The 71,659-nt window shown below is 45.0% G+C and overlaps 5 protein-coding genes; 2 read left to right on the plus strand and 3 right to left on the minus strand.

The window, feature by feature from the left end:
- Positions 1-2,775: 2,775 nt before the first annotated feature.
- Positions 2,776-3,143, minus strand: GSTUM_00004999001 (uncharacterized protein; the record flags this gene model as incomplete). XM_002836995.2 has 1 exon in its annotated part: positions 2,776-3,143. The coding sequence occupies exon 1, from the start codon at positions 2,995-2,997 to the stop codon at positions 2,776-2,778; it is 222 nt and encodes a 73-aa protein (XP_002837041.1). The 5' UTR covers positions 2,998-3,143.
- A 23,798-nt stretch (positions 3,144-26,941) lies between these two features.
- GSTUM_00005001001 (uncharacterized protein) lies at positions 26,942-29,183 on the minus strand. XM_002836996.2 has 6 exons: positions 28,931-29,183; positions 28,808-28,870; positions 28,512-28,757; positions 28,372-28,462; positions 27,226-28,307; positions 26,942-27,164 (listed from the first exon to the last, which is right to left on the minus strand). Exons 1-6 carry the CDS (start codon positions 29,105-29,107, stop codon positions 27,126-27,128), a joined length of 1,698 nt encoding a protein of 565 aa, XP_002837042.1. The 5' UTR covers positions 29,108-29,183; the 3' UTR covers positions 26,942-27,125.
- Positions 29,184-31,996: 2,813 nt separating this feature from the next.
- Positions 31,997-32,693, plus strand: GSTUM_00005002001 (uncharacterized protein; the record flags this gene model as incomplete). XM_002836997.2 has 1 exon in its annotated part: positions 31,997-32,693. The coding sequence occupies one exon, from the start codon at positions 31,997-31,999 to the stop codon at positions 32,207-32,209; it is 213 nt and encodes a 70-aa protein (XP_002837043.1). The 3' UTR covers positions 32,210-32,693.
- Positions 32,694-32,728: 35 nt separating this feature from the next.
- GSTUM_00005003001 (uncharacterized protein) lies at positions 32,729-35,236 on the minus strand. XM_002836998.2 has 15 exons: positions 34,995-35,236; positions 34,776-34,868; positions 34,674-34,711; positions 34,598-34,612; positions 34,414-34,532; positions 34,242-34,363; positions 34,143-34,184; positions 34,054-34,084; positions 33,876-33,998; positions 33,703-33,825; positions 33,608-33,652; positions 33,325-33,559; positions 33,176-33,254; positions 33,064-33,122; positions 32,729-33,012 (listed from the first exon to the last, which is right to left on the minus strand). Exons 1-15 carry the CDS (start codon positions 35,168-35,170, stop codon positions 32,846-32,848), a joined length of 1,467 nt encoding a protein of 488 aa, XP_002837044.1. The 5' UTR covers positions 35,171-35,236; the 3' UTR covers positions 32,729-32,845.
- A 30,853-nt stretch (positions 35,237-66,089) lies between these two features.
- On the plus strand, positions 66,090-67,098 carry GSTUM_00005006001 (uncharacterized protein). XM_002836999.2 has 4 exons: positions 66,090-66,244; positions 66,299-66,412; positions 66,476-66,679; positions 66,738-67,098. Exons 1-4 carry the CDS (start codon positions 66,187-66,189, stop codon positions 66,902-66,904), a joined length of 543 nt encoding a protein of 180 aa, XP_002837045.1. The 5' UTR covers positions 66,090-66,186; the 3' UTR covers positions 66,905-67,098.
- The last annotated feature ends 4,561 nt before the right edge of the window (positions 67,099-71,659 follow it).

A 71,659-nucleotide genomic window follows, 5' to 3' on the forward strand; every position in this document is an offset into this window, starting at 1 on the left:
AGATATCTTTTCCAGGATAGCTCCAATAATATCCGCCCGCAGATCATCATTCATCGCCTCTGGATCGGCGTCCCCATCCAACCTCATCTGTAGATAGTTCCTAATGTCATCTGTGTTAGGACTGATGGGTATCACAACCGCCTTGGTGAAATATATCTGAACATCTTCCTTGACATGAGGCCTGCCGGTGAGGAATATTCGCGTCCTAGGGAACTCCCGAACAATAACTCTCAGCGACTTAAGAAGCTCCGGTAGATGCTTCGGTAAGCATTCGTCAAGCGCATCAATGCAGATGAAAACTTGGGGTAGCGAAGCAATAGTGATCCCCAACAATTTCATCAGGTCCGGAAGTCGCAGCCCTCTGCCACCAATCTCTTCTTTCCCTTCTTGAAACGCCTCACGTAGATGTTTTGGGATATCACCTCTACCCACTAGCTGCTTCAAAATAGCTCCCATCATATTGATGACTGTCTGCTCTTGCTGAGCAAGGAAGTCGTAGTAGAAGCATGCAACGATGATATCCCGCTTCTTTGCCTGATCGCATAGACTATCAATCACCAGCGAGCTAGTATTTCCGACCGTCAGCAATTTCGCTTTTTTAGAGAATCCCGCTACTTACCTCAGATACGTCTTGCCCACTCCGGGATTCCCGCTGCAAAACAAGACAGCCCCATCAACTCCATCCTCACTGCCCCTCCACTCCCGAAACTCGCTTGTTTCCAATAGCCAATCCCCCACACCGTCGAACCGCTCATTGCGCACGTCTCGGTGTCGGTTATTTGGCTCTAGTGGAGAGAGCCAACGCATAATCTGGACATCCTGGTCGGACCTATAGATGTTGAAGCTGCCCGTTATGTTGCAGCAGTTGGCATTGTTGTCGCCGATATTGATATGTGTAGTCTGGGCCATGGTATTCCGTCAAAAGTGTAGGTTGAATGTGGAAATGGTATAAAAATATTTTATAGGGGTAGTGGAGAAGTTGATAAAATTCTGTGAGCACAGCTGAAGAAAGCGAGTGATGAGGCTTGTCGTGTGACACCTAACGAAATGCCCAATCATTTTGGGGCGGCGCATGACTAATATTAGAAACACTGCAAGCATTGCCGGGTAACTGTAGGTTAAGTTAATACTGTATGATAATGTGTTTCAATATCAGGAACCTCCAAGTTTTCTATTGTAAATCTCTTAGAGGAGGTTAGATAGGAGGTCATTGAGATTTTGTAGCGAACAGAACAGAGGACTGGATTGGGTGGGATTGTGATACTGTTTCGGAATACCAGATGCCTCAGATTTACTCCAGTCACTATGTTTTATGAGTCTACCGTTGTCTCTGCGCTAATGTTCCTACTGATATCTGGTGGACCCTATATTAATATCTCCAGCTTCCCGGCTATATTACTGTTGCAGGTGAGCTGTCGGAGCCTAAAAAATAGAGACGGCTTCTGGACCACCGGTATATGCAGGGCCGGGTGGTATGATAAGGTATGTTGGGTTGCCGGAATGGCAAAGTAGGTGGGAAAAACGTGAACGATTTGGATACTACAGTGGCTCGAGAATGGTTTTTTTGTGATCTAAGACCCTTATGATTACGCTATTGGCCCAGGTAGGGGGGAGGATGGTGGGATTTGTGGCTCGAGAGTTGTCAACGGTCAACTTGTGAGAACAAAGAGTAAGGAACTAATTTGAACGAATTAGAACGGTAAAGTAAATAACAAAAATAGAAATTAATGGAAACAACACTAATTGCTCAGATCTTGGGGTTGAAGGTATTGTAAATCATTGGCGCTCCATACATTGACATCACCGAGAAGTATCAAGAACTAGCAACTCATATCCGGAGTTCCCTATTTCCCATATAAAGTACAAAGACGAATGCCTAAGAGAGGAGCCGTAGCATTGAGAAGAGAAGCAAAGTTACATTTTCTCGAAGCAGCTTAGGAATGTGAGACATGTTTTCACGAACAATTCTGCCGAGCGACTGTATACACATCCTATGTGAACAAACGTAGACCAGGGCCTAAGACGAGCCAACAGTCTAAAAGAGAAAAAGGAAAAATCCAAAAACCCACAGATGACCAACAAGTGTGATAAGTCTTTCGCAACCACGAAAGTTCCCAGAAAACCCGAAGGCTCCCGCAACCGCTAAGGCCGATAGTGCAAGCACATTCTGGGGCGACTGAGCCTAGTATCATGTCAAGATCAGGAGCACCTGATAGCGGCTCAAACATAGTTCTCGGATCTACCGCTCTTTCAGAAGAATCCGAACCGACCCCGAAATCCCATTATCCCCCCTACCGCCAGGGCCCTCTTGCGCAATTGCGAAGCCTCAGATCACAAACACTTCCGCCAGGTCGCTTTGGTACCCAAGCCCTTCTTGCTTCTCGCACCTACTCTATAACCCCATCCCTATACCATACCCCCAAATCAGGCATACAACTCAGAAACCATCACCATTAAGACTCCAACGGCTCACAAATAGTGTATACCATCGACAATCTAGAAATGTAAAACCATCCAGCTATCAGAAGGAACATAAGAGCATAAGTAGACAATGGTAAACTCAAAAAAATATATAATGACGGGAGTAAATCCGAGGCGTCTGTTAGTCCAAACAGTACAACTCCACCAGCCCAGTCTACAGCTTACCACAAGATCTCAATGCGTTACGAGATTTAGGATAAAAAACTCGGGAGATTCCTCCTGATATCGAAGCACACCACAATGCTAACCTGTGGTCACTCAGCTGTAGAGGTCTTGGGATATGTCACATTTTAGTCATCTACTCTCCCCAATTGATTGAATATTGTTGAAATCTACACCGTGATGGCTGGGCTTGATGAGATGAAAACGATGATATTCGTATGCGATCAGAAAGAGAAGAAAGAACAAGCCAAAGAAAAAACGGAAACAGAGTATTAGACAGAGAAAGGTAAGAGGTAAACCACATTCCCCAAACAACCCGAGTACTTCAGTGAGGACGTAATCCTCAATACACATATCCCCCAACACGCAAGCAATACCACAATCCACAGCATATATCTCCTAGTCCACACACTTCCGATCCCAGTTCCGCATGCCTATCAACTCCTCCAATAAATACTTAATGTCACACAACAAGCCACATCTCCCCATCCCGACAAGCTACGCCCACAAGAAGTTGATAATCTTCCCGAAACCCCTACAAATTATTGTACCAGTCCTACATTCAACCTACACTTTGACAGAGTACCATGGCCCAGAATACACACGTCAAGATCGGTGACGGCAACGCCCACTCCGGTAACGTAATAGGTAGCTCCAACACCTATAAGTCCGACGAGGATGCACAGATTATGCGCTGGCTCACTCCACTAGAGCCAAATAACAGACATCAAGGTGTGCGGTTAACCGCATCTCAAGATAATTCCAAAGATCATGCCCGTTAGGGTTGATCCCCAACGCTCCCATCAAATCCGGACGCAGCTGATGTTTGAGGATAGCTCCCATCACGTTGGTGATTGTCTGCTCTTGCCGAGCGAGGCGGTCGCAGCACTGCACAAACATGCGGGGGTGATATCTCCCTTCCTTGCCTGATCGCACAGGCTGTCGATCACTAGAGAACTAGTAGTTCCAATGGTCAGCAACTTTTACTTCCTTCAAATAATCCTGCCACCTACCTCAGATATGTCTTGCCCACTCCTGGATTCCCGCTGCAAAACAAGACAGCTTTATCAGCTGCATTCTCACCCGCTCTCCACTCCCGAAACGCTTGTTTCCAAAAGCCAATCCCAACACCGTCGAACCGGTCGCTGCGCACGCCCTGATATCTGGTATTTAGCTCTAGTGGAGAGGGCTAGCGCAAAATCTGTGCATCCTCGTCAAACTTGTGACCCATGTTGGTGAACTACCTATTATGTTGCCGCAACCGGCACTGCCGTCGCCGATCCTGGCGTGTGTAGTCTGGGCTATGATATTCCGTTAAAAGTGTAGGTTAGATGTGGGAATGGTACAATAATTTGGAGGGTTATCAGGGCAGTTTATAAACTTTTGTGTGAGCGCGGTGGGGAAAAGCGGGGAGATGGGGCTTGTTGTGAGACAATATTATCCAATCAATTGTGGAACGTGGATGACTAATATGTCACATGACGCCACAGCAACGCAACTGTGTGACTGCGAGTTACCGCTTCGAAATAACAAATATGATCTACCCCAGTCACTGCATGTTCTGTGAATTTACTGCTGCCTACGTACTTATGTTCATCTGATATCCAGTAGATTTATACCTCCATTTTACCGGCTATATACTGTTGTAGGTGAGCCGTTGGAGCCTGGCTGGAGATGGTTCCCGTGTATGCCATGCTGGCGGATACGGTATGGTAAGGTAACGGGATAACCTACCGGTAGTAAGATGGGTGCGAGAAATGAGAAGGGTTTAGGTACCAGAGCGACTCGCTAGAAGTATTGTTGGAAATTACGTTATTCCTTTACTATCTGGTAATGGGGCTGTGTTGGTTATGTGATACAGCCACATGACTGAATATATATGCTATTGTATTCTAGTATCTTCTAGAGATTTCCTTGGTGTGAGGCAGTGCTTGTGTAATGATAAAGGTGTATATAAAGGGCAGGTTTAGCCCTGTTCTTAGAAAGAGCACGTAAGCTTGGATTAATCTTTAAGTCTTCAGATTTAATTGTGTTTATTATTGTTACTTCATTATCATAACAGTTAGTGCAATAGATACAAATATTTTCAGGTTATGAGTCCAGGTTTGTGAGATACTTGTGTATTCCCACCATAAACCAGAAGACCTCTGAAGTACTTTAAGCAAATGCACTACCATCTGCCACCCTCAACTAATCCTCTATTACATTATGGCGAAAGATTTCTTTTATAATGCACATAAGTGCATACCACACCCCTCTAAATACGGCATTCAACATTATAAAGGCTGCAATTACATCCGACCGCTAGACTTCAATAACTTATATCCTGTATGCTACGAATATTACTATGAAAATATCTGAGGTTACGCATTAAGTTATCTTGAGGATATCAATGGATACAAATGACTTCCAGACATAAAACAAAAGTACTAGACGGTCTATATCATGATATTATCTGAAAACGATACAAAAGCTGGCTTTAGCATTTCTGTTAAAGACTACTCTAAACTCTATAGTCAAGAAAATTATCAAACCTAGACTGACACCTGAGAGATAGCTTTTGAAGTCCTGGATTTGTAGGATAGAGTATCAGGCAAATCTGTGAAACCAGAATCCCCTTCCAAAGGTAGCACAACAACTTATACTATACAAGTTAAGGAATGGACAAGGAAAGACAAAAGAGCAAAGTTCTTTTTATACCAAGCCATTGACACTACCTTCCATGCCGACATCTCTGCCAATGCAACCTCCAAAGGCATTTGGCAAGCCTTTAAAGATAGATTTGACAAAGAAACCCTTGCAACCTACGTAATCTTACTTGAAGCTATCTGAAAGATCAAACTCATCTTTGGACAACCAATCCCAGACTATACAACCAAGTTTGAAATCACTTGGAACCGATTAGCTCAACGATATATTAATGATACTAACAATAAAGGCAACAAGAAAGAATTCCATACTGCAATGAGGATGTGGACCCAATCCAAGTCAGTGAAAGAAACGGTGTTCGTGTTATCCATAAACCATCTACATCCGGACATATGTAACATGTTATCAGCATGAAAAACTATTCACTATATGGATGTTAGAGACTACTTTATCAGAAGGGCTGCCGAGAAGTTGGAAGGAAAAGAAGAAGAAAAGGTACTTAGAATACTTAGAGATGAGAAAAAGAATTGCAGCTATTGTGCAAAGAGAGGGAAAATAAGCAAAAACTATACGATCGCGAAATGTCGAAGTCTATAAAAGGAAAAGAAGAGAAAAAAAAAGGAAAAACAAACTCAAATGGCAGCAACAACTGACGTGAACATTATGGTATTGATGGCTTGAAATATGTCATTAAATTCAGAGAGAGTAGAGGGTAAAAACTCTACGAATTGGTTATGTGACTTAGGTGCTACAAGTCATCTTTCGCCAAGCTCAGGTGATTTCCTTAATCTCACCTCTTCCTCCGAAACTATAGTAACTGTCAACGGAAGAATTCATCAGGTAACTGCATCCAGATATGCAAGAATCAATGTGCGCCTGTTAGATAGACGTCAACACACAGTCATTCTTAAAGTGACACTGTATATTCCCTCTTTTCAATACTCATTAATATCAAAATCTCAAATGGATAATGTTGGAGTAAGGAAAGTGAGAGAAAAGAGGAAAAGATTGTTTGAGAAAGAAGAAAAAATATTCATGGTAGCAGATAAGAAAGAAGGACTATGGTATATAAGGATGAAAAAAAAAGCATTATGATTTCTTCTTATAAAGAAAGGCATTAGGCCCTTGGATATCTGAATGTGATTAAGGATTATTACAAGAATACCTCTCCTATTAACACCCCTCAATACTTTGATTACGACACCTGCAATAAGTATAAATCAACTCATAGCTTATGAAAGACTATCATAATAAGTACAAAATTACCATTTGAAAAAGTGCATTCCAATTTGAGTTGTCATATGTCAGTACCTACTCTTGGCAAGAACAAGTACTACATGATATTTGTCAATGATTATACTAGGTACTATTGTATATACTTACTGAAGTCTAGGGATGGGGCAGCTACAGTAATACAGATCTTTTGGGAACTAATAAATACACAATTCAGTAAAAGGATCAAATGGCTATATAGTGAACAAGACACCAAATATGTCAACCAAAATGTTACTCAATTTATCGAATCAAAAGAAGTCATTCATACCACCCCTCCCGCTTATAACCCTGAATCAACTGGAGTTACAGAAAGGATAAACTGAATCCTTGCGACAATAGTATAGTGCATGATGCCAGGAGATCGAAAGTCTTTATGGGGGGGGGCCTACTCCACTGCTCTCTACCTATACAACAGATGCTGGTATTCAAAAATAAAAACAACACCTTTCGAGTGACTATATGGAATGAAACCTAAGAGTAGTCACTTACATCCATTGTTCACGAGTATCTTGGTATACATTCCAGCTGAAAAATACAGAAAATTTGACCAAATATCTGAAGATGGTTACCTGGTTGGATATACTTCTAATTCAATAATATATCGAATCTACATACCAAAATTGCATACTTTAACCAAAGTAAGAGATGTAAAATTCACCAATATGAAAAAGGTATTATTCAAATATCACCAACTACCAGTGTCTAAAACAACAAAATAAGAGAACGAATACATACCCAAAAATACACCTCAAAACCCTGAACCTGCCTCACTAAGCACAATCTTGCCTGGCAAATTTCAACAATTACCCAAACAAGAGAGACTATCTAAAACACTACAGCAACTGTTAAAGTCAAGATGATCATCAAGCATTCGCAAAAATACTGAGAAAGCCAAAGCCAATACACAGCAAAGACTGTAAGAGCTAAGCGATAGAAATGATAAGTTTAAAAAAGTAGTTCAAGAAACTGAAAAAGAACTTGAAATTAGCAACCTTGATGATAATGAACTACAAGTTGTCCAAGATCAATATAAAAGACTGATGAAAGAATAGGAACATCTCAAAAAGGAAATGCAAGAAGCAGACAAGTTCAGGGGATTGATGTACCACATACCTGATCCTAATATATACAAATAGGTGATGAGTTCACCAGAAAAAGAAAAATGGAAAAAGGATATGGATGAGAAGATAGAAGATCTGAAGAAAGGTGGAGTCGGGAAAGAAGTTGAGAAACCTAATAGCAGACGAATGATATCAGGATGATAGGTCTATAAGGCTAAGGTCAGAAAAGACAGAACTATTGAGAAATAGAAAGTAAGATACAGTACAAGAGGATTCAACAGATAATAGGGGAAGACTTTGAAAAAGTATACTCTCTAATAGCTCGCCTCAAATTACTCTGAATACTTCTAAGCATATCAGTATAATGTGGATATAAATTCCATCAACTTGATATAAAAAGTACATTCCTTTCTGACGATATTGACTGTAAAACCTACCTGGAACTTCTAGAAGAATATCAAATACTAGGGAAAGTATGGAAACTGAAAAAAGCCATATATTGTTTGAAACAATCACCTAGCCTATGTTACCAATGCCTGATAAATGCTCGCGAATCCCTAAATCTCAAAGTTACTGATTTTAGCCCCGGTATACTCACATCAAAAGACTTATTCTGCTGTATATATGTTGATGATATTTTGATAACTGGAAAACCTAAGCTAGTGAAAGAATGTATTTACAAGCTCCAATCCCAGTTGCAGTCTACCGACTTGGGACAAGTATCACTATTACTCAGCATGCAAATTGAAACAACAACTGAATATATTAGAATCTTCCAGGAACAATATATATGCGAGTTACTTGAACCTTTCAACATGACAGAAGCTAAACCAGATGCAACTCCGATTGAACTATAAATAATACTGACAAAGGCCACCAATAATGATGAATTATGTGAACAGCGAATATACTAGTCCATAATAGGATCCTTGATGTATGCTGCTGTTGTGATGTGACTGGACATCGCATATACAGCCACCTTCCTAAATCAGTTCTCCTCAAAACCTACAATCTGTAACGAGTTCGCAAGGTGCTAATCACGTTATCGGTAAAGGTACGATAGTTGGCAGGTGGCCTGCTCTTCCGGAGAGGAGGCGAGAGCTGAGAACTAAAGGAGGCTTCGAGGGTGTACTGAGGAACAAAGAAGTAACCTTTCAACCAAGTATATTGAAATACTGTCTGTCGAAATCTGCCCTTTCTATCATAGAAACAGGCGGTCTTTAAATACACAAATCTGTTCATGTCTTAACATGAACGAAACTAATCAAAGGTATCAATCGATACACTTTGGTAAAACTTCTTAAGTATCAAAGCGATACTTAAAACAAAACATAAAACAAAACCAATAACCGAGTACCCGTACCGGTAACATTCCCCAAAACAAAACAACTGTTTAAACAAACAAAACCTAATAATCATCAAAAGCGGATTCCGAGAAACTCATGGCTTCAGTTTCCGCAAGAAATTCCTCATCATAAGTATCACACCAGGGGCAGGAGGAAACTCTAAGGAAACACTTAGACTCGAAGAAATCTAAATCACAGTAGTCACGAATACCAGATTCGTGCTGTACATCAACCCAAGCATGATCACAATCAGGACAGTAGTCAATCCAGAGGATTTCGAAATAGTCTTCAAGTTGGATAGCATCGCGGTTCAACAACAGTCCAACAATCTGTTGTCGCTGCCTCACATTGAGCTCCACATAGTTTGACATCGTTATGGTATTCGGGTGGTGATTGGTGAATAGATAAAGTTGTCGAGAGCCTGCTTCATAGCTTGATTCTCCTCATCGCTACTCTCGAATTCCGACTCAAAGTATGGTGCCCAAAATCCATCTCTAGCTTCGAGTTCTGCATACCATCACTCAGTTTCGGGCATCGTGGGTGTCCAGCACATAGTGATGTAGTTGATTGTTGGGGGAAGGGATCCATTTGGCATATTGTCTTTCCACCATTCATTCACCATATCCATAGCGTGCTCTAGTCCTTCCAGTGGTTCCCAACTGTTTTCGCTCGTTGGATATCCCTTCCATTTGGCTAAGAATTGATCAATTCTATGCCAAAGGCGGTGGTCTCGGATTTCTTCAACTTCCCATTCATCTTTCTTCTCAATGATGATAGGTTCGGGTCGGGAGTGGGTTCTTCCAGGGAACTTAGAGTCGTCATTAGGATGGAATCGCTAGACAGCTGAGGCGTGAAAGACTGCAGTATTGCGGCAGTACATGCGTTTATCCATCTGGACAGTGTAGTTCTCTGTATGCTCGTCAAAGGATATGACTTTGAAGGGTCCGCGCCATCGGGGTTGCAGTTTCTTACTGCCTCCGACATTGGTAATGAACATGTTACCGTGAACCATGAGTATTTCTCCTGGTGAGATGGGGACATGTTTGCGTCGTCGTTTCTGGGCAGTAGTGGTGCTTCGGAATCGGGCAGCCTTAACAGCTTGGAAGGCATCGTTCCGAATTGCTTGGTGGCGGTTTAGATGGTCATCAGAGGCAGGGACTGAGGAGTTCTTAAATAGTGTTGTAGGTAGGAGGGGGTATTGGCGGCCAAAGACTGCCTTATATGGTGACATTCCCAGGGTATCTGAAATTCCGGCATTGATATATGCGGCCAGTTCAACTAGGGCTGGTTCCCAGTTGGTTTGTCATTCATTGATCATGTTCCTAATTCCGGTCTTAACCTCGCGGATTTTTCGTTCTGCCTGGCCATTAGTCTCATGGGGTCCAGGGGCAGCCATAATGTGGTTTATTCTGAGGGAGGTCAAGGTTTGCTTCGAGAATCTAGCGGTAAAGCGCGGATCAGCGTCACTGACAATACATAAGGGGTACCCATAGGGGGTAAACAGGTGTCGTTGGAGGTTATTCCAGGTGTCTTTGGAGGAATTGGTAAGCTTCATTGGTATGAGCCATGTGTATCTAGAGAATCGGTCCACAGCTACCAAGATGGTGTCATATCCAGCGGATTTATTGAATGGTCCTGCAAAATCGATGGCATATGATTCGAATATTTCACATGGTAGTTGGAGGGTCTGTGCTTTTCCTTCAGGTAGTTGTGTTCGCTCCTTGTTTGCCTGACAGAGTTCAAATTGTTTGACAAAATCGCGGAAATCCTTGCGCATCTCAGGCCAGTAAACATATTCTCAAGCATATTGAAGGTTGCGGTCCGCACTGTGGTGTCCTTTGTTGTGAATCTCGGATATGACATATTCTCTAATAGTCATTCCATTGAACATATGGCCCTTTGGTATGTATAGGCAACGTTCACCATAACGGGTGCTGGTATAGACCATTCCGTTTGATATGTTGTAGGGAGCAAGATCTCCATGCCTTGAGCTATCCATGGGTTTGAAGTAAATCGGGTCATGGCGATATCCTGCTATCATTTGGCTTCGGAAAGAGGAGGTTAATTCTTCTGTGGTTGATCTAACATCTTGTTCGTCCTCGATTAGGGATCCTCTTATTGGTTCGATAGGGGCTTCCTCTTCCTCAAAGGTTTGATAGAGTTGATGCCGATGCTCGGGAATAGTAGGGGGCATGACCGAGACAATGGTCTCATTGTTATATACTCGTAAGGGCCCACCATATAGTGGTCGTGAATCGATTATAGGAGGAGAGGATGGCAGGGCTGACTGTGGGGGTGGTAAATAGTGTAACGTGTTCACAAGGAGCTAATCATGTTATCGGTAATAGATACCATAGTCGGCAGGTGGCCTGCTCTTCCTGAGAGGAGGCGAGAGCTGAGAACTAAAGGAGGCTTCGAGGGTGTACTGGGGAACAAAGAAGTAACCGTTCAACCAAGTATATTGAAATACTGTCTGTTGAAGTCTGCCTTTTCTATTGTAGAAACAGGCGGTCTTTAAATACACAAATCTGTTCCTGTCTAGCATGAACGAAGCTAATCAAAGGTATCAAGCGATACACTTTGGTAAAACTTCTTAAGTATCAAAGCGATACTTAAAACAAAACATAAAACAAAACCAAGTATCAAACGATACTTAAAACAAACCAAGTATCAAAGCGATGCTTGAAACAAAACATAAAACAAAACCAAGTATCAAACGATACTTAAAACAAACCAAGTATCAACGCGATGCTTGAAACAAAACATAAAACAAAACCAAGTATCAAACAATACTTAAAACAAACTAAGTATCCAAGCGATACTTGAATCAAAACATAAAACAAAACCAATAACCGAGTACCTGTACCGGTAACATTCCCCAAAACAAAACAACTGTTTAAACAAACAAAACCTAATAATCATCAAAAGCGGATTCCGAGAAACTCATGGCTTCAGTTTCTGCAAGAAATTCCTCATCATAAGTATCACATCAGGGGCATGAAGAAACTCTGAGGCAACACTTAGACACGAAAAAATCTAAATCACAGTAGTCACGAATACCAGATTCGTGCTGTACATCAACCCAAGCATGATCACAATCAGGACAGTAGTCAATCCAGAGGATTTCGAAATAGTCTTCAAGTTGGATAGCATCGCGGTTCAACAATAGTCCAACAATCTGTTGTCGCAGCCACACATTGAGCTCCACATAGTTTGACATCGTTATGGTATTCGGATGGTGATTGGTGACTTGATAAAGCTGTCGAGAGCCTGCTCCATAGCTTGATTCTCCTCATCGCTGCTTTCGAATTCCGACTCAAAGTATGGTGCCCAAAATCCATCCTTAGCTTCGGGTTCTGCGTGCCATCGCTCAGTTTCTGGCATTATAGGTGTCCAGCACATGGTGATGTAATTGATCGTTGGGGGGAGGGATTCGTTTGGCATATTGTCTTTCCATCATTCATTCACCATATTCATAGCATGCTCTAGTCCTTCCAGTAGTTCCTAACTGTTTTCCCTCGTTGGATATCCTTTCCATTTGACTAGGAACTGATCATTTCCATGCCAAAGGCGATGGTCTCTGATTTCTTCAACTTCCCATTCATCTTTTTTATCGATAATGATAGGTGCAGGCCATGAGTGGGTTCTTCCAGGAAACTTGGAGTCGTCATTTGGGTGGAATCGTTTGACAGCAGAGGCATGAAAGACTGCAGTATTGCGGCGGTACATGCGTCCATCCATCTGGACAGTGTAGTTCTCTGTATGCTCGTCAAAGGATACGACTTTGAAGGGTCCGTGCCATTGGGGTTGCAGTTTCTTGCTGCGTCCAACATTGGTAATGAACATGTTACCGTGTACCATGAGCATGTCTCCTGGTGAGATGGGGACATGTTTGCGTCGTCGTTTCTGGGCAGTAGTGGTGCTTCGGAATCGGGCAGCCTTAACAGCTTGGAAGGCCTCGTTCCGAATTGCTTGATGGCGGTTTAGATGGTCGTCAGAGGCAGGGACTGAGGAGTTCTTAAATAGTGTTGTAGGTAGGAGGGGGTATTGACGGCCAAAGACTGACTTGTATGGTGACATCCCCAAGGTATCTGAAAATTCGGCGTTGATATATGCAGCGAGCTCAACAAGGGCTGGTTCCGAGTTAGTTTGTCGTTCATTGATCATGTTCCTAATTCCGGTCTTAACTTCGCGGATTTTTCGTTCTGCTTGGCCATTAGTCTCATGGTGTCCAGGGGCAGCCATAATATGGTTTATTCCGAGGGAGGTCAAGGTTTGCTTCCAGAATCTGGCGGTAAAGCGGGGATCAGCATCACTGACAATAGATAAGGGGTACCCATGGGGTGTAAACAGGTATCGTTAGAGGTTATTCCAGGTGTCTTTGGAGGAATCGGTAACTTTCATTGGAATGAGCCAGGTATATCCAGAAAATCGGTCCACAGCTACCAACATGGTGTCAAATCCAACTGATTTGTTGAATGGTCCTGCGAAATCGATGGCATATGATTCAAATATTTCACATGGTAGTTGGAGGGTCTGTGCTCTCCCTTTAGGTAGTTGTGTTCGCTCCTTATTTGCCTGGCAGAGTTCACATTGTTTGACAAAATCGCTGAGGTCCTTTCGCATTTCAGGCCAGTAAACATATTCTGAGGCATATTGAAGGTTGCGGTCCGCACTGTGGTGTCCTTTGTTGTTAATCTCTGATATGACATATTCTCTAATTGTCATTCCATTGAACATATGGCCTTGCGAGATGTATAGGCAATGTTCTCCGTGACGGGTACTGGTAAAGACCATTCCGTTGGATATGTTGTAGGGGGTGAGGTCTCCATGTCTGGAGCTATCCATGGCTTTGAAGTAAATCGGGTCATGGCGGTATCCTGCTATCATTTGGCTTCGGAAAGTGGAGGTTAATTCTTCTGTAGTCGATCTAACATCTCGTTCATCCTCGATTAGGGATCCTCTTGTTGGTTCGATAGGGGTTTCCTCTTCCTCAAAGGTTTCATAGAGTTGACGCCGATGCTCGGGAATAGTAGGGGGCATGACCGAGACAATGGTCTCATTGTTATATACTCGTAAGGGCCCACCATATAGTGGTTGTGAATCGATTATAGGAGGAGAGGATGGCGGGGCTGACAGTGGGGGGTATAAATAGGATATTGCATCTACGTAGGCTGCTGCTTGTTCGAGTTCTTCAAGACCTTGGTATCGTGTTGGAACAGGATTAAGGGTATAAGGAGGTTGGGTCGATTCATCTTCATTAATCATCGCTTCTGCTCCTTCTACAGTGTCGAAGCTGGTGTCTTTGGAATCGTCAGCAGGCATATAGTACGGTCGCTGGTATCTGTTGCCGAACTTGATCTCAGTCTGGTGAAAAGGGCAGGTGTCGTAATATCAGTGGGACCAGTGGAGTCTGCTTTGTTCAAGTTCGTGAGGAGGTGTGCTGCGGAGTGTGCAATTGTCTTTCCATTCTTCATCAATGTCGTTTCCTCGTTCTGTTCCGGCAGCACTGTACATGGTGTAAGAGAAAGGATTGGAGGGAGCGGCAGGGCTGGCGGTAGCCATTGATGGTTCTTGTTCATAGGAGGTGTCGTCAGGGCTGTCCTCGCTTTGTCTTGTGTGGTCATGGACAAGAGGAGGATCTGTGAGATCTTGATTCTCATATAGGCGGGAGAGAGGATCAGCTAAATAGTTTGTTCTTCCAGGGGTATAGATGATTTTTGCATCGTATTTGCTGATTTCACCTATCCATCTTGTTCTTCTCCTTCCGGGTATCGTTTCTGTTTTAAGATTGGTGAGGGGTTGGTGGTCGGTAACAATAGTGAAGGTATTGCCATTCAGGATGTGATCGAAAGCGGCGAGAGCATCAATCACAGCAAGGGCTTCCTTGTCTGTTGTTCCATAGTTCATCTGTGAGTTAGTGAACTTCCTGCTGTGTAACGCCGCCGGTCTTGCCGTTTCATGGGAGGCCCCTTGCCCAACCCATGCTCCAACTCCAACATCCGATGCATCAGTAATTAGCCATATCGGTTCTGGTTTACTATAGTTGATAGGTTGAATAACATTGGCGTTTTTAATCAATTCATTGATGTTGGTAAAGGCTTGGTTATGGGTGTGGGTCCAGACAAATTCTGCATTGCTGGTAAGGTCTGTGAGCGGTGCTGTCACAGTGGCGTGGTGTGGGAGGAACTGGGAAATATAGTTGACTAGTCCTAGGAACCGGATGAGTTCCTTTTGATTCCGGGGTGTTGACCATTCCGTTAAACAGGCTATTTTTCCTGGGGCTTCATGTATTCCTTCATCATTTATAACATGTCCTAGGATATCGAGTTTATCTGCAAACAGGATTGATTTGTTTTTGCTAGCGTAGAATTTAGCTTCCTTAAGTTTGGTACAGACCAATCTTATATGGTAGGCATGTTCTGTTTCCGTGTTCGAGAAGATGAGAATATCATCAATGTAGACCCAAACAAAATGGTGGAGGTATTCGCTTAGGAGGTTTTCCATAATTCACATAAAGGTGGTGGGCGCATTCATATCACCTTGTAACATAACTTGGCTAATGAAACTTCCGAAGGGCGTTTTGAAACTGTTGTATCGTTCGCTTTCTGGATCTAATCTTGTTTGGAAGTAGCCATCGCTTAGGTCAATCTTACTTCGGAATCTAGCCCGTCCAACTGCATTAAGGATCTTGGTTTGGTTTGGGATAGCCGAGCTGTCAATAACCGTATTTTCATTCCATAGCTTGAGATCAACCAAGGGGGGGATTCTCTTGCCATCTGCTTTGGGTTGAACAAACATAGGAGCGGCACCTGGGGCTTCTGCCCGGTAGATGACTCCTCTTCTTTGTTGTTGGTTGATCCAATCACAAAGTAGGCTTTTGTATGCGTCAGGGATAGAGTAGGTGGGTTGGTTTTTGAGATTAGAGGGGTCTCGGAGGCGGATGTGGTGATTCACCTCTCTCATAGGCGGTAGTTCTTCGGGTATTTGGTCAGGGAAAATGTCAAAGTATTCATCCAATAGTCGAAGGGCAGTCGCTTCACAGACTGCGGCTCGGTATTCTCCGCTTATTGGCTTGCATGAGACTCTAACCTTCTGCTCAGGGAAATCGATAGTTGATTCCCCACACCTGATTATAGCTTTGTGGCGATTTACGAATGGCATGCCTATTAGGGCATCATATTTGGCTAAGTTTCCAACCAGCATTTCCTGGGGGGGTAGGACTGCAGAACCAAGTCGAATGGTCGCACTACAAATTTTATGGCTTGTGGATCGTGATCCTTTTACTGCCATATTGACTGGTAAGGGTTGGTTAAGGTCTCGAGTGGCGAGTCCATGGATAGAGACAAAGGCATTACTGATCATATCTCTTCCAATTGCGCCAGTGTCGAATAGGACTCGAGCCCTTTTGCCATTGATCAGAATAGTTCCTTCCAGAGCGGTGTGTGCTTTGAATGCAGCCGGATGTCGAACACTGTTGCATTCCACATCGATATATCCGATATGGATTTCTTCATATTCACTGGATTGGGCGTTATCGCTTTCAACATTGTTGGCCGACGCCTCTTGCTTAATTGCCTTTCCTTTTCCTTTCTTTGTAGGACAGTTCTTTGCCATGTGCCCTGTTTTTCCACATTCAAAACATTCTCCCTTTTGCCGTCTCGATTCTTTGGAGGATTTTGTTTTCTTCTTGAAAGCCCGTGGGGTATCGTCGTCTGAGTTGCTGGAGGCTTTGTGTCGTGGCTGGCTGTTCCTATTAGAGGATGTCTGTGTTTTGTAGGCCTTGGTCTCATAGAGAATGGCGTCCTTTCGTTCTGCTCTTGCTATTATTACTGCAATATCATCGCCATCTTCCTCGAGTGGTTCTACTTCTCGCCGGAGAGTAGGGTACATGGTGTCATAGAATCGTCGCTTCAGGATGTATTTGGAGATACTTCCTCTCTCCATCTGGTCCTTATACATTATTAGGTCCGTAGCCACATCGGTGATTCGCTTGACATGCGTTCCATTAACTTGCTGGAGCTGGTTGAATTTGTTGTATAGGAGGTCGTTGGTTATAGAGGATTGGAATCGTCCTTTCAGGTAATCGAGAACTGTAGATCCTCTTAATCTTACATTCCCGCCGAAATCCTTATAGCATTGGTGGTATGCGTCAGTTGCCTTTCCTTCACAGAATGATCCAATGATAACTCCGGTTGTAGGGTCTTCCACATCTTTTCCTTGTAAGAGTAGGAAGTGTGAGAGTTCCGTTGCCCATCGTTCAAAGGCTTCACGTTTGAGGTCTTTCCCTTCGCCTGTGAACTTTGCTGGGAGGTGGAGTTTAAACTTAGGGGGTTCAAATGCTGCGGGTACCTCCTCTTCTTCAGGCCTTGCCCGAGATTTCCCTCCTCCAGAAGGCCCTCCTCCTATGCTAGCCATATCTGATTCGCTACTAGACTCGGAGTCGTTTGGAGGTTCAAAGGAAGGCTTCTTTGCTGGAGTAGAAGGGAATTCTCCTGGAGGTTGTGTATCTTCCGTGTTTGCAGGATCGCCCGGCTCTTCAGCAGAGTGCCGGGGTTGTTTCTTCCTTGTAAGGTCTTGCCGTGGGATTTGCTTCCCACTCCTGGTCGTCAAAGACTCTATCTTGGGTTTGAGATGAAGCCGAATGTGCTGTGATTCTGCCGCTTCTCTCCGCTAGCGTTCTGAGGTGGATATCGATAGGTTGATCAGGCCTAAATCCGGGGACAGGTTCTTAACCACTTGCTGAGGTTAAAAAAATGTAACGTGTTCGCAAGGTGCTAATCACGTTATCGGTAAAGGTACGATAGTTGGCAGGTGGCCTTCTCTTCTGGAGAGGAGGCGAGAGCTGAGAACTAAAGGCGGCTTTGAGGGTGTACTGAGGAACAAAGAAGTAACCGTTCAACCAAGTATATTGAAATACTGTCTGTCGAAGTCTGCCCTTTCTATCATAGAAACAGGCGGTCTTTAAATACACAAATCTGTTCATGTCTTAACATGAACGAAGCTAATCTAAGGTATCAATCGATACACTTTGGTAAAACCTCTTAAGTATTAAAGCGATACTTAAAACAAAACATAAAACAAAACCAAGTATCAAAAGATACTCAAAACAAACCAAGTATCAAAGCCATACTTGAAACAAAACATAAAACAAAACCAAGTATCAAAGCCATACTTGAAACAAAACATAAAACAAAACCAATAACCGAGTACCCGTACCGGTTACACAATCACTTACCTTAAAGCTGCCAAAAGAGTACTATGATATCTTAAAGGAATGAAAATCAAAGGTCTACAATATGTCTGCGATATGAGCAATATACTACTTCAGCTATATAGCGATGTGTCATTTGCCTCAAACCTCAAAGACCGAAAATCATTTACTTGATTAATTGTTCAAACATATGGTCTTACAGTAATCTGGTTTTCAAAGAAATAAAATACCATTGCCACCTGAAGCATGGAAGCTGAGTATATTGCACTCACATTTGTGGCAAGACAAAGCATATGGCTAAGAAAAGAAATGTCCCATATGTAAATCAACACTATACTTACTATCTATTGCGACAATAAAGCCACTATAAAGTTAACCAAAAATGCTAGTGTATCTGATCGAACAAAACATATCGATATACAACATCACTATAACAGGAAGTTGAGGGAAAGCAGAGAAATTGTGTAACCAGTACGGGTACTCAGTTATTGGTTTTGTTTTATGTTTTGTTTTAAGTATTGCTTTGATACTTGGTTTGTTTTAAGTATCGTTTGATACTTGGTTTTGTTTTATGTTTTGTTTTAAGTATCGTTTTGATACTTGGTTTGTTTTAAGTATCGTTTTATACTTAGTTTTGTTTTATGTTTTGTTTTAAGTATCGCTTTGATACTTGGTTTGTTTTAAGTATCATTTGATACTTGGTTTTGTTTTATGTTTTGTTTAAGTATCGCTTTGATACTTAAGAAGTTTTACCAAAGAGTATCAATTGATACCTTTGATTAGTTTTGTTCATGCTAGACATGAACAGATTTGTGTATTTAAAGACCTCCTCTTTCTATGATAGAAAAGGCAGACTTCGACGGACAGTATTTCAATATACTTGGTTGAACGGTTACTTCTTTGTTTCTCAGTACACCCTCGAAGCCTCCTTTAGTTCTCAGCACTCACCTCCGCTCCGGAAGAGCAGGCCACCTGCCAACTATCGTACCCTTTACCGATAACGTGATTAGCACCTTGCGAACACGTTACATTTTTTTAATCTCAGCAAGTGGTTAAGAACCTGGCCCCGGATTTAGGCCTGATCAACCTATCGATATCCACCTCAGAACACTAGCGGAGAGAAGCGGCAGAATCACAGCACATTCGGCTTCATCTCAAACCCAAGATAGAGTCTTTGACGACCAGGAGTGGGAAGCAAATCCCACGGCAAGACCTTACAAGAAAGAAACAACCCCGGCGCTCTGCTAAAGAGCTGGGCGATCCTACAAACACGGAAGATACATCTCCTCCAGGAGAATTCCCTTCTAGTCCAGTAAAGAAGCCTTCCTTTGAACCTCCAAACGACCCCGGATCCAGTGGTGAATCAGATATGGCTAGCACAGGAGGAGGGCCTTCTGGAGGAGGAAAATCTCGGGCTAGGCCTGAAGAAGAGGAGGTACACGCAGCATTTGAACCCCCTAAGTTTAAACTCCACCTCCCAGCAAAGTTCACAGAAGAAGGAAAAGACCTCAAACCTGAAGCTTTTGACCAATGGGCAACGGAACTCTCACACTTCCTACTCTTACAAGGAAAAGATGTGGAAGACCCTACAACCGGAATTATCATTGGATCATTCTGTGAAGGAAAGGCAACCGACGCATACCACCAATGCTATAAGGAATACGGCGGGAATGTAAGATTAAGAGGATCTACAGTTCTCGATTACCTGAAAGGACGATTCCAATCCTCTATAACCAACGACCTCCTATACAACAAATTCAACCAGCTCCAGCAAGTTAACGGAACACATGTCAAGCGAATCACCGATGCGGCTACGGACCTGATGATGTATAAGGACCGAATGGAGAGAGGAAGTATCTCCAATTACATCCTGAAGCGACGATTCTACGACACTATGCACCCTACCCTCCGGCGAGAAGTAGAACCACTCGAGGAAGATGGCGATGATATTGCAGTAATAATTGCAAGAGCTGAATGAAAGAACACCATTCTCTATGAGACCAAGGCCTACAAAACACAGACATCCTCTAGTAGGAACAGCCAGCCACGGCACAAAGGCTCCGGCAACTCTGAAGATGATACCCCACGGGTTTTCAAGAAGAAAACAAAATACTCCAAAGAATCAAGATGGCAGAAAGGAGAATGTTTTGAATGTGGAAAAACAGGACACATGGCAAACAACTGTCCTACGAAGAAAGGGAAAGGAAAAGCAATTAAGTAAGAGGCATCAGCCAACAATGTTGAAAGCGATAATACCTAATCTAGCGAATATGAAGAGATCCATATCGGATATATCGATGTGGAATGCAACAGTGTCCGACCTCCGGCTACATTCAAAGCACACACTGCCCTGGAAGGTACTATCCTGATCAATGGCAAAAAGGCTCGAGTCCTATTCGACACTGGTGCAATCGGAAGAGATATGATCAGTAATGCCTTTGTCTCTGTCCATGGACTCCCAACTCGAGACCTTAACAAACCCATACCAGTCAATATGGCAGTAAAGGGATCAGGATCCACAAGCCATAAAACCTGTAGTGCAACTATTCGACTTGGTTCTGCGGTCCTACCCCCCCAGGAAATGCTGGTTGGAAATTTAGCCAAATACGATGCCCTAATAGGTATGCCATTCCTGAACCGTCATGAAGCTATAATCAGGTGTGGGGAATCAACCATCGATTTCCCAGATCAGAAGGTCAGAGTCTCATGCAAGCCAACCAGCGGAGAGTACCGAGCCGCAGTCTGTGAAGCAACTGCCCAACGACTATTGGATGAATACTCTGATGTTTTTCTTGATCAAATACCCGAAGAACTACCACCTATGAGAGAGGTGAATCACCACATTCCCCTCCGAGACCCCTCTAATCTCAAGAACCAACCCCCTTACTCTATTCTTGACGCAGACAAAAGCCCACTTTGTGATTGTATCAACCAACAACAAAGAAGAGGAATCATCTACTGGGCAGAAGCCCCAGGTGCCGCTCCTATGTTTGTTCAACCCAAAGCAGATGGCAAAAGAATCCGCCCCTTGGTTGACCTCAAACTACGGAACGAAAACACGGTTATGGACAGCTCCACTATCCCAAACCAAACCCAGATCCTAAATGCAGTTGGACGTGCTAGATTCCGAAGTAAGATTGACCTAAGCAATGCCTACTTCCAAACAAGGTTAGATCCAGAAAGCAAACGCTACAACAGTTTCAAAACACCCTTCAGAAGTTTTATTAGCCGAGTTATGTTACAAGGTGATATGAATGCGCCCGCCACCTTTATGCGAATTATGGAAAACCTCCTGAGTGAATACCTCCACCATTTTGTTTGGGTCTACATTGATGATATTCTCATCTTCTCGAACACCAAAATAGAACATGCCTACCATATAGGTTTGGTTTGTACCAAACTTAGGGAAGCTAAATTCTACGCTAGCAGAAACAAATCAATCCTGTTTGCCAATAAACTCGATATCTTAGGACATGTTATAGATGATGAAGGAATACATGCAGCCCCTGGAAAAATAGCCTGTTTAACGGAATGGTCGACACCCTGGAATCAAAAGAAACTCATGCGATTCCTAGGACTAGTCAACTATATTTCCCAGTTCCTACTACGCTATGCCACTGTATCAGTGCTGCTCACAGACCTTACCGGCAATGCAGAATTTGTCTGGACCCACACTCATGACCAAGCCTTTACCAACATCAAGGAGTTGATTAAAAACACCAACGTTATTCAACCTATCGACTATAGTAAACCAGAACCGATATGGCTAATTACTGCTGCATCGGATGTTGGAGTAGGAGCATTGGTTGGGTAAGGGGCCTCCCATGAAACGGCAAGACTGGCGGCATTACACAGCAGGAAGTTCACTAATTCACAGATGAACTATGGAACAACAGACAAGGAAGCCTTTGCTGTGATTGATGCTCTAGCCGCCTTCAACCACATCCTGATGGGCAATACCTTCACTATTGTTACCGACCACCAACCCCTCACTAATCTGAAATCAGAAAGAATACCTGGAAGGAGAAGAACAAGATGGATAGGTGAAATCAGCAAATACAATGCAAAAATCATCTATACCCCTGGAAGAACAAACTATTTAGCTGATGCTCTCTCCCGCCTATATGAGAACCAAGATCTCACAGATCCTCCTCTTGTTCATGACCACACAAGACAAAGCGAGGACAGCCCTGACGACACCTCTTATGAACAAGAACCATCGATGGCTACTGCCAGCTTTGCCACTCCCTCCAATCCTTTCTCTTACACCATGTACAGTGCTGCCGGAACGGAACGAGGAAAGGACATTGATGAAGAATGGAAAGACAATTGCACGCTCCCCAACACACCTCCTCACGAGCTTAAACAGAGCAGACTCCACTGGTCCTACTGTTATCACGATACCTGCTCTTTTCACCAGACTGAGATTAAGTTCAGCAACAGATAGCAGTGACTATACTATATGCCTGCTGATGATTCCAAAAACACCATCTTTGACACCGCAGAAGGAGCAGAAGAGATGATCGATAAAGATGAATCGACCCAACCTCCTCATACCCTTAATCCTGTTCCAACACGATACCAAGGCCTTGAAGAACTCGAACAAGCAGTGGCCTACGTGGATGCACTATCCTATTTACACCCCCCACAGTCAGCCCCGCCATCCTCTCCTGCCATAATCGATTCACGACCACTATATGGTGGACCCTTACCAGTATACAACAATGAAACAATTGTCTCGGTCATGCCCCCTACTATTCCTGAGCATCGCTGACAACTCTAGGAAACCTTTAAGGAGGAGCATGCCCCTATCGAACCAACAAGAGGATCCCTGATTAAGGAAGAACGAGATGTTAGATCAACCACAGAAGAATTAAGCTCATCTTTCCGAAGCCAAATGATAGCAGGATATCGCCATGATCCGATTTACTTCAAAGCCATGGATAGCTCCAGGCATGGAGACCTCGCCCCCTATAACATATCCAATGGAATGGTCTATACAAGCATCCGTTATGGTGAACATTGCCTATATGTCCCAAAAGGCTATATGTTCAATGGAATGACTATTAGAGAATATGTCATCTCCAAGATTCACAACAAAGGACACCACAGTGTGGACCGCAACCTTCAATATGCCTCAGAATATGTTTACTGGCCTGAGATGCGCAAGGATTTCCGCGATTTCGTCAAATAATGTGAACTCTGCCAGGCAAATAAGGAGCGAACACAACTACCTGAAGGGAAAGCACAGACTCTCCAACTACCATGTGAAATATTCGAATCCTATGCCATTGACTTTGCAGGACCATTCAACAAGTCCGCTGGATATGACACCATCTTGGTCGCTGTGGATCGACTTTCTGGATATACATGGCTCATGCCAATGAAGGTTACCGATTCCTCTAAAGACACCTGGAATAACCTCCAAAGACACCTATTTACCCCCCATGGGTACCCCTTATCTATTGTCATTGATGCTGATCCCCGGTTCACAGCTAGATTCTGGAGGTAAACCTTGACCTCCCTCGGAATCAACCACATTATGGCTGCCCCTGGACACCAGGAGACTAATGGCCAGGCAGAACGAAAAATCCGCAAAGTCAAGACTGGAATTAAGAACATGATCAATGAACGACAAACCAACTGGGAACTAGCCCTTGTTGAGCTCGCTGCATATATCAATGCCGGATTTTCAGATACCTTGGGAATGTCACTATACAAGGCAGTTTTTGGCCGCCAATACCCCCTCCTACCTACAACACTATTTAAGAACTCCTCAGTCCCTGCCTCTGACGACCATCTAAACCGCCATCAAGCAATTCGGAATGATGCCTTCCAAGCTGTTAAAGCTGCCCGATTCCGAAGCACCACTAATACTCAGAAGCGACGAGGCAAACATGTCCCTATTCTACCAGGTGATATGCTCATGGTATATGGAAACATGTTCATAACCAATGTTGGACGCAGCAAGAAACTACAACCCCGATGGCGAGGACCTTTCAAAGTCATATCCTTTGACGAGCATACAGAGAACTACACTGTTCAGATGGATGGACGCATGTACCGTCGCAATACTGCAGTTTTCCACGCCTCTGCTGTCAAACGATTCCACCCAAATGCCGACTCCAAGTTCCCTGGAAGAACACACTCTCAACCCGCACCTATCATTATTGAGAAGAAAGATGAATGGGAAGTTGAAGAAATCCGAGACCACCGCCTTTGGCATGGAAATGATCAGTTCCTAGTCAAATGGAAAGGATATCCGACGAGTGAGAACAGCTGGAAACCACTAGAAGGACTAGAGCACGCCATGGATATGGTAAACGAATGGTGGAAAAACAACATGTCAAACGAATCCCTCCTCCCAACAATCAATTATATCACCATGTGCTGGACACCTACAGTGCCAGAAACTGAGCGATGGCATGCAGAACTCGAAGCTAGAGATGGATTTTGGGCACCATACTTTGAGTCGGAATTCGAAAGCAGCGATGAGGAGAATCAAGCTATGGAGCAGGCTCTCGACAACTTTATCTAGTCACCAATCACCATCCGAATACCATAACGATGTCAAACTATGTGGAGCTCAATGTGAGGCTGCGACAACAGATTGTTGGACTGTTGTTGAACCGCGATGCTATCCAACTTGAAGACTACTTCGAAATCCTCTGGATAGACTACTGTCCTGATTGCGATCACACTTGGGTTAATGTACAGCGCGAATCTGGTATTCGTGACTACTGTGATTTACCTTTCTTTGAGTCTAAATGTTTTCTTAGGATTTCTTCTTGCCCCTGGTGTGATACTTATGATGAAGAGTTTCTTGCAGAAACTGAAGCCATGAGTTTCTCGGAATCTGCTTTTTATGATTATTAGGTTTTGTTTGTTTAAACAGTTGTTTTGTTTTGGGGAATGTAACCGGTACGGGTACTCGGTTATTGGTTTTGTTTTATGTTTTGTTTTAAGTATCGCTTTGATACTTGGTTTGTTTTAAGTATCGTTTGATACTTGGTTTTGTTTTATGTTTTGTTGAAGTATCGCTTTGATACTTAAGGAGTTTTACCAAAGAGTATCAATTGATACCTTTGATTAGTTTCGTTCATACTAGGCATGAACAGATTTGTATATTTAAAGACCGCCTGTTTCTACCATAGAAAAGGCAGACTTCGACAGACAGTATTTCAATATACTTGATTGAACGGTTACTTCTTTGTTCCCCAGTACGCCCTCGAAGCCTCCTTTAGTTCTCAGCTCTCGCCTCCTCTCTGGTAGAGCAGGCCACCTGCCAACTATCGTATCTATTACCGATAACGTGATTAGCACCCTGCGAACACGTTACAAATTGAGGTAAAAAGAGTTGATACAGAGAACAACTTAGCGGATATATCTATGAAGGAATTGGTTAGGATGTTATTTGAAAGTTTTCTGGTTAGGTTAAGAATGGAACAGTAGGAAAAGTGTTGGAAATTATATTATTTCTTTCCTATCCAGTAATGGGGCTGTGTTGGTCATGTGATACAGCCACATGACTGAGTATATATGCTATTGTATTCTAGCATCTTCTAGAGATTTCCTTGGTATGAGGCAGTGCTCATGTAACAATAAAGGGTTATATAAAGGGCAGGTTCAGCCCTGTTCTTAGAGAGAGAGCGCAACCTTGGATTAATCTTTAAGTCTTCAGATTTTATTGTGGTTATCATTGTTACTTCGTTATCACAACAGTTAGTACAATTGATACAAATATTTTCAAGTATTTGTGATCTGAGATCTTGTTGGTTGTGTAATAGAAGCCCGGCTGGTGCGATCCCGAGGTCAAGAGTTGTTAGCGATCAACCAGCGAGAACAACGGAGAATGGAAAACTTATCAGAATCGTAAAGTGGGAAGATTGAAATTAAATAACAAGGATATAAATTAAAGAAAGCAAGTGCCCTTGTGCATTCTCATTCCTCGCCAGGAAAGACCACGAATGTTTACCCCTTGACACCTTCCCCTTGACACCTCTCGCCCTCAGTGTCTGACCTCATCATTCTATCTCTCGGGGGGGGGGGGCAAGAGATAAACCGTTGCTAGCATAGGAAGCACAATAGGTCCGAAGGTATCCACAACTTAGGTGTGCCCATACACCACACCACTCAACATTGCGGATATATGATATGTTTCCCATACAAAATGCCTTGTCTTAGTGGTTTCCCCGAACCAAAATGTAGGATCGATTGGAGAAAAGGTCCGGGATCTTTGATCGGGGATATGCGGCAGGCCCTCTGCGCTACACCTCATTCCAACATGACGGAGAATTGGCAGCCCCAGGAGCCTCAATTTTTTGTCCGTCTTGCGGTATATCACGCCAATCCAGCTCCTTTCGATCCCTAGTTTGGATTGAGTTTTACCTATGATAGAATACCATCCTGACTTCCATATTCCCTTACAAACTACTTGATCGAGTGATACCTTGTGACTATAACTCGCACACCCACTCCCCGCCCCACACGCACAGAACACTTACAGACCAAAGAATAGTAAGGGTACTTTTGCCTACGCCACGAACAGACTCAGACGGCAGGACTACTAGAAAACGTGCTCGAGTACTACTTTGACCTTTACGCGCAAGGCTATTTCTTGCCATCTCATAACTTAACCCCGGGTACTCTCCTGCTCGATCTATCACATGGCCTATAATTGAGAGCACTAATCTCGAATTTTCCGAAGTCGACAGAATTAATTTTTGTTGTTACAGCGGTATCATATTAATCTATTTCATTACAGCAGGATACAAACAGGTGGTCATATACTCTAATCGCTCCGACAGTCTATCATTATACAAAAAAAACAAAAAACAAATTAGAACGCCAAGAAATGGACAGCAACAAATCCCAATAACCCCACTTTCCATCGTGTTTATACATTCCATTATGTATAGAAGTCATATCTTACTGTGCTTAACCAGCATGCCCGGCTTCCAAAAAGAGTTTCTCCCACTATCACACAAGATCGTCAGCACTAATTCATTACAAGATGAACAAACAGGTGGAGGCAAACCTTCATAAAAAGCGACCCAATAACCGTCATCGCCCCGGCCACGATTAAGAGGATGTAATTCTTATCCATGGCCTTGATGATGGCGTGCAAGACATTCTTTCTTGTCTCCCCTTCAAGACTCATGAACAGCTCACTTCCACTGCCAGCCACTGCGCCCTTGATCGCTGCGGTCGGGACGCCCTCCAAGAACGGTGTAATGCCCTTAACACTCTCGTTTAAGAACACACTACCGCAGATAGCCAATGCGATGACTATTCCGCCAGTCTGTGCGAGAGAGATGTATCCAACCGCGGAGGCCAACTGTCCTGGCTTGACCTTAGCCTGAGCGACGGAGAAAGATGCCTGCACGTAAGAACCTGAACCGATTCCGATAAGGACGGTGTATCCGTAGATTTTAGTGGTAGACGTGGTTTCCTCAACAGTGTACATGAGTGATCCCCCGATTAGGACCATCGCACCGCCGAAGAGGTACCAGGGGGCGTAATACCCGGTCTTTGACATGGCCCCGCCATTAACAATACAGAAGACCACCATGATAATAATGAATGGTAGTAATCTCACGGCAGCTTCAAGCGCTGTATCCCCTCTGACGAACTGGAAGTATAACGGTATGTAATATGTTGGCACGAAGATTGCGGTGGAAGCAGCCGCCATCATGGCAAAGAGCAATACCAAAAACGGATCACGAAGAAATTCGCCGGGGAACAGGCGCTGCGCGGGAGTAGTGAGGACCGAGTACGCCTGGGTCACACCAAAGGCGATGATGAGGACGCCACCAACGACGAATAAAGTGATTTCCTGGGAGGAGTTCCACTCGTAGAGTGTTCCGCCAAAGTTGATCGCCATTATCAATGAGACGAAGGAGCCAATGTTTAGGATAGTGCCGAGCCAGTCTAGCTGTTTAATACGTGACCCGAAGGGTGTGTTGGCCTGGGGGTCTGCCGAGGGGAGGAGCATGAGGTAGACGGGGGCAAAGAGTGCCCCGATCAGCAGGTTTATGTAAAATGCCCAGCGCCAGGTTGCTGGAGATTCGGAGAAAGCGCCGCCGACGACGGGTCCGAGAACTGTTCCGAGACCCCATGCTATACAGAATTAGCATTCGCATAGGGGTAGAATACAATGAAAGGGGGGAGGGAAGAATCATACTCAATCCTGTAGTGCCGATATACGCTGGCCGCTCATGAACAGTCGTCGTGACTGACAGTAAATTCAATGAACCAAGGTACATTCCCGAACCCTACGTTTGTCAGCAAACACCATCATACATGGAAGCAAGAGAATCATACTCCAAGACCAGCAACAGCTCTCCCAACGATGAGAGCATTCATATTAGGCGCAGCACCACAAACTGCGCTACCGATTTCGAAGATCAAAACAGCGAGGATATAAAGCCATTTCGCGTTGAAGACTCCGTACGCCTTTCCCCACGGAAGGATTGTGGCACACCCCGCAAGGACAAATGCAATTCCGAGCCAACTCAGCTTCTCAATCTCGCCAAAGTCGGTAATTACCGATGCTTGGATATCGGCAACCTGACCTGTTAGATTTTTCGTACAAGACTGTAGGTGAAGAGGGAACATACAACTGTGTTGTCAAGAGCAAACAGAAATGTGGAAGAGAGGATTGATATCACGACGAGGACCCACTAGATGCCATACTTTTAGTTCCAATCAACTAGATTTCTCTGGGGGGGGGGGTCACATACTAATACCCCCTTGACGGTTCGCGGAGGGACCTCTTCAGCCGACTTATCCCCCAATACCAAATCACCAGTACTAGACGTAGCGGCCGAAGGTCCCCTCTCCACGTCCCGCTCAGGTACCCCAAGGCTCTTCTCATTGAACTCTGGCCCGGGTGAGGGCGTCGTTGATGGTAGGCTCATTGTTGATGACTTGCGCTCTTTCGTTCTTTCTTTATGATAACCAAAGTCTAACTCGAGAGGAGAAGAGAATGCTGCTGATGGGACTGGAAGATATCCAAACCATGGGAAATCGAGGGTATTTGTAGCCCTCTCCTTCTCCCCCTCCCCTCAAGGCCATATCGCTGACTATCACTAAGTGCCACTCTCATTAATGTTCTACCGATGTCATCATCCAAATAACCTTCAAGCAGGGATGGTGGGTAGGAGATTCCCAGCGCCTGGAACAGTGACAGGATCCAATAATCAACTATCGGAACAACTCGAACAAAAGAAAAATCTTCCAGGAAGTTAGAATTCCCCTTCTCGGCTATGCGAGGGGAAAACACGGCAAGCTCAGCCCTCAGTTGAGACAAAACAAAAGAAATATGTACAGTACTAGATGGTACACCCCCCTGCTAAATTTAGGAGACAACTACTACGTCCTAGATAGCAAATCGATCTTCAATTCGAATATTTGCCGTGTTCCTACCTGCGTACAGAAAAAGTGAAGGAGTGTGAAAGTACAGTACTGTGTATAGTACACACAAATGCGGTAATGGGTAAGGTAAGGTGAAGGGTGCATGCGAACCAGGACCATGGGCCCTACCGTAGCACTTTCCAAACTAAACAACACTGAATTGTATCATAGCATGCATCATCACGCATGACCCTACTTTGCTCCTTTTTCTCCGGTTATCGCAGAATTCGCCTATCTCCGCCTAACCTACTCGTACCGCTTAATTCCACAGCCTAGATTTATCATCACATACATGCACCTCGTATTGCGGAGGAATACCATGCCATGAAACCAAGGAAAAAAGAAAGAGAGCGGGCATCACCGGGCGAAATGTTCTTCCGAGATGGGATATCCCTGTCGCCGCCGGCGACACTCGAGTGCGGGGATAGGGTTTGAGCTACGGTAAGGCAGCCGAGAGGTGGAGTTTATTCGGATGCCGGGATTAGACTATGGGTTGTTTAGTGGATGGGTGGACGGGTTAATGCAATGCGACGGCATGATTTGTATGGTAACCGGTGGAATGGACGGCGCGATGACTCGAATGACAGGGTAACTGGAGCGATTACTATTCACACCCGAGCCGCATCCAACTCTCCCCCCGAGCGAGTGAGTGAGATTGACGATTTCGAGAATTTAACACCATGATACCCGTACTCGAGTACTCGAGTAGGATACACTTCCCCGCAGTCCATCCTGGAGAGAAATTTATTCCCAATTAAGGAAGGCTGCTTTCCACGCCCCGTGATCTTCCGAAGCAAGTTGCTTCAATCGCAGTGCACGACGGAATACCCGAGTAAAGGATAACCGCTCCGCATCCGGAAAAATACTCAGCCTTTCTTTCTCCCCGCCAATTAAACAACCATCGTGACTTCTAAAAAAACACTCGACAATCTGAGCAAAGTCGAAAGAAAGAAAAAACTCCTCCTATCTTAGACATAAATCAGGCCATACCGTATCTTGGATAAGAGGTTGGTTTCTGGTGTCTAGAATGGTCGTGCCGACAGAGTCCCACTCGATGGTGATGCCCTTTTTTTTTTTATTTGGTCACTCAGTGAATGCATACGCCTAAGACATGAGGGGGTATCTTTAATTTCACTTTTACCTTTATTTTTTTTCCCCAACCTCGGTCGGATTGTCAAGATTTCCCAAAGCTCCAATATGAGCTCAATTTTGCACTTTTCGATCCCCGTCCTATGAGACACCCGCATTCCACCTCAAGCCGGTCTGTCATCCAATGGTATCATCACTCAGAAGCAGCCACAACTAACCTAACCGCAGCCGGATTCGAGGCTTTAGGGCATATCGAGACCACAACTATGATATGCTGCCATTTTGCTGTACGGTACTCGTACTCGTAACTTACCCCACTACCTCGCTGTTCGATGCTTCGGCTCTTTCCGGTGGGGCAAATTTGTCCCGGCGACCTCACTGAAACCTGGCTGATTAACACACTTTTAGGCTCCTGAACTGCCCAAGGTGCAAGGGGCACTTTTTTCCTTCCCATCAGCCATGAGCATTGCACACTATGGTATCTATGTGTGGTCCAGGAGTCCGGTAGCGGCGGACTGTGATTGGATATTATATTCGAAGGAAGGTAACGTAAGTTACTTGGAAAAGCAAGCAGAGGCATATCAATATCGTACTTGACATCGTCTTTCCCGCCTAGGCAGGTTATTCCTCCGGCATCGGCACCAGACGGAGACTCCTCGGCCGGGGAGACTGTGCGCAAGCCAATAAGTTACCGACTTCGCTGTGTGCACTTTCCGTGAATGCCAAGCTTCCCACTTTCCCAAAAAGGGAACCACATCAAATAATTCTACGATATCCCCAACACATAATTAAAAAATGAAAGCTAACCTTATTGACTCCATTAGGTCAACACCCTACCCGAGTAGAAAGGCCTCTTGAAAGGACTTTTTTTATGATAATATTATTCAAAAAAATCGATTCCCTACCGACGGCTTTACCGCATGTGGAGTGCTGCTTTCTCCAAGTTTTTTATTGTTTCGCACGGCCTCCCCCTCTCTCGGAAACTCCCACCAATCGGCACCAGACTGGGTGCGTTTCTTAGTTCGCACTTTTGCTGCAGGGTCAGAGTTGGGCTGGAGTCAGAAGTTCATGGCCTACTTGTCGTAATGTCATGTACTGTACAGCACCACCTCCGGGTTGGATCAACCTGATACCTATGAACCAATAGCTAAACGTAAGGTAAATTTATGATATAACAAACAGCCATACAGCGTGTTAAACCTACTATATAAGTAGCGACATAATTCACTTACACTTCGGACCCCTCCAGATAATCATGTATCGTCACTCGTTTTCATCCTCCCCCCTCCCCGATAGTAGATGTAATGAATCGACCCCAATATTACTCTAATCCAAGCCTCGCTCTGTGCCCTGGAAATATGGCGATATCTCTTCTCTTACAGCACTTCCCCTACGGCACCTACACCCCTAGAAGCCCCGCTCTTCCGTACAATATCCATCCATATTACGACTCCTTCCCTCGAGAGCGCCCCGAAACCACCGCGGAAACCCGGCAAGGAGTAAAATGGAGGCAATGAATAAAACAAAACAAAAATAAGAATTGACCGTAGGGTGGATCAAACGCATACAAGATCTAATAGGGACCGAGACCTAGCATACCATCCTGGACGCGTCGATTTTTCAGTCAAAACTTTTACCAAGAATGTCTCTTTGCCGCTAGGTTCCATCTAAAAGCCGCCCTGACATATGATATGACAGAAAAGAAAAAGTATATGATATGATACCTCGAATGATCACAGGCACTGTATAGCCCAACACCAATACTTTCGGAAAAAATTGGCGCCACTTTTATCTCCGAGGGATGTCTGTCTCAGGGAGCGTCGCGGTGTTTCTAAATTTGCGCGCGCCGAGCACGGGCATTGATTTCAGCGGCCCACAACTCCAGATTTTGATTAGAGTCCGCGGATGGGGGCAGATAAGTGGGTGTGGTAGCCCCCCCTGTGGTCGGTTTGTTCGGGACACGATAAGCCCTTCATGGCCATCGAATGGAACAGTAATATATCATCCAAATGACCCACACCTCGGCATAAACTGAATAATCATCACAAAAAGAAAGTGCAATTCTAGTCACTGTTGACCTATGCCGGTATCCTATAATAGCTAATCCTCCCGATTGCCCTCCACCTAGTATCAGGACCGACACTTCTATGGTGTTATTCGATATATCGGAATTCAGGATGCCGATAGCCCAGCTTCTGCGCTTGCTCCTCCGTTAACCCCACCAACCGGCTATCTCGTCCTCCTCTGTCTCGTAGAGCGTTCTCTCGGCGAACGTATAAGATACCTAATAGACCTATCAGGGCCACGCAAACCTCACCACCTAGAAGATGTTAGCCCTAATTGATATTGTAATAAGGTGAGGGAGAGATACCAAGGTTGATTGAATGCCCTCGAATATATCGTGGAGCGTCGGAAGGGACATATGTCCACCTATGCCGTCCATTTAATTTGACGCGACAAACGGAGGAGATGAGAAAACATACGTCGCGACAATTGCGCCGCATGTACCAATGCTCACAATATACCCTCCTGTTACAGCTCTAACCGAGGGTCCCGCTGCATCTATTAGCCACCCCCGTCGTCGTTAGCATTCTCCTCTCGTCGGTGAGTTAGAAGTCCTGAAGAAACATACTATTCAATCCCCAACTCAAGAACGTCACACCAAGCGGGAATGCGCCACTCGAGGCAAAAAAAACTGCCATGTACTTTATATTCGGCTCATCCACACTTACGAGAATCGAGTATCCCGTCAGCGTCAGAGCTGTACAGAGTATAACATAGAGACCGCGTTTTCGATGGAGGTCCGAGAGACGGGCTATAGCGAGTGAGAAGCAACATGCTACGACGTAAGGGGGAACAGTGAGGAGCTGTGGATATTAGCAAGGTTGAAACTGGGTGGGGGAGGGGAGAGGTACTTGAGCCTTTGTTGCCCTCCACCCCAATGCACTCAGGATTGTCGGCTGACTAAATCAGACTGATATCACTGTAAGGGGGCAAGCATTTAACTAACAAGGAATAGAGAGAAACTCTGCACCGTAATGTTGCAGAAGAAAAATCCCATACAACAGATGATATTGTTGATATTGAAGATTGCTCTCTTCACATGCCATGATTCAGTTTTCTCACTGGCGAGCTGTGGCTGTCAGCTGAGTGATACCAATCATGGTGGAAGGTAACTCCTACTTCTCTATGTTCAATTCTCATCCTTTCCGCCGCGATCCACCGCTGTCGTTCGCTGAGAAACGTACAGCTCTGGGGAGTCTTGGGCATGAGGAAGTATCCCAGGACTCCGATTGCGATCGTGATCTACGAAATAATCGTCAGTAGGGTTTATCCGAATAAGAGCAGAGGGAGTTCCCACAATGCCTTCAAAGAAGAAGATATTTCTCCACCTAGGCTGCATGTCAGCACCCATTCCCCGGGTTTGTTTGGGAGTGGGGTAGTACAGACGTATGCAGTTCGGACCCTTTGGGTCCCCATTCAGGAATTCGCCTACATTTACTTCATCAACTCTGACCGTTTAGCATCCCCGGGTTCATCCTAACTTACGTCAAAGCTGTCGCCAGGAATCCACCGAACGCTCCGGCGAGCGAACCAGCCGAGGCAAGGAGCCCTACCCGGAAGAGTAGCTCGGCCCGCTTATAGAAGCAGCTCATAAAGAATGCCATTCCCTGATCCCATTAGAATCGTTGGAACAGTTAAGACAACTAGGGAGCGATACCGGCATTGTTCCCCCCTCTGCGAGTCCCAGGAATGCACGAGCTACGCATAGTTCCTGGAAACTTCTCACAAATGCCGTCCCCATTGACACAATGCCGAAGGCTATTATGATTGCGGGGACTGGATTTCCATGCTGTTAGTTTCGGCGGGTGGTTGGGATGATGGGGGTTGAGGGAAGTAAGTACTGTAAATCTTTGGACCTATGTCGAAGATTAGCTTGGTAATTACCTATCGGTAGACCGGGCATCTAGGTTTAGCTACCTATCCTCTTGAGTAATATGTTGCTCGGAATCTCAATACTTCAACACCAGCCACACTCAGTCAGTCATACACTACCCCCGCTACTGTGGCTAGAGAACCCACAGAAGAAAGGGAATATAGAACGCGGTCAACGCCCAATTAAACCTAAACCCGACAAGATTTAGGTCCTTTTGCATCCCCTGAATCCGTGCATTCCTATGTTCATCTGCATCAGCGATCGTTCATCATACAACTTGCCGTCCTCACCACCATACCCGATATTTGCTCTAAGCACCCCGCGAGGACAAGTTAGCAGGGCTACATCACAACAGCTATAGTCACCTCGTAACCCACCGATCGAGAAAGCAAAGCAGATACAGCACTACCAACAGCGGTAGCAATCTCCAATCCAGCTGCCTCCTCACCTGTGCCTCCTCCTCGGCCGACCACGACCCCTCATCAGATGCTATCTCGTACTTCTCGTCGAGGGTTTCCTTCACTACGTTCTGGTCCTCCATGTTGTGCGGTGGTCCACGGTACCGTTTCTGTAGGTCCAGGACTCAAGATCGGGGCGCAAACCCACCCTTAAACAGCTTCGCAGAGCATACATAGTGTGGATGGATGGAAATGAAAGGTTGGGAATCCTGCATGCAGAAGTGCAGTGTGTTAGTGACCCCACGGAGCCCTGCGCAAAAAGGACTATCCCCCGAACCCTCCAGCACTCGAAGGAGTAAAGATCACCTATTATATATCTCAGTTTTTTACCGCACCCCACGGTAGGTAGGTCGGTACCGGGCGGGTGGCCTAGGGAGTATTTCTGGGGGTTTCTCGAGTGCTGGTGTGTGATTCGAACGCGGTTGGTAGCCTCTTTTCCTCGAAAAATTGTGTGGCAGAGGCAAGGCTGGTACCAGGGTTATCACGGCTTATCACTATTAAAAAGGCGATACCGCAAAACCCCCTATAATCTCCCTTATGGCGCTAACTTCCGCATTTGGAACAAAACGCTCCGCGAAAGAATAACGGTAGTGTCTATCTGACGCTGTATAACCTGAGCGTATGGAACTTGCTAGGTCTCATTAACCGGCGCTCGCAATTTCGTTAACCCCCTTGAACAAGGTCTGTTGTACTTGTCGTTCAGCTGTCCCGCTTATCCGATGGCAGATCGTGCGGGTAAATCGGTAGTGCCCACAGTTTGGATTGCCACCTAGAGCTCTTGGGTCCTTACAGGGTCCCTCCAATGTTCACTACTAACTCACTTGCAGTATTAATACCCGCCTTTGACCTAGGAATCTTCGCCGCATTTCACCTAGTAATCCCAATCTTCATGAAAGCACACACAGGTTTTCAATTCTCGTGGTTGAGGTTACTACAGGCTTTGCTGAAACAACGGCTATCGTTCACACATTGCGCAATCGTCCTACGTTTTGGGTAGGAATCCACTACTTGTAACACTAGTGCCCTTCAACCGACGTGAGAATTAAGTTAAGGAGCTTAGCTTGCTCGACTAACCTCCGCCCATCACGAGGGGACATCCTTGCCGTTATCCCTGTAAAAGTCTGCTTCTGCAGCCCTGCAAAGCCAACGAGAGGAACGTTCTGGAGAGGGGTTGTGCAACTCGCGACACCCCCACCCCCGATCAAAAACAGCCCCACGGTCCCCACCTCCAGGAACCCGTCCACTTTCAGATCAGCCAATCTCACCTGTATTCGGGTTACCAGTCTGAGGAAACGACTCACACCGACTGGCATAGGGATTTTGTAGAATTGGGTAGAGGGTTTGCACGGGTTGGATTGTATTGGAATTGCTCGCGTATTGTGTCACAAGCGTGCCCTCAGGGACTCACATTGAACTAGGTGAGCCAGTCTTTCTTTTTGGGTTCGCGTGTTATCGGGGCAGACCGCAAGCTAGGGAAGCTGATACGGGGTCTCAATAAACGTCAGCTGCGCGTTTAGAAGTATCGCCGGCCCCTATGTCCCGGGTAAAGAGCCCCGACCTTGCCAGCTTGTAATGCCGAGAAAGCAGGAAGGTTTCCTCCCATCTATTGGTCGAAGCCCTCTTCTGTCGCACTAGCTCAGCCATCCCTTGAAGCCGAATTCTACAGTGCTAAAGACGCAAAGTTCTCCCCTCCATAGGTGTTGTGTTCCGCCAGTTTATATTCCAGATGGATCCTACCAGCAGCCAAAATAGTGGGTATCCACTCCCTCAGAAACTCACCATGAACAGCCGGAGCCCGGGCATTCGGTGTGGGAGTGCGCTCAAGTACGCGTTTACCGCACCGGTCGCTAGCGAGGCATCTCGAATACTTGAAGGTCGACTTTCCTTAAGTGTGATATCGTCAGGGATCTAGGAACGTTCCCGCACTCCGCCTTTTTGACAGAAGCTCGGTGAAATGTGTCCGTTTCCCGGGAGTCAAGGAATACTGCTTCCGTATGTATGGGAATGAGACGACAGCTTTTTGAAACCATCGGGGGACGTATTCCCCCCCCCCCTGTTTTTTCGAGTAGCAATGAGTGAGTTAGCCTACGCACCGGCACGGCGCGGGTTGTGTGTCTTTTACTTTGCACTTACTTTACTGGTACTGGTATGATACAGTGTAGCGGATGTCACTTACATTGGGAATAACTTAACAAGGATAGAGCCAGGGCTGTCACTCTGTCTCCACAGTATCACCTTTTTGTGATCACCGCCAGATGTATGGGTGTCCTGGGCTTTGGGTTAGCTAGAGGTCGTCACGGACATTGTTTACCGCGACCTAAGCTAGGACTCTCCTTACCCATTTCAGTCCTAGCTACTGGTCCAGAAGACCCTCGTTCAGATACGTCGTAGGGCCTTTAACGGCCTCCGCACAAGCCCCGGAAAATTGAACCTACAATTCGGTAACACGGTGATGAAGTCGCTCTTCATAGTCACCTACAATAAATCACTCCACCACCCTGTATGTAGCGACCACCGTATAGTCGGGTCCTGTCGGTGAATCAGCATCATAGCTGGCTCTGCGGGTTAATTCTTACAGGCTTAACACACTACAACCGGTTTCTTGGTGCTTCGCTCGAGTGCACGGCTATGGAGTTCGGGTACAAACAACCTTCTAATCCATTGACCATGCGTGCAAAAGTTTTTTGTCATGGGACTGCCAATAGCACCGGTGAAAATATTTGTATCTATTGTACTAACTGTTGTGATAATGAAGTAACAATGATAACCACAATAAAATCTGAAGACTTAAAGATTAATCCAAGCTTGCGCGCTCTTTCTAAGAACAGGGCTGAACCTACCCTTTATATACCCTTTTATTGTTACATGAGCACTGCCTCATACCAAGGAAATCTCTAGAGGATGCTAGAATACAATAGCATATATACTCAGTCATGTGGCTGTGTCACATGACCAACACAGCCCCATCACTGGATAGGAAAGGAATAATGTAATTTCCAACACTTCCCCTATGGTTCCATTCCTAACCTAACCAGAAAACTTTCAAATAATACTCTAACCAATTCCTTTATACATATATCTGCCAAGTTGTTCTCTGAATCAACTCTTTTTTCCTCAATTTCTCCGGTTTTCCTCAACTCCCTCATATAGTAATGTTGTACATCAATATGTTTTGTTCAATCAGATATACTGGCATTTTTGGTTAACTCTATAGTGGCTATATTGTCACAATGGATAGTCGGTATAGTATTGATTCCTATATGTGACATCCCTCTTCTTAACAATATGCTTTGTCTTGACATATTCAGTGCCTTGGTCACTATGTAGTTGTTTAATCATTTTACCGAATTGTATATTTATCAGTCCCCAAAAGATCTGTATTGCTGTAACTGCTCCATCCTAAGACTTCAGTAAGTATATCCAATAGTACCTAGTATAATCATCAACAAATGTCATGTAGTACTTGTTCTTGCCAAGAGTAGGTACTGACATATGACTACTCAAATTGGAATGTACTTTTTCAAATAAAGATTTTGTGCTAATTTTGATAGTCTTTGGTATACTATGTGTTGATTTGTACTTATTGCAGGTATTGCAATCGAAGTATTAAGAGGTGTTGATAGGTGTGGTGTCCTTGTAACAATCTTTAATCTCTTTTGGATATCCAAGGGCATGATGCATTTCTTTGTAGGAGGAAATCATAATACTTTCTTTTTTGATTCTTATATACTATAGTTTTTCTTTCTTATCTGCTACTATGAATATTTTCCTTTCCTTCTCAAACAATCTCTTCTCCTTTTCCATTACTATCCTTATACCAACATCATCCATTTGGGATTCTAATACCAATGAGTATCGAAAGGAGGGAACAGATAGTATCTGTTTAAGGATGACTGTATGTTGACGTCCATCTAACCTGCACATATTGTAAAATGTTCGCAGGGTGCTAATCACGTTATCGGTAATGGATACGATAGTTGGCAGGTGGCCTGCTGTTCCAGAGAGGAGGCGAGAGCTGAGAACTAAAGGAGGCTTCGAGGGTGTACTGGGGAACAAAGAAGTAACCGTTCAACCAAGTATATTGAAATACTGTCTGTCGAAGTCTGTGTAACTGGTACGGGTACTCGGTTATTGGTTTTGTTTTATGTTTTGTTTTAAGTATCGCTTTGATACTTGGTTTGTTTTAAAGTATCGTTTGATACTTGGTTTTGTTTTATGTTTTGTTTTAAGTATCGCTTTGATACTTAAGGAGTTTTACCAAAGTGTATCGATTGATACCTTTGATTAGTTTTGTTCATGCTAGACATGAACAGATTTGTGTATTTAAAGACCGCCTGTTTCTACGATAGAAAAGGCAGACTTCGACAGACAGTATTTCAATATACTTGGTTGAACGGTTACTTCTTTGTTCCCCAGTACACCCTCGAAGCCTCCTTTAGTTCTCAGCTCTCGCCTCCTCTCTGGAAGAGCAGGCCACCTGCCAACTATCGTATCCATTACCGATAACGTGATTAGCACCTTGTGAACAGGTTACATTTCTTTAACCTCAGTAAGTGGTTAAGAACCTGTCCCTAGATTTAGGCCTGATCAACCTATCGATATCCACCTCAGAACGCTAGCGGAGAGAAGCGGCAGAATCACAGTACATTCGGCTTCATCTCAAACCCAAGATAGAGTCTTTGACGACCAGGAGTGGGAAGCAAATCCCACGGCAAGACCTTACAAGGAAGAAACAATCCCGGCGCTTTGCTAAAGAGCCGGGCGATCCTGCAAACACGGAAGATACACAACCTCCAGGAGAATTCCCTTCTACTCCAGCAAAGAAGCCTTCCTTTGAACCTCCAAACGACCCCAAATCTAGTAGCGAATCAGATATGGCTAGCACAGGAGGAGGGCCTTCTGGAGGAGGGAAATCTCGGGCAAGGCCTGAAGAAGAGGAGGTACCCGCAGCAATTGAACCCCCTAAGTTTAAACTTCACCTCCAAGCGAAGTTCACAGGCGAAGGGAAAGACCTCAAACCTGAAGCCTTTGAACGATGGGCCACAGAACTCTCACACTTCCTACTCTTACAAGGAAAAGATGTGGAAGACCCTACAACCGGACTTATTATTGGATCATTCTGTGAAGGAAAGGCAACCGATGCATACCACCAATGCTATAAGGATTTCGGTGGGAATGTAAGATTAAGAGGATCTACAGTTCTCGATTACCTGAAAGGACAATTCCAATCCTCTATAACCAACGACCTCCTATACAACAAATTCAACCAGCTCCAGCAAGTTAACGGAACGCATGTCAAGCGCATCACCGATGTGGCTACGGACCTAATAATGTATAAGGACCGAATGGAGAGAGGAAGTATCTCCAAATACATCCTGAAGCGACGATTCTATGACACCATGCACCCTACCCTCTGGCGAGAAGTAGAACCACTCGAGGAAGACGGCGATGATATTGCAATAATAATTGCAAGAGCAGAACAAAAGGACGCCATTCTCCATGAGACCAAGGCCTACAAAACACAGACATCCTCTAGTAGGAACAGCCAGCCACGACACAAAGCCTCCAGCAACTCTGAAGACGATACCCTACGAGTTTTCAAGAAGAAAACAAAATCCTCCAAAGAATCGAGACGGCAAAAAGGAGAATGTTTTGAATGTGGAAAAACAGGGCACATGGCAAAGAACTGTCCTACAAAGAAAGGAAAAAGAAAGGCAATTAAGCAGGAGGCGTTGGCCAACAATGTTGAAAGAGATAACGCCCAATCCAGTGAATATGAAGAGATCCATATCGGATATATCGATGTGGAATACAACAGTGTTCGACCTCCGGCTACATTCAAAGCACAAACCGCTCTGGAAGGTACTATCCTGATCAATGGCAAAAGGGCTCGAGTCCTATTCGAGACTGGCGCAATCGGAAGAGATATGATCAGTAATGCCTTTGTCTCTGTCCATGGACTCCCCACTCGAGACCTTAACCAACCCATACCAGTCAATATGGCAGTAAAAGGATCACGATCCACAAGCCATAAAACCTGTAGTGCGACCATTCGACTTGGTTCTGCAGTCCTACCCCCCCAGGAAATGCTGGTTGGAAATTTAGCCAAATATGAGGTCCTAATAGGTATGCCATTCCTGAACCGCCACAAGGCTATAATCAGGTGTGGGGAATCAACCATCGATTTCCCAGATCAGAAGGTCAGAGTCTCATGCAAGCCAACAAGCGGAGATTACCGAGCCGCAGTCTGTGAAGCAACTGCCCAACGACTATTCGATGAATACTCTGATGTTTTCCCTGATCAAATACCCGAAGAACTATCGCCTATGAGAGAGGTGAATCACCACATTTGCCTCCGAGACCCCTCTAATCTCAAGAACCAACCCACCTACTCTATTCCTCACGCATACAAAAGCCTACTTTGTGATTGTATCAACCAACAACAAAGAAGAGGAGTCATCTACCGGGCAGAAGCCCCAGATGCTGCTCCTATGTTTGTTCAACCCAAAGCAGATGGCAAAATAATCCGCCCCTTGGTTGACCTCAAGCTACGGAACGAAAACACGGTTATGGACAGCTCCACTATCCCAAACCAAACCCAGATCCTAAATGCAGTTGGACGGGCTAGATTCCGAAGTAAGATTGACCTAAGCGATGCCTACTTCCAAACAAGGTTAGATCCAGAAAGCAAACGCTACAACAGTTTCAAAACACCCTTCAGAAGTTTCATTAGCCAAGTTATCCTACAAGGTGATATGAATGCGCCCGCCACCTTTATGCGAATTATGGAAAACCTCCTGAGCGAATACCTCCACCATTTTGTTTGGGTCTACATTGATGATATTCTCATCTTCTCGAACACCGAAATAGAACATGCCTACTATATAGGACTGGTTTGCACCAAACTAAGGGAAGCTAAATTCTACCCAAGCAGAAACAAGTCAATTCTGTTTGCCAATAAACTCAATATCCTAGGACATGTCATAGATGATGAAGGAATACACGCAGCCCCTGGAAAAATAGCCTGTTTAACGGAATGGTCAACACCCCGGAATCAAAAGGAACTCATGCGATTCCTAGGACTAGTCAACTATATTTCCCAATTCCTCCCACACCATGCCACTGTGACAGCACCGCTCACAGACCTTACCGGCTATGCAGAATTTGTCTGGACGCACACTCATGACCAAGCATTTACCAACATCAAGGAATTGATTAAAAGCGCCGACGTTATTCAACCTAGCGACTATAGTAAACCAGAACCGATATGGCTGATTACTGATGCATCGGATGTTGGAGTTGGAGCATGGGTTGGGCAAGGGGCCTCCCATGAAACGGCAAGACCGGCCGCTTTACACAGTAGAAAGTTCACTAATTCACAGATGAACTATGGGACAACAGACAAGGAAGCCCTTGCTGTGATTGATGCTCTCGCCGCTTTCAATCACATCCTGATGGGCAATACCTTCACTATTGCTACCGACCACCAACCCCTCACCAATCTTAAAACAGAAAGGATACCCGGAAGGAGAAGAACAAGATGGATAGGTGAAATCAGCAAATACGATGCAAAAATCATCTATACCCCTGGAAGAACGAACTATTTAGCTGATGCTCTCTCCCGCCTATATGAGAATCAAGACATCGCAGACCCACCTCTCGTTCATGACCACACAAGACAAAGCGAGGACAGCCCTGACGACACCTCATATGAACAAGAACCATCGATGGCTACCACCAGCTCTGCTGCTCCCTCCAATCCTTTCTCTTACACCATGTACAGTGCTGCCGGAACAGAACGAGGAAACGACATTGATGAAGAATGGAAAGACAATTGCACGCTCCACAGCACACCTCCTCGTGAACTTGAACAAAGCAGACTCCACTGGTCCAACTGTTATCACGACACATGCCCTTTTCACCAGACTGAGATCAAGTTCGGCAACAGATACCAGCGACCGTACTATATGCCTGCTGACGATTCCAAAGACACCAGCTTCGACACCATAGAAGGAGCAGAAGAGATGATCAACAAAGATGAATCGACCCAACCTCCTCATGCCCCTAATGCTGTTCCAACACGATACCAGGTCTTGAAGAACTCGAACAAGCAGCAGCCTACATGGATGCAATATCCTATTTACACTCCCCACAGTCAGCCCCGCCATCCTCTCCTCCCATAATCGATTCACGACCACTATATGGTGGACCCTTACGAGTATACAACAATGAAACCATTGTCTCACTCATACCCCCTACTATTCCCGAGCATCGGCGTCAACTCTACGAAACCTTTGAGGAAGAGGAAGCCCCTATCGAACCAACAAGGGGATACCTAATCGAGGATGAATGAGATGTTAGATCGACCACAGAAGAATTGACGTCCTCTTTCTGAAGCCAAATGATAGCAGGATACTGCCATGACCCGATTTACTTCAAAGCCATGGATAGCTCCAGGCATGGAGACCTCGCCCCCTACAACATATCAAATGAAATGGTCCATACCAGTACCCGTTATGGTGAACACTGCCTATACATACCAAAAGGCCATATGTTCAATGGGATCACTATTAAAGAATATGTTATTACCGAAATCCACAACAAAGAACACCATAGTGCGGATCGCAACCTCCAATAGGCCTCAGAATATGTTTACTGGCCTGAAATGCGAAAGGACATCCGCGATTTTGTCAAACAATGTGAACTCTGCCAAGCAAATAAGGAGCGAACACAACTACCTGAAGGGAAATCACGGACCCTCCAACTACCATGTGAAATATTCGAATCATATGCCATCGATTTCTCACGACCATTCAACAAATCCGCTGGATTTGACACTATCTTGGTAGCTGTGGACCGATTTTCTGGATATACCTGGCTCATTCCAATGAAAATTACCGATTTCACCAAAGACACCTGGAATAACCTCCAACGATACCTGTTTACCCCCCATGGATACCCCTTATCCATTGTCAGTGACGCTGATCCCCGCTTTACCGCTAGATTCTTGAAGCAAACCTTAACCTCCCTCGGAATAAACCACATTATGGCTGCCCCTGGACACCATGAGACTAATGGCCAGGCAGAACAGAAAATCCGCGAAGTTAAGACCGGAATTAGGAACATGATCAATGAACGACAAACCAACTGGGAACCAGCCCTTGTTGAGCTCTCTGCATATATCAATGCTGGATTTTCAGATACCTTGGGAATGTCACCATACAAGGCAGTCTTTGGCCGTCAATACCCCCTCCTACCTACAACACTATTTAAGAACTCCTCAGTCCCTGCCTCTGACGACCATCTAAACCGCCACCAAGCAATTCGGAACGATGCCTTCCAAGCTCTTAAGGCTGCCCGATTCCGAAGTACCACTACTCCCCAGAAATGACAACGCAAACATATCCCCATCTCACCAGGAGACATGCTCATGGTACACAGTAACATGTTCATTACCAATGTTGGACGCAGCAAGAAACTGCAACCCCGATGGTGTGGACCCTTCAAAGTCATATCCTTTGACGAGCATACAGAGAACTACACTGTCCAGATTGATGGACACATGTACCGCCGCAATACTGCAGTCTTTCACGCCTCTGCTGTCAAACGGTTCCACCCAAATGACGACTCCAAGTTCCCTGGAAGAACCCACTCTCGACCCGCACCTATCATCATTGAAAAGAAAGATGAATGGGAAGTTGAAGAAATCCGAGACCACCGCCTTTGGCATGGAAATGATCAGTTCCTAGTCAAGTGGAAAGGATATCCGACGAGCGAAAACAGTTGGGAACCACTAGAGGGACTAGAGCACGCTATGGATATGGTGAATGAATGGTGGAAAGACAACATGCCAAACGAATCCCTCCCCCCAACAATCAATTATATCACTGTGTGCTAGACACCTACAATGCCAGAAACTCAGTGATGGCACGCAGAACTCGAAGCTGGAGATGGATTTTGGGCACCATACTTTGAGTTGGAGTTCGAAAGCAGCGATGAGGAAAATCAAGCTATGGAGCAGGCCCTCGACAACTTTATCTAGTCACCAATCACCATCCGAATACCATAACGATGTCAAACTATGTGGAGCTCAATGTGAGGCAGCGACAACAGGTTGTTGGACTGTTGTTGAACCGCGATGTTATCCAACTTGAAGACTACTTCGAAATCCTCTGAATTGACTGCTGTCCTGATTGCGATCATGCTTGGGTTGATGTACAGCACGAATCTGGTATTCGTGACTACTGTGATTTAGATTTCTTTGAGTCTAAGTGTTTCCTTAGAGTTTCCTCTTGTCCCTGGTGTGATACTTATGATGAGGAATTTCTTGCGGAAACTGAAGCCATGAGTTTCTCAGAATCCGCTTTTGATGATTATTAGGTTTTATTTGTGTAAACAGTTGTTTTGTTTTGGGGAATGTAACCGGTACGGGTACTCGGTTATTGGTTTTGTTTTATGTTTTGTTTCAAGTATCGCTTTGATACTTGGTTTGTTTTAAAGTATAGTTTGATACTTGGTTTGGTTTTATGTTTTGTTTTAAGTATCGCTTTGATACTTCGTTTGTTTTAAAGTATCGTTTGATACTTGGTTTTGTTTTATGTTTTGTTTTAAGTATCACTTTGATACTTAAGGAGTTTTACCAAAGTATATCGATTGATACCTTTGATTAGTTTCGTTCATGCTAGACATGAACAGATTTGTGTATTTAAAGACTGCCTGTTTCTACGATAGAAAAGGCAGACTTCGCCAGACAGTATTTCAATATACTTGGTTGAACGGTTACTTCTTTGTTCCCCAGTACACCGTCGAAGCCTCCTTTAGTTCTCAGCTCTCACCTCCTCTCTGGAAGAGCAGGCCACCTGCTAACTATCGTATCCATTACCGATAACCTAATTAGCACCTTGTGAACACGTTACAGTCTGCCTTTTCTGTCGTAGAAACAGGTGGTCTTTAAATACACAAATCTGTTCATGCCTAGCATGAACGAAACTAATCAAAGGTATCAATCAATACACTTTGGTAAAACTCCTTAAGTATCAAAGCGATACTTAAAACAAAACAAAAAACAAAACCAAGTATCAAACAATACTTAAAACAAACCAAGTATCAAAGTGATACTTAAATAAAACATAAAACAAAACCAAGTATCAAACGATACTTAAATCAAACCAAGTATCAAAGCGATACTTAAAACAAAACATAAAACAAAACCAAGTATCAAACGATACTTAAAACAAACCAAGTATCAAAGTGATACTTAAAATAAAACATAAAACAAAACCAATAACCGAGTACCCGTACCGGTTACATTCCCCAAAACAAAACAACTGTTTAAACAAACAAAACCTAATAATCATCAAAAGCGGATTTCGAGAAACTCATGGCTTCAGTTTCTGCAAGAAATTCTTCATCATAAGTATCACACGAGGGGCAGGGAGAAACCCTAAGGAAACACTTAGACTCAAAGAAATGTAAATCACAGTAGTCACAAATACCAGATTCGCGTTGTACATCAACCCAAGCGTGATCGCAATCAGGGCAGTAATCTATCCCGAGGATTTCAAAATAGTCTTCAAGTTGGATAGCATCGCGGTTCAACAACAGTCCAACAATCTGTTGTCGCAGCCTCACATTGAGCTACACATAGTTGGACATCGTTATGATATTCGGATGGTGATTGGTGACTAGATAAAGTTGTCGAGAGCCTGCTCCATAGCTTGATTCTCCTCATCGCTGCTTTCGAATTCCGACTCAAAGTATGGTGCCCATAATCCATCTCTAGCTTCGAGTTCTGCATGCCATCGCTCAGTTTCTCGCATTGTAGGTGTCCAGCACATGGTGATATAATTGATTGTTGGGGGGATGGATTCGTTTGGCATGTTGTTTTTCCACCATTCGTTTACCATATCCATAGCGTGCTCTAGTCCTTCTAGTGGTTCCCAGCTGTTCTCACTTGACGGATATCCTTTCCATTAGACTAGGAACTGATTATTTCCCTGCCAAAGGCAGTGATCTCTGATTTCTTCAACTTCCCATTCATCTTGCTTATCAATGATGATAGGTGCAGGCCGAGAGTGTGTTCTTCCAGGGAATTTAGAGTCGTCATTTGGATGGAATCGCTTGACAGATGAGGCGTGAAAGACTGCAGTATTGGGGCGATACATGCGTCCATCCATCTGGACCTCGTAGCTTTCTGTATGTTCGTCAAAGGATAAGACCTTGAAAGGTCCTCCCCACCGGGGTTGCCATTTCTTGCTGCGTCCAACATTGGTAATGAACATGTTTCCATATACCATTAGCATATCTCCTGGCGGAAGAGAGACATGTTTATATCATCGTTCCTGAGCAGTAGTGGTGCTTCAGAATCGGGCAGCTTTAACAGCTTAGAAAGCGTCATTGCAAATCGCTTGGTGGCGGTTTAAGTGGTTATCGGAGGCAGGGACTGAGGAGTTCTTGAATAGGGTTGTAGGTAGGAGAGGATATTGGCAGCCGAAGATTGCCTTGTATGGAGACATTCCCAAGGTGTCTGAAAATCCGGCATTAATATATGCTGCTAGCTCAACAAGGGCTGGTTCCCAGTTGGTTTGTCGTTTATTGATCATGTTCCTAATTCCGGTCTTAACCTCGCGGATCTTTCGTTCTGCTTGGCCATTAGTCTCATGGTGTCCAGGGGCAGCCATAATGTAGTTTATTCCGAGGGAGGTCAAGGTTTGCTTCCAGAATCTGGCGGTAAAGCGGGGATCAGCATCACTGACAATAGATAAGGGGTACCCATGGGGGGTAAATAGGTATCGTTGGAGGTTATTCCAGGTGTCTTTGGAGGAATCGGTAACCTTCATTGGTATGAGCCATGTGTATCCAGAGAATCGATCCATAGCTACCAAGATGTTATCATATCCTGCCGACTTGTTGAAAGGTCCTGCGAAATCGATGGCATAGGATTCGAATATTTCACATGCTAGTTGGAGAGTCTGTGCTTTCCCTTCAGGTAGTTGTGTTCGCTCCTTATTTGCCTGGCAGAGTTCACATTACTTGACAAAATTGCAAAGGTCCTTTCGCATTTCAGGCCAGTAAACATATTCTGAAGCATATTGGTGGTTGCAGTCCTCACTATGGTGTTCTTTGTTGTGGATTTCGGTAATAACATATTCCCTAATAGTCATTCCGTTGAACATGTGGCCTTTCGGAATGTATAGACAATGTTCACCATAACGGGTGCTGGTATAGACCATTCCGTTGGATATGTTGTATGGAGCAAGATGTCCATGCCTGGAGCTATCCCTGGCTTTGAAGTAAATCGGGTCATGGTGATATCCTGCTATCATTTGGCTTTGGAAAGAGGAGGTTAATTCTTCTGTGGTTGATCTAACATCTCGTTCATTCTCAATGAGGGATCCTCTTGTTGGTTCGATCAGAGCTTCTTCTTCCTCAAAGGTTTCATAGAGTTGCTGACGATACTCTGGAATTGTACGGGGTATGACTGAGACAATGGTTTCATTGTTGTAAACTTGTAGGGGTCCAGCATATAGTGGTCGTGAGTCAGTAATGGGAGGAGAGGATGGCGGGGCTAACTGTGGAGGGTGTAAATAGGATATCGCATCCACATAGGCTGCTGCTTGCTCGAGTTCTTCAAGACCTTGGTATCGTGTTGGAACAGAATTAAGGGTATGAGGAGGTTGGGTCGATTCATCTTCATCGATCATCTCTTCTGCCCCTTCTGCGGTGTCGAGGCTGGTATTTTTGGAATCATCAGCAGGCATATCGTATGGTCGCTTGTATCTGTTGCCAAACTTGATCTCAGTCTGGTGAAAAGGGCAGGTGTCGTGATAACAGTGGGACCAGTGGAGTCTGCTTTGTTCAAGTTCATGAGGAGGTGTGCTGCGGAGTGTGCAATTGTCTTTCCATTCTTCTTCAATGTCCTTTCCTCGTTCCGTTCCGGCAGCGCTGTACATGGTGTAAGAGAAAGGATCGGAGGGAGCGGCAGAGCTGGCGGTAGCCATCGATGGTTCTTGTTCATAGGAGGTGTCGTCAGGGCTGTCCTGGCCTTGTTTTGTGTGGTCGTGAACAAGAGGAGGGTCTGCGAGGTCTTGATTCTCATATAGGCGGGAGAGAGCATCAGCTAAATAGTTCGTTCTTCCTGGGGTATAGATGATTTTTGCATCGTATTTGCTGATTTCACCTATCCATCTTGTTCTTCTCCTTCCAGGTATTCTTTCTGTTTTAAGATTAGTGAGGGGTTGGTGGTCAGTAACAATAGTGAAGGTATTGCCCATCAGGATGTGGTTGAAAGCGGCGAGAGCATCAATCACAGCAAGGGCTTCCTTGTCTGTTGTTCCATAGTTCATCTGTGAATTAGTGAACTTCCTGCTGTGTAATGCTGCCGGTCTTGCCGTTTCATGGGAGGCCCCTTGCCTAACCCATGCTCCTACTCCAACATCCGATGCATCAGTAATTAGCCATATCAGTTCTGATTTACTATAGTCGATAGGTTGAATAACGTTGGCGTTTTTAATCAACTTCTTGATGTTGGTAAAGGCTTGGTCATCAGTATGGGTCCAGACAAATTCTGCATTGCCGGTAAGGTCTGTGAGCGGCGCTGTCACAGTGGCATGGTGTGGTAGGAACCGGGAAATATAGTTGACTAGTCCTAGGAATCGCATGAGTTCCTTTTGATTCCAGGGTGTTGACCATTCCATTAAACAGGCTATTTTTCCAGGGGCTGCATGTATTCCTTCATCATCTATAACATGCCCTAGGATATCGAGTTTATTGGCAAACAGGATTGATTTGTTTCTGCTAGCGTAGAATTTAGCTTCCCTAAGTTTGGTACAAACCAAACCTATATGGTAGGCGTGTTCTATTTTGGTGTTCGAGAAGATGAGAATATCATCAATGTAGACCCAAACAAAATGGTGGAGGTATTCGCTTAGGAGGTTTTCCATAATTCGCATAAAGGTGGCGGGCGCATTCATATCACCTTGTAACATAACTCGGCTAATGAAACTTCCGAAGGGTGTTTTGAAACTGTTGTAGCGTTTGCTTTCTGGATCTAACCTTGTTTGGAAGTAGGCATCGCTTAGGTCAATCTTACTTCAGAATCTAGCCCGTCCAACTGCATTTAGGATCTGGGTTTGGTTTGGGATAGTGGAGCTGTCCATAACCGTGTTTTCGTTCCGTAGCTTGAGGTCAACCAAGGGGCGGATTATTTTGCCATCTGCTTTGGGTTGAACAAACATAGGAGCAGCACCTGGGGCTTCTGCCCGGTAGATGACTCCTCTTCTTTGTTGTTGGTTGATACAATCACAAAGTGGGCTTTTGTATGCGTGAGGAATAGAGTATGTGAGTTGGTTCTTGAGATTAGAGGGGTCTCGGAGGCAAATGTGGTGATTCACCTCTCTCATAGGCGATAGTTCTTCGGGTATTTGATCAGGGAAAACATCAGAGTATTCATCGAATAGTCGTTGGGCAGTTGCTTCACAGACTGCGGCTCGGTAATCTCCGCTTGTTGGCTTGCATGAGACTCTGACCTTCTGATCTGGGAAATCGATGGTTGATTCCCCATACCTGATTATAGCCTTGTGGCGGTTCAGGAATGGCATACCTATTAGGACATCATATTTGGCTAAATTTCCAACCAGCATTTCCTGGGAGGGTCGGACTGCAGAACCAAGTCGAATAGTCGCACTACAGGTTTTATGACTTGTAGATCGGGATCCCTTTACTGCCATATTGACTGGTATAGGTTGGTCAAGGTCTCAAGTTGTGAGTCCATGGACAGAGACAAAGGCATTACTGATCATATCTCTTCCGATTGCACCAGTGTCGAATAGGACTCGAGCCTTTTTGCCATTGATCAGGATAGTACCTTCCAGGGTGGTGTGTGCTTTGAATGTAGCCGGAAGTCGGACACTGTTGCGTTCCACATCGATATATCCGATATGGATCTCTTCATATTCGCTGGATTGGGTATTATTGCTTTCAACATTGTTTGCTGATGCCTCTTGCTTAATTGGCTTTCCTTTCCCTTTCTTCGTAGGACAGTTCCTTGCCATGTGTCCTGTTTTTCCATATTCAAAACATTCTCCTTTCTGCCGTCTCGATTCTTTGGAGGATTTTGTTTTCTTCTTGAAAACCCATAAGGTATCGTCTTCAGAGTTGCTGGAGGCTTTGTGCCGTGGCTGGCTGTTCCTACTAGAGGATGTCTGTGTTTTGTAGGCCTTGGTCTCATAAAGAATAGCGTCCTTTCGTTCTGCTCTTGCAATTATTACTGCAATATCATCGCCGTCTTCCTGGAGTGGTTCTACTTCTCGCCGGAGGGTAGGGTGCATGGTATCGTAGAATCGTCGCTTAAGGATGTATTTGGAGATACTCCCTCTCTCTATTCGGTCCTTATACATCATTAGGTCTGTAGCCACATTGGTGATTCTCTTGACATGTGTTCCGTTAACTTACTGGAGCTGGTTGAATTTGTTGTATAGGAGGTCGTTGGTTATAGAGGATTGGAATTGTCCTTTCAGGTAATCGAGAACTGTAGTTCCTCTTAATCTTACATTTCCGCCGAAATCCTTATAGCATTGGTGGTATGCGTCAGTTGCCTTTCCTTCGCAAAATGATCCAATGATAAGTGCTGTTGTAGGGTCTTCCACATCTTTTCCTTGTAAGAGTAGGAAGTGTGAGAGTTCCGTTGCCCATCGGTCAAAAGCTCCAGGTTTGAGGTCTTTTCCTTCTCCTGTAAATTTCGCTGGGAGGTGGAGTTTAAACTTGGGGGATTCAAATGCTGCGGGTACCTCCTCTTCTTCAGGCCTAGCCCTAGATTTTCCTCCTCCAGAAGGCTCTCCTCCTGTGCTAGCCATATCTGATTCGCTACTGGATTCGGGGTCGATTGGATGTTCAAAGGAAGGCTTCTTTGCTGGAGTAGAAGGGAATTCTCCTGGAGGTTGTGTATTTTCCGTGTTTGTAGGATCACCCAGCTCTTTAGCAGAGCGCCGGGTTTGTTTCTTTCTTGTAAGATCTTGCCGTGGGATTTGCTTCCCACTCCTGGTCGTTAAAGACTCTATCTTGGGTTTCAGATGAAGCCGAATGTGCTGTGATTCTGCCGCTTCTCTCCGCTAGCGTTCTGGTGGATATCGATAGGTTGATCAGGCCTAAATCCGGGGACAGGTTCTTCACCACTTGCTGAGGATAAAAAAATGTAACGTGTTCGCAGGATGCTAATCACATTATCAGTAATGGATACGATCGTTGGCAGGTGGCCTGCTCTTCCAGAGAGGAGGCGAGAGCTGAGAACTAAAGGAGGCTTCGAGGGTGTACTGGGGAACAAAGAAGTAACCGTTCAACCAAGTATATTGAAATACTGTCTGTCGAAGTCTGCCTTTTCTATCGTAGAAACAGGTGGTCTTTAAATACACAAATCTGTTCATGCCTAGCATGAATGAAACTTATCAAAGGTATCAATCGATACACTTTGGTAAAACTCCTTAAGTATCAAAGCGATACTTAAAACAAAACATAAAACAAAACCAATAACCAAGTACCCGTACTGGTTATACATATAGATTCTTGCATCTCCAGATACAGTCACCTGATGAATTCTTCCATCAGCAGTTATTACGGTTTCAGAGGAAGAGAGAGGTAAGATTGAGGAAATCACCAGAGTTTAGCGAAAGGTGACTTGTAGCACCTGAGTCATATAACCAATTCGTAGAGTTTTTATCCTCTACCATCTCCAAATCTAATAGCATATTTTTAGCTATCAATACCGTAACATTTGCATCAGTTGTCGTGGCCATGTGAGTTTGTTTTCCCTTTTCCTTTCTCTTCTTTTCCCTTTGTAGACATTGACATTTTGCAATCATGTTGTTGTCGCTTGTCTTCTCTCTCTTTGCAATTTTTTTTCTCACCTTTAGGTACACTCAGTACCTTTTCTTTTTCTTTTTCTTCTGACTTCTGGGCAGCTCTTCTCATAATGTAGTCTCTGACATCCACATAGTGAATTGTTTTTCATGCTGATAACACCTCGCATATATCAGGATGTAGGTTGTTTATAGATAACATGAATACCATTCCTTTCACTAACTTGGATTGGGTCTATGTCCTCATTGCAGTATGCAATTCATCGATGTTACCTTTACTGTCATTGTCATTGGCACATTGTTGGGCTAATTGGTTTCAAGCAGTTTCGAACTTGGTTGTATGGTCAGGGATTGATTGTCCAGAGCTGAGTTTGAGCTTCTAGATTCCTTCCGATAAGATCATCTTGGTTGCGGGGGTTTCTTTTGTTGAATCTATCTTCGAAGTCTTACCAAACGTATTTAGAGGTTGTATTGGCAGAAATGTCGGCATGGAAGGTAGTGTTGATAGTGTAGTATAGTAAGAACTTTGCTCTTTTGTCTTTTCTTGTCTATTCCTTAACTTGTGTGGTATAAGTTGTTGTGCTACTTTTGAAAGGGGGTTCGGTTTCACTGATTCGCCTGATACTACATCCTACACTCCAGGACTTCAAAAGCTATTTCTCAGATGTCAGTCTTGGTTTGATAATTTTCTTGACCATGGAGCTTGGGGTAGTCCTTGACAGAAATGCTAAAGCCAGATTTGTGTTATTTTCAGATGATATTGTGATATAGACTATTTAGTTCTTTTATCTTGTGTCAGGAAGTCATTTGTATTGATTAATATCCTTAAGATAATCTAACGCATAACCTCGGATATTTTCGTAGTAACGTTCGCAGCACATGGGAAACATGTTTTTCAAGTCTAGTGGTCAGATGTAGTTGCAATCTTTAAAATGATGAAGGCCGTATTTAGAGGGAGTAGGTAGGCACTTGTGTGTGTTGTAAAAGAAATCTTTCGCCACCATATAATAGAGGATCAGTTGAGGGTGGGAGATGGTGATGTGTTCACTTAGACTACTTCAGAGATCTTCTGGTTTATGGTGGGAATGTGCAAGTATGTTACAAACCTGGACTCATAACCTGAAAATATTTGTATCAATTGTACTAACTGTTGTGATAACGAAGTAACAATGATAACCATAATAAAATCTGAAGACTTAAAGATTAATTCAAGCTTGTACACTCTTTCTAAGAACAGGGCTGAAACTGCTTCTTATATACCCATTTATCATTACACGAGCACTGCCTCATACCAAGGAAATCTCTAGAAGATGCTAGAATACAATAGCATATATACTCGGTCATGTGGCTGTGTCACATGACTAACACGGCCCATCACCGAATAGGAAAGGAATAACGTCATTTCCAACAACCGGATATCTTGGGTGGCGGTTGCGGTACGCAGAAATGAATATCTCCTATTGGGGTGCCTATGAATGAGATGGACTTGAAATATGATATGCGATAGTCGGCATCGGGGCTTCCTAACAAGTGCCGCAATTGGGGGCTAGCTTTGGAATATTTCCATCTGAGAACGATTCCTGAGAGTGCCTGGGTGCCCCCAGGCTCAGTATAACGCCTGTCTGTTGTGAATACCGGCCGTATGTGTACTGTGTTGGTCGGCTCTAGCCAACACAAGCTCCGCTTCCTCTATTATCCGGACCCCGCTTTCCATCCTCCTAATTGGGAAGGTGGTTATGGGGTAAACCAGACGAATTCTCACGATCCTACCCCGCAAGGCCAGATCTGGAGCTTCATAGGGTTGTGGAAAGCACCCCATCGTGGGATCAAATAACACTATCGCTGCCTGTACCTAAATGCACTAGACTCTATGGTAGAAAGTGGTGGGATACACAGTCGCCCCATCCGTGCTGGTACCCTCGCCTCCATAGCTATAGGAAACAATGAACCACTGGGCTGTTGCTCCTTCAGTAGAGCAGCACTTACGAATTTCTTCAACAAACTGGAATCCCTAGCGATGTGCTGGTCTTGCGCTGCCTCCGGTTATACCTACTGTCTAGCTAGCTGACAATTCTCCTCTATGAGTCTTCCCAAGTAGGTTGCGCTTTTGTTGCACTTATGAAAGTTTCTTGGTCCTTTCAAACAAGAATAGCGGTTGCTCGGTAGACCCTCTCGCTTCTCTGATGAGGGTGGGTCTACGGATGTCGTCATTACTTGCCGTTACAGATTCTTTCCTTTGTTTCGGTATCTACCGGCTGTTCCCTCCTCTGCTTATCATACCTTTTCTATTTCCGGGAAGGACTGTGCTGTTGGTTCCAGATCAGAGGGGCTATAGGATTGGAGGGGATTATATAGGGTTGGGATGTTTTTCTTTTGTTAGCGCTTTCGGTCTTCATGTCTTAATTTAGGTTGTATCCAGAGGATGGGCCCTGGTCATGTTCTATATCATACCTAAACCAATCCATGGATTTGACAAAAAAACCCACCCAACTCTTGTCAACACGGATTTCACACAGATTTTGCCAAGATTTCATCCTGCCTATCCTACCTCCGGTTGGTGCGATAACTTGACGTGCAGCACCCAGCCGGCGGACTACTAGATTAACTGCTAGTACGCTCTCTATATTTTCGTCTACTCATGGATAAATCACTGGAAGAGGGGAAAGGGGGATTGACCTGGTTCGGCCAAACAGAGATGGGGCCGGCGGGTCATGTCAGTTCGGTACCAAGTTTCTCCCGCCAGCATCGATATTTTATTGGTTATTTTACCGAAGCTGTTATTGCTGCTACGAGTGTCGGTACTGGTACTGTGCTCGTACTCCCATCGGACTAGACACCGTGTATGGTAGCACAGTTCTAATAAGATAGGTCATTGGTCTAAGTATTCACACAACCGAATCGAAACCGGACTTCATGGCGAGCTCTAGTCGCCCACGAGCCGGGTTGGCTAGAGCCCGGAAGTGTTGTTATTGTGCGAGTACTATACGAACAGCGTTTTGACGACATCTATAGCCGGAGTATGATACTTTGCCGGGAGGGTATTACTCAACTTAAACCCAATGGATGTTCAACCATTTGACAATAAGAATTACGGCTCTAATAGATAATGGATTCGGTGGTTCTCCACAAATTAATAGAGAGATAATATAGGAATATCTCGAGTTTTCATGGGATGTTAGGGTTTGGAAGTTAGCGAAACAATTGGCGGAGGAAGCTCTAGGGCATGTTCGTTACCGTTAATTTCCCTGGCAAGAACTATTGATGGGCATTTTCCAAGGAATTAACCTGGAATAAAGTTGTGCATGGAAAATTAACAGAATATTACTAGGCAAGAAGGAAGGGTTGCGGTTAAGACTACTCGGGTCCCTCACTACTCTGTATAATGTTACTTTACTTGACCAGCGAGATTCTGCTCCATCATACGCATTAACTCTGGGACATATGCCGAGAGAAACACCGGCATATACTCCTTTCAGGTTCTACGGGTAGTAAAAGGTTTTACATATCATAGTTAGAATACTAGGTAGAGTAAGGGTAAGGTCAGTTCTAGACTTGGGTATAATATCATGAGCCAGATCCGCGCGGGGAATTGCGATGACAAAAACGAAACTGTTGCCCTGACATAGGAAGGTCCGAGAGTTACTTTGATGGGACTAGCTGCTTTTGGCTGCTTACTTTTCTGCAATACAGTACTACCGGTTCATTATCTCTACACGAAGCCTCAGCTCGTGCGATAAAAAAAATGTCTGTACTCGTAATGAGCATTCATCCTAGCAGAACCAGTAATATATTATGCATGGAGTAGAGTCTCGCTATTGCATAACTGAACAATTTCTGTACCTTGGAGCCCGCATTGGAAAGTGCCAGCACTGAAGCACCCCATCATAACCCTGGCACTGCACGACCCGTGGCTCAGAATTCATTGATTCCAAGCGGCCTCGGAGAGAAGGGCGAGGGGGGTAGAGGGCCGTTTATATATCCCCCGGAGGAGAGAAGTGTCACCCCGAAGTTACTCACGCACTACCATAAGAAGTTGAGTAGTTGGGCCATATGCTATGTCGTTGGACTCACCTCTCGCAGTAAGGTGGGGAAATTTTTAATTTTCTCCAATCTCGGTAGGGGGATGGTGCTGTATTTCTGTAGTCTTCTCTTCTCCCTTCCTGGAGAAAGGAGCTTTGGACTACGTGGTAAATAGTCATGTTATCCAGGTTTTTACGGTAATTACAAGCTTAACTGACCTACGGCAAAATCTATTGCGATTCTCTATAGTATCTCCGGATCCGGAGGTGGCCTGCGGCCGGGGATCGGTTACGTGAAAAGTATTTTTGGCAAAGCTGACATGTGATTTATCACGCATTTCTGACCCGACACTTAAGGACAAGCCAGTACCTAACCTGGATGACTTCCCCTACAGTTTCCCGGAATACTTGTTCCAAACTCTTGGATTCTAATAGAGTCTGATGTTATCAAAGTTGGTGGAAGTCCGGAATCGGCACTAAGGAACCGAGACGAGCGCCGACCGACCACATAAACTTCACTGACACATCACGCTACAACTCCAGAGAAGTAGGTCGGAAATGGCCATTGAATGATACCAAGACACGATTGCCATCACCGTGAATTGAAGGTTATTGAATTTAATGGGGTTCCCTGGATTGTACCGCGTATTTCTAATATTTCAACGAGGGCGAGGGAACGAGAAAAACCTCGCCGACCGAATATCGATAGAGGGTAGAAAATAGATTTCTACGTATCATAAAATACTATTCCAAGATTGGATAAAGTGGAAAGAAAATTGAACATGTGTCCTCCACAATTGGTACAGAGAAGGGAATGGGTAGTTTGCCCGCTCTGCGATGCCGGTGCCATCACAATGGAGGAATAGGGTACTCTACCTTTGGTGCTAATTATGTGTTCGAATTGGTATCGAGCGCCCTAGATAGCCTTTTGGGGGCATATTGATTCCAGGAATCTACTGAAAAGTGCGTTGAGAGAAGTCAGAGTTTGCTAGCTCTAACTTTGGACGGGATTTTTGTCCTCTGGGTGAGGGGTGTTGGACGGAAATCTTTCTTAGCTGTCACCGCATATTTCCCTTACGGCAAAGACTCAACAACCCTAACCCTCTCGACCTATATCAACTACTCCGACACCTCTATGTTTTACTATGGGCTAGTCCTACACATCAAACAATACTTGCGACAACACCTGCGACAACTCTATTTGAAAGGCTTACTCCTATAATGTGGAGATACCAAATACCCTCGGTCATACTCTTATCCTCGGTTAGAACTAACCCTCGGTCGAATCTTCTCATCCTCGGCCGAAACAGCAAAATGGGAGGCAGTGAGATTGAGCATGATAAAGCACACGTCATACGCTGGAAGTATGTGGGAAGGTATCAGGACGATCCAGAGAATGACAAAAGGCAGCCTGTTTTCCCTTTGTTAGTTGTTTTCGTTCATTATCCAATTTGTCTCTCTCTTTCCTCCATTACCTACATTCGGGTCAAACCAGTCTTTCCTTTCTTTTTATTACCTATTTTCTTCGTGAGAATATTTCTCCGGTTAGGATATTTAATACGATCTTTGCATTATTGTCTAGCCGTGCAATTTGAGTCAACAGTGTCCAAATCGCCGCCGTAAACCTTGTTGTTGAAAAAGGGGGGGTAGGGTACTTGGGAGATGCGATTTATATCAAATAAACATGCGTCATACCAAATAATTGACCTTTAACTTAGTGGCTCACTATGGGGTTCTCAGATCTCGTTGTTGAAGGTTCCCGATGGATGTTGCTTGACCGGAGCAGATTGTGAGAGTTTTGGGAGTCTGGTGGAGAGTTCAGAAGTTAGATAGATCAGTATGGGGTTCCGAGATTTACGGAGTAGAATCTCCAGATATGTCTTTCCATTGTTATCGCGGGAGAGTATGGAGGAAAGGGCAGTATGCGTGGAGATATTGAGTAGGTGTGGTGATCGGTAGAAGGATAAGGGTTCATTGTTCATGTTTTATTTTTGCAGCTGTCTACCGTTAGTTCAGAGATAGTATCGACAAACGAAGTAGTTTTACCTTACCTTTTACTCTTGTCCGCATACCGCTACAGTTTCCCACATAGTCACTTAGTCTTCTATCTACCACTGCGTGATCGGTCCTCCGCTGTTATCAACACTAAGACTTGACCCACCCGCCCCTTTGGCCGATCCACGCATCAGTTGACCTCCAATTGATGAACCGAGATGAATAAGGTAGTGCTAAGAGGTTTCCTAAGTGAAAAATTTCTATGTTCTCACACACTACTTGGAGATCATCTTGTGAATACACAGGGAGGGATGTGAGGGTCTAAGCGGGGCCTGTTGGTTGCCGAGCAGCCCTGAAAATAGTGAGGGAGATAACAATTCGAACCACTTTCCTGCGCTGTTTGTCTATAGCAGAATGCCCTCATGGATATTGGCCCCATCACCAGAATTTCAAGTGCTTCCTTTCTTCTACCCCCACCTATCCATCCTGAAGCCGCTATTTCCTTTTGGAGCTAGGACTGTCTCAATCATAAGGCTCCCGGCACTTCTAACTCTCGGGGACCTCCATGAATTGAATTTGCTTCAAACCACTGACATTTGCCGCTGCAGCCAGTTAATAAAGGAATCCGGGACTTGAGGAAGGAGAAGGAATGTCTCACGATGCCCAAGTTGTACGAGTGACCCTTCATGATGCGGTATTCTTCCGATCGGCGCCGTCATCAACACCCCGATGCATTGAAAACTTGTTGTGCTGTCTGAATAAGGTTTTTGTTATCTTGAACTTAGTTTCACTGCAGGGACATACTCACCGAAGAAAACGCCACCAAATTCTTTGATGAGCGGGACGTAAGCGGGGACAAATTAGGTTAGATATTTGAAGCCTAACCACGGGGGGCAAGGGGAGTAGGGGTGCTCGATCGACCCTTGTGAAAACCCGCGAAAGTATACCCACCCACCTTTGCTCAATGGTGTCAGTCAAGAGGTTGAGGACCCGGATGGGTTATTGCCACCCACCCGGCACATCTGCAGGTGGCAATTTTTAAAGGATGCTTCATCCAAGCCCAGTAGGTGCTTGCGGCCTATACCATCCCATGTGGAAACAATCAACCACTCTTAGCAGACGCTCTGCGGAATTACCTACGATGTTGCAGTCTCTTATTTACTTTGATAGCGATACACCTAGGCAGAAGCACGTTTTGCCATACACCTCGCGGCTAGTTGTCAGAGGCTCCTGAAAAGATATTCCCGGGCCCACTAAAAAATTAGGATGAATTTGCTTCTGGTATCCCTAAATGACTACCGGGAGTTACACTTTCAGTAGGTCTGCTGAAGATTCTGCTAGCTTAATCAGTCAATAAACAGGAATGACGGCACTGTAATACCAAAACTAGGGGCATGCGCCGGGATAATAGCGTTATTAGTTTCACATACTCAAAGCAGCAAAAGACACTATTGAAATTTTGTGGGTCCAAAATAAGATACCAAGATGAAGGATTATCGGTTGCAAGACCTTCTACTTGAGAAAGGGGAGTTACTAGCTTCTAAAGGTTATGGTTTGGAGAGGATATGCACGGTATCAACTCGTAATGTCCCTAGGCAGAAGTTTTGGTGAATATGCTTAGTAAGAACTCGCACATTTTACGAACGCATTCCCTCGGGACTGCACCCAGATACTGCATCCTTCCCTCAAACATTTGCCGGTATGTCTTCTCTAAACAAGGTCTTTCTCGCGTTGGGATGTGTGATATCTCTTCTATGCTTGTCGGTCTGTTCGGCACCTGCACTCAATCACTCCAGAGCCATTCCCAGCAGTTAAGAGAACCAGATTCTCACAACCACCAGAGACGGGAAAATGTTATGAACTAGATATTCCGGCCCAATCCTGTGACGCCTCCACACTAAAGTGTTGCAGGGAGTGCAGCCAGCTGTAAGGCAAGCTGATAATCCCAAAGCTCACATCACCCACGGTAGGTAGGAATCGAGGGACATTGGGAATTCGAGTGCTGTCTGTTTTAGGCCTGATAACCCCTGTCACCGGCAAGCCGAGGCATTGCGACAGTCTCAAAAACTTCAGGGCCTGTGAGTGATAACTGATGATCAGTCCTGTAAATCTTCTCACCTGTGGTACAGCCATAGATAACCCACTTTATCATTGACAACAGACTCCCGCCCCAGTCGGTTGGGAGCGGGGATGCGGGATCACTAAAGGGCCACGCATGGGATCTATGGTGTTCCGACAAACAAGGCTATTTTGGGCGGCCTCGGCGGCCCAGCCAGACCACGCATTGGATAAATAGGTTTAAAGTTCCCAACTGCCGTATACTAGTGGCGATAAGCAGGTACAAGGTGAGATGAGAGAACGGCAGTTGCCATCTAGGGAGGCGTGAAGAAAATATTACCTGGATCGCTTTTCGGATGGGGAGTGAGCCAAGAAAAGACGAGGGATTACACCTTGTTGGATAGAGGATCAGAGGATCAAAGTATCCTACGGCACCTTAGAACCTACCCCTCACGACGCCCAATATTGACCGACCTCTCTGATCTTTGGTGCCACAGAGTGCGCGGGTGGTGTTTTCCAGATGTTCTACGGGCAGGGTAGGCTGGAGTGGCTTACCTCTTAGCCGTAATTCTGTGAGGTTCATTTGCCGGTTTATAGAAATAAAGTTTATTGATCAACACTGACTGATATTTCGACTTGCCACGACCACACCTGCAAAAGAAAAATTTAAAATTCTTCTGTAGAGATCATATTTACCGAACGACCCCCTCTTTACTCTTCCGGTTGGTGCTGTTAAAGACCTTCAAATTTTGTATGGGAAGGAGAACCGTGAGACCTGCCTGCATGGGGGGAAGGTTTTTGCTTAATGATTCGCCTTGGGACTCAGGATTGTTTCTAGGGCGCCAGCACCATACCTGATTTTGTTATTATATATAGTTGCGAGACATTGGCTTACGATAATCGGTGCTTCCAGGTCCCGTGGACAAGAGAACCAAGCAGACGCCACGATCATATTTCTTAATAAACCATTAAACTCGGATGCCCGGTAGATGGTTTTAATCTAGATCACCCTGAACACGTTGTGAATCTCTCAGTTACACAAACCCCCCAGTGTGAGGGAGGTGGGGGGGCTGTTTCAGTCAATACACAATACACGGTGCAACTGCTCGGCAGCGGTGGCGATATCCCCCACCTGCCCGTAGAACACAACAGAGCAGTAGGAGGTTTAACCGCAACCATGTGCTCCCTCGTTTGCACCCAAAGTCCAAGTCCACTGGAGGCGAAGCACACCCGCCAAAATTGAGGCGTGGAAAAATAGGGTATTCTGATAGGGCCCATAATGATAGTGGAAGAGATTGATGCAATGCTCAAATGGGCCTTGGGGGTGCTTTCTGCTAGGTGGATATACGGAATAGCCTCCGGCGAACTTCTGGTATTCGGCGAGGACTAAACTATGAAATCTAGCTCTCGATATGCATGCTGTCAAAGTGTGCCGGTATAACGGAGGGTGGGAGATAAACCCGTCAGGCTGTTCACAGTCTCCACCTTCTCTATACGCTTTTTGAGGTTATTCAGGTGACCCCTTGGGCATGGCTGCCGCACAGCGAGGGACTAAAATACGAAATTTCTTGAAGACTTAGATGGGAAGAGAGGAGGGCGGCCCCTTTCGCTGTCAACAACAAAGAGCGGAATATTTGGGACATCGAGAGTACCGTACTCGCGGTAGACCACTGACACTTGTGGTCGAGGTGGCTTCCCATCAGGTCCCTCAATGGTCAAAGCCATTTGAGGGGCTGAGTGCTTGTGGACTTTTCCTGTTCGACAAAAAGGTCTAATGCATGAACCCGGCGGTGAGAGCTATCCCGAGAGTACAGTACAGAGAACGTATTTTTCCAGGGAAGTCACTCTCTAGAACCAGGGGGCGCAGGATCTGCATCAGCGCGTTTATACCGCACTAGATGCCTTGCGGCTACCACAAGTACTACGACCAATAAGGACATTGTGAAGCGTCTCCATAAGCCAGGGGTTAAGAAGTGCCGATACAAGCACCTACGAAAACAGGTACTCGAGCACAGTCTGTTTGAGCTCTTGTGCAACATTACTGTAAGGGGAGTAAGGGTGACAGGTGCCTGTACTATCACTCTTTGGTGGTGCGCTGCGGCGTTAACCTCCGGAATCCAGACAATTGATCTAAAAAGCTTAGTTCAGAAATACAAGGGCCACTCCTCTAATAATTCCTCTCTGATTTTCTTCCCGCCCCCCACCCCCCCACGTCAGCTCACGGCTGATCGTCTTCTTATGCGCCTGAAGACCCCACAGGTTTAACCAAGTTTTGGCTAGCAATTATCTAGGCACCTAACAGCAGTTAACAAGGCTCCATTATTCCCAGGCCCCACTTGAGTGGTGATCGTCGATATTATACCCTTTTGTTTCTGTCTTCTTCTAGCCACGGTCTCAGCCTCGGATAACCCACTAATTTCCATGTTGTCCACAGATGTCAGACATCCACTGTCAGCCTATGACAACCACCACCGGTACAAGTAGATAGTCGGCGTTAAGAAAATTTTCCACACCAGTTAGTCGTTTCCGGTGGGACTAGCTTGATCAGTATATCTCGGGGGCGTCATCACAATGTGGGATATCGGTGTTGAGGGGTGTTTTTCTCTCTCCTTGTTACTGTTAACCTTTGTAACTGTCAGAAGTTCTGGACTTTTTAACGATCTTTCACGACATGATTCTGTTCCCTTTCTCCCCCATTTTGCTTCTTTCTTTTGTTCCCATTTACCCGGGTCACCTGAATGCATTTTTTACAGAAAACTGATATGTGTATGACGTTCACCAAGAAAACATGGGACCAAAATGGCAACCCAATTGCAACACTCCCAACCAATGCACTTAGTGACAAACCCCCCTTGAAAATAAGGGGGGAAAGGGAACAGGTTTACCCTCGTGACCCCGGGAGCTTATACAACATCACTGACAGCCCAGATTGATACTGGATCGGAGTATACGACATTTAAATTCTCTGAAGGTACTAATGCCGGCAGGTCGGTTTCAGCAGAGCCTGCCTACAGAATACCCGAACGAGGTCAGTCAATTACTTGATTAAAAAAATCTACCAGCGAATGTAGAATTCGGCACCCAGGCCCACTTCTATGCCCCATGAGAATGCATAATCGTACCGTCTTTAACCCCAGAACACATCTGTTTAGGATCTGCACATTCCTAGGGGAATAATGCCAACAAAATCGATCCACCATAGAAACCTCTGCAATTTTTACTAGCACTAGGGATTATACCGCTAGGCACTATTGCAATGTGGCTACACTCCCCGCCATAAACCCCGTGCACCCAGACAACTCACTGATCCTACTCTCATTTTTCGCTAACTCCTAAGTTAACTCCTTAGTGTTGTAGTAACACTAAATCCATTAGTTGTGTGCATCGCATCGGGGTGGTCAGTTTCGACCCTATTATTTTCCTTTTATGGAGGGGAATCGTATTAGTTTTTCATTTACCTCATAGCGTTCCCTCAAGGAGGTCAATACACTGTCCGGGTAGTTCCAGTAGAGGAATAGGAGATCTTCGGATCGTTGCCGGGGTTCCACCGCCGTCCCTCGTGCCATCACACATTGCGAGCTAGCGGAAGATGCGGGAAATCAACAAAAACGGAAAGAAAGAAAAAAGGGAAATAGACAGACCTCCAGGCCTAAATGAGCTAGAGACATGCTTCGGTGAGAAGGGATTATGTGTCGTGCAAAGAGGTGTTCTGTAATCTAATTTCGGAATTTTAAAGTTTCTTTCACCTATGTGGAACCGAATTGTAGAAATTGGATGGCAGTTTCAATGCAGGAGAGATTCCATCATCATACTTAACCATTAAGATTGTTTACAAAAAACCAAAACACGATCCAATAGCACAGGCTATAGTACGAGAAATGTACTTGTAGTTATCCATGCTGGTTGTGTGGATTATATCAGAGGTATGGGCTAAGGTTGGCAGACATGTTCCAGTTTCTAGCTACACCCCTAACCTATTGCCTACCTCACAATAGAATTGCAGGTTATTTACATCAATTTTGCGGTTTCTATAGCCCGCTTCGCAGTTATGAGGAGGACCTATTTACTGTACTATACCGAACCGCTTCTAGGTAAATTACTTCATAGTTGTCCTAGCGCAAAGGCCACGACCGCTGTTTTCAGTAGTATGTCTTTTTTGCTTTAGAACTTAACCCCCTCCCGAGCCCCAAGCCTTCTTCAGCGGTATCAAAAGTGAGAACTCATGGGATATTCTTTGTGCATGTAGCAACATACTACACATGCTATTGCATACTGTTTTTAGCGTTAGGGAGTAGTTGACGGAAAAATTCACCCAGTGGAGGGATTATAGTATTCAGTAATCTCTCTCCACTCCTCCCACAGTAGATTGACAGCTACCTAGCTATAGGCTACCATGAGCAATGGGTTCAAGTTCAACTCCCAGGGACGGGGAGTTCGAGCGGGGATATTTTCCATTGCCCCAGCCCAGTAACAGCTCGCATCCGCTGCTCGAAACAATCACCTAATTACCAGCTAACCAGCTCCTCAGTTAACATTTAACCAAATGTTGGGCCCTTCGCCAAATAAAGAAACTACCCTGAGTGCAACTGGGCTCGGCAGAATGGAGAGCAAACCACAATCTCAATTGGGAGACACGGATTCTGATATTCCATTCCTAGCCACCACCTAAAAAAACCTACCTCGAAACATCTCATCCCGAACCCCTAAAAGTACAACCCACATCAAGATCCAGGATTTTTTTCCGGACAACTGCCGAAACAAAGCCACAGTAGTACAGACACTCTTTCTGTGGGAACTTCCCCTCAATCATTAGCTTTGCGATTCTCTGCTCAAGTGTTGTCGTTTATTTGTATCTACAAAATTTGCAGAATATGTAGGCAGCTAGAAACAGAATTGGCCGCAGGAGAACAGGAAATGCTTTCCATCACCGATTGAGTATCCAAAAAAAAAAAAAAAGAATCTTATTACCATTTCCCCTTCAATTGGAGATGGTCGAGATATGTGCCAAAGACGTGCAACAAGAGAGCTCGAGGGCTATATAAACCCCCTTCCCCTCCGGTTGAAGGAATCATCAGAGGCCTCCTCAGCGAAGACACCAAAATCGAAAGCATCCACAGACTTCCCCAGAGACCTAATACCTCCAATTTACAGTTTATCCCCCAATCCTCTTTCGAAATGAAGCACTCCTTCATTACCTTTATCAGTCTCTTTCTCTTCCTCATATGTGGAGTTTGTAGGTTTTCCGGAGACTTCCACTACCCCTTCCAATGCTAAAGAGAGACAACAGTCGCAGCACCCGCTACTCTCGACTCCGCTGAGATTGCCAAGAGAGACACCAGACCATTGGACATCATTCTCGCCGACACACGCACTGCCATTCTCGCAAGAAACTCTATCTGCAGTGAGTTCTTTTTACTAAAGCACTTATCTATATTCCTTACAAGCTTAAACTGACGATATCCAGATGCTACCAACCCAGCAACCACTGCTGATGTGACGACGTACTGCGACGACATCATCACCATCATCGATAATACCATCATCGAGTGCGGGACCATTCCCCCTGGCACCCTGTTCACCAACATCAACCTCATTTCCCTTATCTTATGGGAAATCCTCTGCGATATCAACTGGACACTTAGGCTTATTCTCTCTAGATGTGGACTTTGTATGTCACATTATTTCACATCCTTCATGTCCTGAGCATGTATACTAACGGTAAACAGTGGGAGGGCTCCTCGCACTCATCCTTATTCTGATTGGGGGGCTCATTAGTGCCCTTAACCTGCTCATCGCTACCATTGCAGGACTCTGTATCCCCGGCCTTTTGGCGCTCCTCCTCGGTCTTTGCGGCCCCGGCTTCTGGCTCATCACGTGTGGCTTAATCATTTGAGCCTCCCTACTGCTGTGAACTCACAAATGTAAATGGATAATGGCGGAAGGTCAATATGGTGATTGAAGGATTGGTGGATTGGCATTGTCAGGGCATAGGTGGAGGATTTTAGGACTGTCTTTTCAGATTCACATTGCAATCTCGGGGAAGTCAATCATTTCGTATCTAAAATTAAAAAAAAGACCCCGATGATTTTACCTTACAAACGTTCCCATAAGTGAATGTGACGATCTATACACTAAGGTGAGTTAGGAACAGGAAGCTGCTTGTTCGCCCTGCTTCCCTTCGCTCTGAAGTTCCAACTGCTAGGTTCTTTATCATATATCATATAGCCTAAATATTTAAGATCATTCTACCAACACAACCGAAGCTAGTTTAACAGGAGCGATCTTTGAGGATCCGCCCCACCGCCGTCCTCTGATCAGATCGTACGTTCCTAGGACAGTAAATTACAATAAAAAGAAAAGAGTAAACAACGGAGGTCATTGTGGGGCAACCGTGAAGCCCAACATTGGAGTGAGAAAATCGTGAACTAGAGGATCAATTAGATGTTAGCCAAGAGAAAATCTAGAGATATACATATCCCTTCGCAGCAAAAGGCGTCGAAACTAAAATAAACTCCCATAACACTAAAGAACAAACAAGATCTTCATAATAAACACTTCAGGTACGACAGGCACTCAGCAGAACAACCAAGAAATCAAATAAATTTAGCATTGCGAAGCAGTTCATAAACATTCTAAAGTTTATACATCGCTTACGAAACATTGCACGATAGACAACAACCAAACAAAGGGCCGGAGGGCCGAAGAGCGGGGTGTTGAGGGGGGGGGAGTCCGGCGCCAGCTCCTCATGCTTAGAGCTACAGGATATGAAAACTCCCCATAACGGCATGCCTAACAGGTAGTCCAACATAGAAATGCAAAAACCGCGGTCTCCCGATATCCCTAAATCATCCACCACGGCCAAAACGCACCCGATCTAGCACCGGAAAACAAAAAACTCTTACCCCGATGTTGGGCATTGTTCGCTCCCCACACCCCTTGGCGGAACACCGCACGCAAGTTTGGCAGACCCAACCAAGGGAAGACAGAAAGAGTGAAGTACCGGTCACCTGAATTCTCGTTTCGCGAAAAGATCCCGCGCCCCCGGGGCAGCAAACGATAAAATAGGAACAGCACAAGGCTCCAATAGGCCCAACCAAGTAATGAGCTCAACTCTGCAGTGGATCTGGTGCTCGTAACCCTTCTACAGAAACCTCTGACCGGGGTGTTGTTGCCTTGTGGGGTTATTTGAGACAGCCCCCACCACATCCGGAAAAACTTTATCTATGCTGTTTGCCGAATGCCTAATAACGGGTGCTCGCGCTGCGATTGGATAGGAGCAACCTCCCTGCCGGGTGAACACCGACGCACCGCATTGCTCGCGGCGGGTGACGGGTAAGTGACACGGCCATGTCACTGACAGGGTTTCTGAATATATGATACCGTCATCGGCGGGGAGGGTGACGGGGTCAATGTGGAGTGACGGAGAATTAACAGGAGGGTAAGGGTTATCGCAAGAATTTTCTGGCATCATACTGGTACAGTACAGCACCGGGGCACATATTAGCACTGATAGAAACAGTGAACTTTAGCGCGACAGCGATCAATAATCTCTTGAATGACACCTGCCAGGATCGAAAGGAATCCTTTCAAAAAGAAAAGTGCAAGAACGCCCGTTTCTAATATCGGTATCGTACAGTTGGTATGGATTGTAATGTTTAGCTGACCAAACTTGGCGCCCCGCATGATACCCGTCCGGCAGAGCGTCATTTAAAATTCCATGTGACACCCGTCACCCACCCGCAATGATCCCTAAGTGACGCCCCACCGAGAGCAAGACTGCCGGCACACAAGCCCTATCCGCCGGGCACACAAACAGGGTTTTTAGCATACGGGTGATGCAATGCAAATGTAGATGACCATATTATGGACTAGATACCGCAAGGGCTTTCAGATCTAAAATGCCTGCGCCGGGGGGGGAAACTGGTAAGTGGGCTTTTCCTGCGCGATATCTAGGGGCTCAGCTGCAAGGTCCCTCCCAGGAAGCCGAGTTGTTCAGATGCCCGGTTCCATATACCAACCTGAGTAACCAGGCCATTGGACGCGCCGAATGGCCATCTGTGAGCCTCCAAACGTGGGTTGTTGATAGAAAGGGTGGTTTTCTTGTCTCTGCTCAGCGGGGGGCCCGAAATCTGCTCTGAGAATGCACACGGATACATACAGGTTCCCCTAATAATACTAAGCGCTGCTCTGGAAAGGCCTTGGTATGCTCCGCAACCCTCAAAAGGGGTGCGAAACCTTCGCTGCGCAGCTTTGTGGTCCCGCCAACTCAACAGTATGAAATTGTCTTGAAGCGCAAAATTACACCCGGCCAACTATCAAATATCGTCCAATCTTGGAATCGGGAGGATGTCAGCCTGGTTACGAAAATTGGTTTCGGTCATGGTGGGTCACTCTTGTATTCATCGCGGAAACAGAATCTTCCTGTATCACAGGTGCACGGTCAAAGGAGGCTGCGTTCATAGAACCCCGTCCGTAGTGATCCCCTCGTAATTGAGGGAATTCCTTGGACCTCGCACAGAACATACTCGAGTATCATACTGGCCATCTGTATCGTGCCGAGTGCGGAATCATGCAGAAGGGTACAGCACCGCATAGACCAATTTTACCAAAAACTTGTTTCTCTCGCCACGATCCGTTAACGCAATCAGCGGGGATTCGTAACGGAGCTTGGTATATAATATGTAACATGTAGTACATAGCTGCACATCGCATCCCCCCCATCGTTCGGCACATCTCTTCATCGGGACTCGTGAAACTCTTGCATACGTACCCAATGTCCTATTTCATTTGTGTAACGGCCAGTGACAAGACCCCCAGGGAGTGGGAAAATCTAAGGTATTGACAATGGAGGGTACTTGAAGGGCAGCACTTTTTTACACCTCGATGTCAATTATTTTACCATGAAATAAGCCATGTTCATCACCACAGGTTAGATTAACATTGGATGGGCTTTCTACTCCCATCGCAACGCCTCTTCCCAACAGTAGCATCTGAGGTTCTCTATTTCTAATGCACACTTCGTCTTCGCAAATCCAAAAATCAGGTTAATTAACTCTACAATAAAATTACAGGTCAAATCTCCCGACCATCCGGCAGATGGGCGGAGACATTTCCACTCTCAGGGTACTACCCCTTCCTAACTCCCATCTAAAATTATCTGTGGTTCATCGATACATCGCCATACTTTTGCCATCCTTGTGCCGTTCGGATACAGCGGGTGTCGGTATCCGACCAAGAGAGAAACTCAATGGTTCGAAAGGCCAACAAAGTATGATACTATTACTGCATTTTCTTGGAATATTGCTGCGCGATAGTAAAATAAAAACCGATAGCCACGCTATTATGTTTGGTTTGGACTTCAAAAGACCTCGATGAAAAGGCCGGTGATTGACCAAAACTAGGCTCAAAAATTATAGCCCTCAACGATCCCCCCCTAGAAGCCCACCCCCTATCGTGCCCAACACCTTTCGTTTCCCCTGATCCCCCGCTACTCAAGAATCTTGGCCAACTGCAATTTCTAGATCCGTTGGGCTAAGTATCAACGATCCTAGAGTTAGTAGTGGTGAAGATTGGCCAAGTGGTGTTAGTTAAATATAATGGAGGTTCGAAGATCAGGTACGCATATAAAGATGGTGGTTCGAGGAAGAAGGCATGATGCGATATGGAGGAAAGTGTTTTGCTGCCCAACAGGCACAGAGAATTAAGACTGAGCTAGAATAAATAGAGATCGTAGTAGCCAATAGTCCACCAATGCACATCACTAGAATCAGATCCCCTCAAAGCGTCAATCCTTCTAATTCCATAACCTAACACCAACATACCATGATAAGATTACTCCATCAAAATAACCTCGCCCAAGACTACGTGATGTAGCGAGGGCTATCTAGGGTGAGTAGCTAATCTAGGAGGTGACCAATACCTTAGTTGCTGTGGGCTCTCCCCTTGTTTTTTAAACAAGTCCTGCAGATGATGTTCGTTTGAACAGCTCTCAAACCCCCTCCCTCTCTCCGTCGTGAGGGTATCCCTAAAACTCATTTCTTTTCCTCCCGAATTGCTGCCGCGGCGCACAGGGATTGCCTAAACTCCTCCCCAGATACCAGATACTGAAAGAACAATTTGGGTCCGTAGAAGAAACGTAAAAGTAAAAGATCGATAGAGAACGAAAGTAAAATCAAACAATGGTCCTCGATAATCTAGAATAGCAAGGTTCTTTGGCGAATTCCCACTTCCGCAGTCACCAGTTCATTCGTGTTCACACTCTGAGTTTTTGTTCGTTCACTCGCAGGGAAATCTCGTGTCAGTATTTTTTTTCTTTCTGTTGTTCTCCACTGTTATTCTCAAGAAAGAAAGAAAAGAAAAGGGAGAGAAGGTCCTCCTTAAGCACGGGAAAGAAATTTCCTCCCTCTACCTCCAAACAAACCCTTCTAAGAAAAATCAACCTATAAAAAGCCCTGAAACTTTCCACCACGGTACAGATTAGGTTGCCCATATCAGACAACCCATGAATCTAACTTTCTCCCCAACAATACCCATAAGCCTTAAGATAAAGAAACTCACTTGAAGGGATTTTCCTTCCCGACTATCAAAAAGAAAAGAAAAGAAAAAAAGAGAAACCCCAGGTTAAGCACGCCACTCGCTTTGGTAACCT

Source organism: Tuber melanosporum (genome assembly GCF_000151645.1).
Source record: "Tuber melanosporum whole genome shotgun sequence assembly, scaffold_17, strain Mel28".
In the NCBI taxonomy this organism is placed as follows: Eukaryota; Fungi; Ascomycota; class Pezizomycetes; order Pezizales; family Tuberaceae; genus Tuber; species Tuber melanosporum.

What these genes read in the sequence shown, in the direction of transcription:
- GSTUM_00005001001 (XM_002836996.2), bottom strand. Translation starts at nt 29,107, where the DNA reads ATGAGCCTACCATCAACGACGCCCTCACCCGGGCCAGAGTTCAATGAG. An exon ending in TTGCTCTTGACAACACAGTT is followed by an intron (nt 28,758 to 28,807) that starts GTATGTTCCCTC and finishes CTAACAGGTCAG; the next exon opens with GTTGCCGATATCCAAGCATC. An exon ending in TATCGGCACTACAGGATTGA is followed by an intron (nt 28,308 to 28,371) that starts GTATGATTCTTC and finishes AATTCTGTATAG; the next exon opens with CATGGGGTCTCGGAACAGTT.
- GSTUM_00005003001 (XM_002836998.2), bottom strand. Translation starts at nt 35,170, where the DNA reads ATGGAGGACCAGAACGTAGTGAAGGAAACCCTCGACGAGAAGTACGAG. An exon ending in AAAGGGTCCGAACTGCATAC is followed by an intron (nt 34,085 to 34,142) that starts GTCTGTACTACC and finishes CATGCAGCCTAG; the next exon opens with GTGGAGAAATATCTTCTTCT. An exon ending in TGCGGCGCAATTGTCGCGAC is followed by an intron (nt 33,123 to 33,175) that starts GTATGTTTTCTC and finishes TGGACGGCATAG; the next exon opens with GTGGACATATGTCCCTTCCG.
- GSTUM_00005006001 (XM_002836999.2), top strand. Translation starts at nt 66,187, where the DNA reads ATGAAGCACTCCTTCATTACCTTTATCAGTCTCTTTCTCTTCCTCATA. An exon ending in CTTCCTCATATGTGGAGTTT is followed by an intron (nt 66,245 to 66,298) that starts GTAGGTTTTCCG and finishes GAGAGACAACAG; the next exon opens with TCGCAGCACCCGCTACTCTC. An exon ending in TCTCTCTAGATGTGGACTTT is followed by an intron (nt 66,680 to 66,737) that starts GTATGTCACATT and finishes AACGGTAAACAG; the next exon opens with TGGGAGGGCTCCTCGCACTC.